This window comes from Amblyomma americanum, chromosome 1, assembly GCF_052857255.1.
Source record: "Amblyomma americanum isolate KBUSLIRL-KWMA chromosome 1, ASM5285725v1, whole genome shotgun sequence".
Lineage (NCBI taxonomy): Eukaryota > Metazoa > Arthropoda > Arachnida > Ixodida > Ixodidae > Amblyomma > Amblyomma americanum.
This window is the reverse complement of record NC_135497.1, coordinates 481,868,449-481,940,537: the sequence shown is the minus strand read 5'-3', so window position 1 is coordinate 481,940,537 and position 72,089 is coordinate 481,868,449.

Below are 72,089 nucleotides of genomic sequence, written 5' to 3'. Positions count from 1 at the left end.
CATAACACCACTGCGCCAGGAGTGGCACGAAGACTACCAGATATCTAAGAATGTAGAGAACTATGAATTCAGTATATATGGGAATAAACCCATTAAGCTATCACTTCATAACCCGCATTACAACTTCGCTTAACCGCTACACCACTGCGCCAGGAGTGGCACGAAGACTACCAGATATCTAAGAATGTAGAGAACTATGAATTCAGTATATATGAGAATAAACCCATTAAGCTATCACTTCATAACCCGTATTACAACTTCGCTTAACCACTACACCACTGCGCCAGGAGTGGCAAGAAGACTACCAGATATCTAAGAACGTAGAGAACTATGAATTCAGTATATATGGGAATAAACCCATTAAGCTATCACTTCATTACCCTTATTACAACATCGCTTAACTGCTACGCCACTGCGCCAGGAGTGGCACGAAGATTACCAGATATCTAAGAATGTAGAGAACAATGTATTCAGTATATATGGGAATAAACCCATTAAGCTATCACTTCAAAACCCCTATTACAACATCTCTTAACCGCTACGCCACTGCGCCAGGAGTGGCACGAAGACTACCAGATATCTAAGAATGTAGAGAACTATGAATTCAGTATATATGGGAATAAACCCATTAAGCTATCACTTCATAACATGTATTACAACATCGCTTAACCATACCACCACTGCGCCAGGAGTGGCACGAAGACGACCAGATATCTAAGAATGTAGAGAACTATGATTTTAGTATATATGAGAATAAACCCATTAAGCTATCACTTCATAACCCGTATTACAACTTCGCTTAACCACTATACCACTGCGCCAGGAGTGGCACGAAGACTACCAGATATCTAAGAATGTAGAGAACTATGAATTCAGTATATATGGGAATAAACCCATTAAGCTATCACTTCATAACCCTTATTGCAACATCGCTTCACCGCTACGCCACTGCGCCAGGAGTGGCACGAAGACTACCAGATATCTAAGAATGTAGAGAACTATGAATTCAGTATATATGGGAATAAACCCATTAAGCTATCACTTCATAACACGTATTACAACTTCGCTTAACCACTACACCACTGCGCCAGGAGTGGCACGAAGACTACCAGATATCTAAGAATGTAGAGAACTAAGAATTCAGTATATATGTGAATAAACCCATTAAGCTATCACTTCAAAACCCTTATTACAACATTCCTTAACCGCTACGCCACTGCGCCAGGAGTGGCACGAAGACTACCAGATATCTAAGAATGTAGAGAACTATGAATTCAGTATATATGGGAATAAACCCATTAAGCTATCACTTCAAAACCCTTATTACAACATTTCTTAACCGCTACGCCACTGCGCCAGGAGTGGCACGAAGACTACCAGATATCTAAGAATGTAGAGAACTATGAATTCAGTATATATGGAAAAAAACCCATTAAGCTATCACTTCATAACATGTATTACAACATCGCTTAACCATAACACCACTGCGCCAGGAGTGGCACGAAGACTACCAGATATCTAAGAATGTAGAGAACTATGAATTCAGTATATATGGGAATACACCCATTAAGCTATCACTTCATAACCCGCATTACAACTTCGCTTAAACGCTACACCACTGCGCCAGGAGTGGCACGAAGACTACCAGATATCTAAGAATGTAGAGAACTATGAATTCAGTATATATGAGAATAAACCCATTAAGCTATCACTTCATAACCCGTATTACAACTTCGCTTAACCACAACACCACTGCGCCAGGAGTGGCAAGAAGACTACCAGATATCTAAGAACGTAGAGAACTATGAATTCAGTATATATGAGAATAAGCTATCACTTCATTACCCTTATTACAACATCGCTTAACTGCTACGCCACTGCGCCAGGAGTGGCACGAAGATTACCAGATATCTAAGAATGCAGAGAACTATGAATTCAGTATATATGGGAATAAACCCATTAAGCTATCACTTCATAACCCGTATTACAACTTCGCTTAACCGCTACACCACTGCGCAAGGAGTGCCACGAAGACTACCAGATATCTATGAATGTCGAGAACTATGAATTCAGTATATATATATATATATATATATATATATATATATATATATATATATATATGGCAATCACTTCATAACATGTATTACAACATCGCTTAACCACTACACCACTGCGCCAGGAGTGGCACGAAGACTACCAGATATCTAAGAATGTAGAGAACTATGAATTCAGTATATATGGGAAAAAACCCATTAAGCTATCACTTCATAACATGTATTACAACATCGCTTAACCATAACACCACTGCGCCAGGAGTGGCACGAAGACTACCAGATATCTAAGAATGTAGAGAACTATGAATTCAGTATATATGGGAATACACCCATTAAGCTATCACTTCATAACCCGCATTACAACTTCGCTTAAACGCTACACCACTGCGCCAGGAGTGGCACGAAGACTACCAGATATCTAAGAATGTAGAGAACTATGAATTCAGTATATATGAGAATAAACCCATTAAGCTATCACTTCATAACCCGTATTACAACTTCGCTTAACCACTACACCACTGCGCCAGGAGTGGCAAGAAGACTACCAGATATCTAAGAACGTAGAGAACTATGAATTCAGTATATATGAGAATAAGCTATCACTTCATTACCCTTATTACAACATCGCTTAACTGCTACGCCACTGCGCCAGGAGTGGCACGAAGATTACCAGATATCTAAGAATGTAGAGAACAATGTATTCAGTATATATGCGAATAAACCCATTAGCTATCACTTCAAAACCCTTATTACAACATCTCTTAACCGCTACGCCACTGCGCCAGGATTGGCACGAAGACTACCAGATATCTAATAATGTAGAGAACTATGAATTCAGTATATATGGAAATAAACCCATTGAGCTATCACTTCATAACTGTATTACAACATCGCTTAACCATAACACCACTGCGCCAGGAGTGGCACGAAGACGACCAGATATCTAAGAATGTAGAGAACTATGATTTCAGTATATATGAGAATAAACCCATTAAGCTATCACTTCATAACCCGTATTACAACTTCGCTTAACCACTATACCACTGCGCCAGGAGTGGCACGAAGACTACCAGATATCTAAGAATGTAGAGAACTATGAATTCAGTATATATGGGAATAAACCCATTAAGCTATCACTTCATAACCCTTATTGCAACATCGCTTCACCGCTACGCCACTGCGTCAGGAGTGGCACGATGACTACCAGATATCTAAGAATGTAGAGAACTATGAATTCAGTATATATGGGAATAAACCCATTAAGCTATAACTTCATAACCCGTATTACAACTTCGCTTAACCGCTACACCACTGCGCCAGGAGTGGCACGAAGACTACCAGATATCTATGAATGTAGAGAACTTTGAATTCAGTATATATGGAAATAAACCTATCAAGCTATCACTTCATAACCCTATTACAACATCGCTTAACTGCTACGCCACTGCGCCAGGAGTGGCACGAAGACTACCAGATGTCTATGAATGTAGAGAACTATGAGTTTAGTATATATGGGAATAAACCCATTAAGCTATCACTTCATAACCCGTATTACAACTTCGCTTAACCGCTACACCACTGCGCCAGGAGTGGCACGAAGACTACCAAATATATCTGAATGTAGGGAACTATGAATTCAGTATATATGGGAATAAACCCATTAAGCTATCACTTCATAACATGTATTACAACATCGCCTAACCACTACACCACTGCGCCAGGAGTGCCACGAAGACTACCAGATATCTATGAATGCAGAGAACTATGAATTCAGTATATATGGGAATAAACCCATTAAGCTATCACTTCAAAACCCTTATTACAACATCTCTTAACCGCTACGCCACTGCGCCAGGAGTGGCACGAAGACTACCAGATATCTAAGAATGTAGAGAACTATGAATTAAGTATATATGGGAAAAAACCCATTATGCTATCACTTCTTAACATGTATTACAACATCGCTTAACCATAACACCACTGCGCCAGGAGTGGCACGAAGACTACCAGATATCTAAGAATGTAGAGAACTATGAATTCAGTATATATGGGAATAAACCCATTAAGCTATCACTTCATAACCCGCATTACAACTTCGCTTAACCGCTACACCACTGCGCCAGGAGTGGCACGAAGACTACCAGATATCTAAGAATGTAGAGAACTATGAATTCAGTATATATGAGAATAAACCCATTAAGCTATCACTTCATAACCCGTATTACAACTTCGCTTAACCACTACACCACTGCGCCAGGAGTGGCAAGAAGACTACCAGATATCTAAGAACGTAGAGAACTATGAATTCAGTATATATGGGAATAAACCCATTAAGCTATCACTTCATTACCCTTATTACAACATCGCTTAACTGCTACGCCACTGCGCCAGGAGTGGCACGAAGATTACCAGATATCTAAGAATGTAGAGAACAATGTATTCAGTATATATGGGAATAAACCCATTAAGCTATCACTTCAAAACCCTTATTACAACATCTCTTAACCGCTACGCCACTGCGCCAGGAGTGGCACGAAGACTACCAGATATCTAAGAATGTAGAGAACTATGAATTCAGTATATATGGGAATAAACCCATTAAGCTATCACTTCATAACATGTATTACAACATCGCTTAACCATAACACCACTGCGCCAGGAGTGGCACGAAGACGACCAGATATCTAAGAATGTAGAGAACTATGATTTTAGTATATATGAGAATAAACCCATTAAGCTATCACTTCATAACCCGTATTACAACTTCGCTTAACCACTATACCACTGCGCCAGGAGTGGCACGAAGACTACCAGATATCTAAGAATGTAGAGAACTATGAATTCAGTATATATGGGAATAAACCCATTAAGCTATCACTTCATAACCCTTATTGCAACATCGCTTCACCGCTACGCCACTGCGCCAGGAGTGGCACGAAGACTACCAGATATCTAAGAATGTAGAGAACTATGAATTCAGTATATATGGGAATAAACCCATTAAGCTATCACTTCATAACACGTATTACAACTTCGCTTAACCACTACACCACTGCGCCAGGAGTGGCACGAAGACTACCAGATATCTAAGAATGTAGAGAACTATGAATTCAGTATATATGTGAATAAACCCATTAAGCTATCACTTCAAAACCCTTATTACAACATTCCTTAACCGCTACGCCACTGCGCCAGGAGTGGCACGAAGACTACCAGATATCTAAGAATGTAGAGAACTATGAATTCAGTATATATGGGAATAAACCCATTAAGCTATCACTTCAAAACCCTTATTACAACATTTCTTAACCGCTACGCCACTGCGCCAGGAGTGGCACGAAGACTACCAGATATCTAAGAATGTAGAGAACTATGAATTCAGTATTTATGGGAATAAACCCATTAAGCTATCACTTCATAACATGTATTACAACATCGCTTAACCACTACACCACTGCGCCAGGAGTGCCACGAAGACTACCAGATATCTATGAATGCAGAGAACTATGAATTCAGTATATATGGGAATAAACCCATTAAGCTATCACTTCAAAACCCTTATTACAACATCTCTTAACCGCTACGCCACTGCGCCAGGAGTGGCACGAAGACTACCAGATATCTAAGAATGTAGAGAACTATGAATTCAGTATATATGGGAATAAACCCATTAAGCTATCACTTCATAACATGTATTACAACATCGCTTAACCATAACACCACTGCGCCAGGAGTGGCACGAAGACTACCAGATATCTAAGAATGTAGAGAACTATGAATTCAGTATATATGGGAATAAACCCATTAAGCTATCACTTCATAACCCGTATTACAACTTCGCTTAACCGCTACACCACTGCGCCAGGAGTGGCACGAAGACTACCAGATATCTAAGAATGTAGAGAACTATGAATTCAGTATATATGGGAATAAACCCATTAAGCTATCACTTCATAACCCGTATTACAACTTCGCTTAACCACTACACCACTGCGCCAGGAGTGGCACGAAGACTACCAGATATCTAAGAATGTAGAGAACTCTGAATTCAGTATATATGGGAATAAACCCATTAAGCTATCACTTCATAACCCTTATTGCAACATCGCTTCACCGCTACCCCACTGCGCCAGGATTGGCACGAAGATTACCAGATATCTAAGAATGTAGAGAACTATGAATTCAGTACATATGGGAATAAACCCATTAAGCTATCACTTCGTAACACGTATTACAACTTCGCTTAACCACTACACCACGTCGCCAGGAGTGGCACGAAGACTACCAGATACCTATGAATGTAGAGAACTATGAATTCAGTATATATGGGAATAAACCCATTAAGCTATCACTTCATAACCCGTATTAGAACTTCGCTTAACCGCTACACCACTGCGCCAGGAGTGGCACGAAGACTACCAAATATATCTGAATGTAGAGAACTATGAATTCAGTATGTATGGGAATAAACCCACTAAGCTATCACTTCATAACACGTATTACAACTTCGCTTTAGCACTACACCACTGCGCCAGGAGTGGCACGAAGACTACCAGATATCTATGCATGTAGAGAACTATGAATTCAGTATATATGGCAATAAACCCATTAAGCTATCACTTCATAACACGTATTACAACTTCGCTTAACCACTACACCACAGCGCCAGGAGTGGCACGAAGACTACCAGATAACAAAGAATGTAGGGAACTATGAATTCAGTATATATGTGAATTAACCCATTAAGCTATCACTTCATAACCCTTATTGCAACATCGCTTCACCGCTACGCCACTGCGCCAGGAGTGGCACGAAGAATACCAGATATCTAAGAATGTAGAGAACTATGAATTCAGTATATATGGGAATAAACCCATTAAGCTATCACTTCATAACCCGTATTACAACTTCCCTTAACCGCTACACCACTGCGCCAGGAGTGGCACGAAGACTACCAGATATCTAAGAATGTAGAGAACTATGAATTCAGTATATATTGGAATAAACCCATTAAGCTATCACTTCAAAACCCTTATTACAACATCGCTTAACCATAACACCACTGCGCCAGGAGTGGCACGAAGACTACCCGATATCTAAGAATGTAGAGAACTATGAATTCAGTATATATGGGAATAAACCCATTAAGCTATCATTTCATAACTCTTAGTGCAACATCGCTTCACCGCTACGCCACTGCGCCAGGAGTGGCACGAAGACTACCAGATATCTAAGAATGTAGAGAACTATGAATTCAGTATATATGGGAATAAACCCGTTAAGCTATCACTTCATAACACGTATTACAACTTCGCTTAACCGCTACACCACTGCGCCAGGAGTGGCACGAAGACTACCAGATATCTATGAATGCAGAGAACTATGAATTCAGTATATATGGGAATAAACCCATTAAGCTATCACTTCAAAACCCTTATTAAAACATCTCTTAACCGCTACGCCACTGCGCCAGGATTGGCACGAAGACTACCAGATATCTAAGAATCTAGAGAACTATGAATTCAGTATATATGGGAATAAACCCATTAAGCTATCACTTCATAACATGTATTACAACATCGCTTAACCATAACACCACTGCGCCAGGAGTGGCACGAAGACTACCAGATATCTAAGAATGTAGAGAACTATGAATTCAGTATATATGGGAATAAACCCATTATGCTATCACTTCATAACCCTTATTGCAACATCCCTTCACCGCTACGCCACTGCGCCAGGAGTGGCACGAAGAATACCAGATAACTAAGAATGTAGAGAACTATGAATTCAGCATATATGGGAATAAACCCATTAAGCTATCACTTCATAACATGTATTACAACATCGCTTAACCATAACACCACTGCGCCAGGAGTGCCACGAAGACTACCAGACATCTATGAATGTAGAGAACTATGAATTCAGTATATATGGAAATAAACCCATTAAGCTATCACTTCAAAACCCTTATTACAACATTCCTTAACCGCTACGCCACTGCTCCAGGAGTGGCACGAAGACTACCAGATATCTAAGAATGTAGAGAACTGTGAATTCAGTATATATGAGAATAAACCCATTAAGCTATCACTTCATAACATGTATTACAACTTCGCTTAACCACTACACCACTGCGCCAGGAGTGGCACGAAGACTACCAGATATCTAAGAATGTAGAGAACTATGAATTCAGTATATATGGGAATAAACCCATTATGCTATCACTTCATAACATGTATTACAACACCGCTTAACCATAACACCACTGCGCCAGGAGTGCCACGAAGACTACCAGATATTAATGAATGTAGAGAACTATGAATTCAGTATATATGGGAATAAACCCATTAAGCTATCACTTCATAACCCGTAATACAACTTCGCATAACAGCCACACCACAGCGCCAGTAGTGGCACGAAGGCTACCAGATATCTATGAACGTAGAGAACTAAGAATTCAGTATATATGGGAATAAACCCATTAAGCTATCACTTTATAACACGTATTACAACTTCGCTTAACCGCTACACCACTGAACCAAGAGTGGCACGAAGACTACCAGATATCTAAGAATGTAGAGAACTATGAATTCAGTATATATGGGAATAAACCCATTAAGCTATCACTTCATAACCCGTATTACAACTTCTCTTAACCGCTACACCACTGCGCCAGGAGAGGCACGAAGACTAGCAGATATCTAAGAATGTTGAGAACTATGAATTCAATATTTATGAGAATAAACCCGTTAAGCTATCACTTCATAACCCTCATTGCAACATCGCATAACTGCTACGCCACTGCGCCAGGAGTGGCACGAAGACTACCAGATATCTAAGAATGTGGAGAACTATGAATTCAGTATATACGGGAATAACCCCATTAAGCTATCACTTCATAACACGTATTACAACTTCGCTTAACCACTACACCACTGTCCCAGGAGTGGCACGAAGACTACCAGATATCTATGAATGTAGAGAACTATGAATTCAGTATATATGGGAATAAACCCATTAAGCTATCACTTCATAACCCTTATTACAACATCGCTTAACCGCTACGCCACTGTGCCAGGAGTGGCACGAAGACTACCAGATATCTAAGAATGTAGAGAACTATGAACTCAGTATATATGGGAATAAACCCATTAAGCTATCACTTCATAACCCGTATTACAACTTCGCATAAACTCTACACCACTGCGCCAGGAGTGGCACGAAGACTACCAGATATCTATGAATGTGGAGAACTATGAATTCAGTATATATGAGAATAAACCCATTAAGCTATCACTTCATAACCCGTATTACAACTTCGCTTAACCACTACACCACTGCGCCAGGAGTGGCAGGAAGACTACCAGATATCTAAGAACGTAGAGAACTATGAATTCAGTATATATGGGAATAAACCCATTAGGCTATCACATCATTACCCTTACTACAACATCGCTTAACTGCTACGCCACTGCGCCAGGAGTGGCACGAAGATTACCAGATATCTATGAATGTAGAGAACAATGTATTCAGTATATATGGGAATAAACCCATTAAGCTATCACTTCAAAACCCTTATTACAACATCTCTTAACCGCTACGCCACTGCGCCAGGAGTGGCACGAAGACTACCAGATATCTAAGAATGTAGAGAACTATGAATTCAGTATATATGGGAATAAACCCATTAAGCTATCACTTCATAACATGTATTACAACATCGCTTAACCATAACACCACTGCGCCAGGAGTGGCACGAAGACGACCAGATATCTAAGAATGTAGAGAACTATGATTTCAGTATATATGAGAATAAACCCATTAAGCTATCACTTCATAACCCGTATTACAACTTCGCTTAACCACTATACCACTGCGCCAGGAGTGGCACGAAGACTACCAGATATCTAAGAATGTAGATAACTATGAATTCAGTATATATGGGAATAAACCCATTAAGCTATCACTTCATAACCCTTATTGCAACATCGCTTCACCGCTACGCCACTGCGCCAGGAGTGGCACGAAGACTACCAGATATCTAAGAATGTAGAGAACTATGAATTCAGTATATATGGGAATAAACCCATTAAGCTATCACTTCATAACACGTATTACAACTTCCCTTAACCACTACACCACTGCGCCAGAAGTGGCACGAAGACTACCAGATATCTATGAATGTAGAGAACTTTGAATTCAGTATATATGGAAATAAACCCATCAAGCTATCACTTCATAACCCTTATTACAACATCGCTTAACTGCTACGCCACTGCGCCAGGAGTGGCACGAAGACTACCAGATATCTATGAATGTAGAGAACTATGAGTTTAGTATATATGGGAATAAACCCATTAAGCTATCACTTCATAACCCGTATTACAACTTCGCTTAACCGCTACATAACTGCGCCAGGAGTGGCACGAAGACTACCAAATATATCTGAATGTAGGGAACTATGAATTCAGTATATATGGGAATAAACCCATTAGGCTATCACTTCATAACATGTATTACAACATCGCTTAACCACTACACCACTGCGCCAGGAGTGCCACGAAGACTACCAGATATCTATGAATGCAGAGAACTATGAATTCAGTATATATGGGAATAAACCCATTAGGCTATCACTTCAAAACCCTTATTACAACATCTCTTAACCGCTACGCCACTGCGCCAGGAGTGGCACGAAGACTACCAGATATCTAAGAATGTAGAGAACTATGAATTAAGTATATATGGGAAAAAACCCATTATGCTATCACTTCTTAACATGTATTACAACATCGCTTAACCATAACACCACTGCGCCAGGAGTGGCACGAAGACTACCAGATATCTAAGAATGTAGAGAACTATGAATTCAGTATATATGGGAATAAACCCATTAAGCTATCACTTCATAACCCGCATTACAACTTCGCTTAACCGCTACACCACTGCGCCAGGAGTGGCACGAAGACTACCAGATATCTAAGAATGTAGAGAACTATGAATTCAGTATATATGAGAATAAACCCATTAAGCTATCACTTCATAACCCGTATTACAACTTCGCTTAACCACTACACCACTGCGCCAGGAGTGGCAAGAAGACTACCAGATATCTAAGAACGTAGAGAACTATGAATTCAGTATATATGGGAATAAACCCATTAAGCTATCACTTCATTACCCTTATTACAACATCGCTTAACTGCTACGCCACTGCGCCAGGAGTGGCACGAAGATTACCAGATATCTAAGAATGTAGAGAACAATGCATTCAGTATATATGGGAATAAACCCATTAAGCTATCACTTCAAAACCCTTATTACAACATCTCTTAACCGCTACGCCACTGCGCCAGGAGTGGCACGAAGACTACCAGATATCTAAGAATGTAGAGAACTATGAATTCAGTATATATGGGAATAAACCCATTAGGCTATCACTTCATAACATGTATTACAACATCGCTTAACCATAACACCACTGCGCCAGGAGTGGCACGAAGACGACCAGATATCTAAGAATGTAGAGAACTATGATTTCAGTATATATGAGAATAAACCCATTAAGCTATCACTTCATAACCCGTATTACAACTTCGCTTAACCACTATACCACTGCGCCAGGAGTGGCACGAAGACTACCAGATATCTAAGAATGTAGAGAACTATGAATTCAGTATATATGGGAATAAACCCATTAAGCTATCACTTCATAACCCTTATTGCAACATCGCTTCACCGCTACGCCACTGCGCCAGGAGTGGCACGAAGACTACCAGATATCTAAGAATGTAGAGAACTATGAATTCAGTATATATGGGAATAAACCCATTAAGCTATCACTTCATAACACGTATTACAACTTCGCTTAACCACTACACCACTGCGCCAGGAGTGGCACGAAGACTACCAGATATCTAAGAATGTAGAGAACTATGAATTCAGTATATATGGGAATAAACCCATTAAGCTATCACTTCAAAACCCTTATTACAACATTCCTTAACCGCTACGCCACTGCGCCAGGAGTGGCACGAAGACTACCAGATATCTAAGAATGTAGAGAACTATGAATTCAGTATATATGGGAATAAACCCATTAAGCTATCACTTCAAAACCCTTATTACAACATTTCTTAACCGCTACGCCACTGCGCCAGGAGTGGCACGAAGACTAACAGATATCTAAGAATGTAGAGAACTATGAATTCAGTATTTATGGGAATAAACCCATTAAGCTATCACTTCATAACATGTATTACAACATCGCTTAACCACTACACCACTGCGCCAGGAGTGCCACGAAGACTACCAGATACCTATGAATGTAGAGAACTATGAATTCAGTATATATGGGAATAAACCCATTAGGCTATCACTTCATAACCCGTATTACAACTTCGCTTAACCGCTACACCACTGCGCCAGGAGTGGCACGAAGACTACCAAATATATCTGAATGTAGAGAACTATGAATTCAGTATGTATGGGAATAAACCCACTAAGCTATCACTTCATAACACGTATTACAACTTCGCTTTAGCACTACACCACTGCGCCAGGAGTGGCACGAAGACTACCAGATATCTAAGAACGTAGAGAACTATGAATTCAGTATATATGGGAATAAACCCATTAGGCTATCACATCATTACCCTTACTACAACATCGCTTAACTGCTACGCCACTGCGCCAGGAGTGGCACGAAGATTACCAGATATCTATGAATGTAGAGAACAATGTATTCAGTATATATGGGAATAAACCCATTAAGCTATCACTTCAAAACCCTTATTACAACATCTCTTAACCGCTACGCCACTGCGCCAGGAGTGGCACGAAGACTACCAGATATCTAAGAATGTAGAGAACTATGAATTCAGTATATATGGGAATAAACCCATTAAGCTATCACTTCATAACATGTATTACAACATCGCTTAACCATAACACCACTGCGCCAGGAGTGGCACGAAGACGACCAGATATCTAAGAATGTAGAGAACTATGATTTCAGTATATATGAGAATAAACCCATTAAGCTATCACTTCATAACCCGTATTACAACTTCGCTTAACCACTATACCACTGCGCCAGGAGTGGCACGAAGACTACCAGATATCTAAGAATGTAGATAACTATGAATTCAGTATATATGGGAATAAACCCATTAAGCTATCACTTCATAACCCTTATTGCAACATCGCTTCACCGCTACGCCACTGCGCCAGGAGTGGCACGAAGACTACCAGATATCTAAGAATGTAGAGAACTATGAATTCAGTATATATGGGAATAAACCCATTAAGCTATCACTTCATAACACGTATTACAACTTCCCTTAACCACTACACCACTGCGCCAGAAGTGGCACGAAGACTACCAGATATCTATGAATGTAGAGAACTTTGAATTCAGTATATATGGAAATAAACCCATCAAGCTATCACTTCATAACCCTTATTACAACATCGCTTAACTGCTACGCCACTGCGCCAGGAGTGGCACGAAGACTACCAGATATCTATGAATGTAGAGAACTATGAGTTTAGTATATATGGGAATAAACCCATTAAGCTATCACTTCATAACCCGTATTACAACTTCGCTTAACCGCTACATAACTGCGCCAGGAGTGGCACGAAGACTACCAAATATATCTGAATGTAGGGAACTATGAATTCAGTATATATGGGAATAAACCCATTAGGCTATCACTTCATAACATGTATTACAACATCGCTTAACCACTACACCACTGCGCCAGGAGTGCCACGAAGACTACCAGATATCTATGAATGCAGAGAACTATGAATTCAGTATATATGGGAATAAACCCATTAGGCTATCACTTCAAAACCCTTATTACAACATCTCTTAACCGCTACGCCACTGCGCCAGGAGTGGCACGAAGACTACCAGATATCTAAGAATGTAGAGAACTATGAATTAAGTATATATGGGAAAAAACCCATTATGCTATCACTTCTTAACATGTATTACAACATCGCTTAACCATAACACCACTGCGCCAGGAGTGGCACGAAGACTACCAGATATCTAAGAATGTAGAGAACTATGAATTCAGTATATATGGGAATAAACCCATTAAGCTATCACTTCATAACCCGCATTACAACTTCGCTTAACCGCTACACCACTGCGCCAGGAGTGGCACGAAGACTACCAGATATCTAAGAATGTAGAGAACTATGAATTCAGTATATATGAGAATAAACCCATTAAGCTATCACTTCATAACCCGTATTACAACTTCGCTTAACCACTACACCACTGCGCCAGGAGTGGCAAGAAGACTACCAGATATCTAAGAACGTAGAGAACTATGAATTCAGTATATATGGGAATAAACCCATTAAGCTATCACTTCATTACCCTTATTACAACATCGCTTAACTGCTACGCCACTGCGCCAGGAGTGGCACGAAGATTACCAGATATCTAAGAATGTAGAGAACAATGCATTCAGTATATATGGGAATAAACCCATTAAGCTATCACTTCAAAACCCTTATTACAACATCTCTTAACCGCTACGCCACTGCGCCAGGAGTGGCACGAAGACTACCAGATATCTAAGAATGTAGAGAACTATGAATTCAGTATATATGGGAATAAACCCATTAGGCTATCACTTCATAACATGTATTACAACATCGCTTAACCATAACACCACTGCGCCAGGAGTGGCACGAAGACGACCAGATATCTAAGAATGTAGAGAACTATGATTTCAGTATATATGAGAATAAACCCATTAAGCTATCACTTCATAACCCGTATTACAACTTCGCTTAACCACTATACCACTGCGCCAGGAGTGGCACGAAGACTACCAGATATCTAAGAATGTAGAGAACTATGAATTCAGTATATATGGGAATAAACCCATTAAGCTATCACTTCATAACCCTTATTGCAACATCGCTTCACCGCTACGCCACTGCGCCAGGAGTGGCACGAAGACTACCAGATATCTAAGAATGTAGAGAACTATGAATTCAGTATATATGGGAATAAACCCATTAAGCTATCACTTCATAACACGTATTACAACTTCGCTTAACCACTACACCACTGCGCCAGGAGTGGCACGAAGACTACCAGATATCTAAGAATGTAGAGAACTATGAATTCAGTATATATGGGAATAAACCCATTAAGCTATCACTTCAAAACCCTTATTACAACATTCCTTAACCGCTACGCCACTGCGCCAGGAGTGGCACGAAGACTACCAGATATCTAAGAATGTAGAGAACTATGAATTCAGTATATATGGGAATAAACCCATTAAGCTATCACTTCAAAACCCTTATTACAACATTTCTTAACCGCTACGCCACTGCGCCAGGAGTGGCACGAAGACTAACAGATATCTAAGAATGTAGAGAACTATGAATTCAGTATTTATGGGAATAAACCCATTAAGCTATCACTTCATAACATGTATTACAACATCGCTTAACCACTACACCACTGCGCCAGGAGTGCCACGAAGACTACCAGATACCTATGAATGTAGAGAACTATGAATTCAGTATATATGGGAATAAACCCATTAGGCTATCACTTCATAACCCGTATTACAACTTCGCTTAACCGCTACACCACTGCGCCAGGAGTGGCACGAAGACTACCAAATATATCTGAATGTAGAGAACTATGAATTCAGTATGTATGGGAATAAACCCACTAAGCTATCACTTCATAACACGTATTACAACTTCGCTTTAGCACTACACCACTGCGCCAGGAGTGGCACGAAGACTACCAGATATCTAAGAACGTAGAGAACTATGAATTCAGTATATATGGGAATAAACCCATTAGGCTATCACATCATTACCCTTACTACAACATCGCTTAACTGCTACGCCACTGCGCCAGGAGTGGCACGAAGATTACCAGATATCTATGAATGTAGAGAACAATGTATTCAGTATATATGGGAATAAACCCATTAAGCTATCACTTCAAAACCCTTATTACAACATCTCTTAACCGCTACGCCACTGCGCCAGGAGTGGCACGAAGACTACCAGATATCTAAGAATGTAGAGAACTATGAATTCAGTATATATGGGAATAAACCCATTAAGCTATCACTTCATAACATGTATTACAACATCGCTTAACCATAACACCACTGCGCCAGGAGTGGCACGAAGACGACCAGATATCTAAGAATGTAGAGAACTATGATTTCAGTATATATGAGAATAAACCCATTAAGCTATCACTTCATAACCCGTATTACAACTTCGCTTAACCACTATACCACTGCGCCAGGAGTGGCACGAAGACTACCAGATATCTAAGAATGTAGATAACTATGAATTCAGTATATATGGGAATAAACCCATTAAGCTATCACTTCATAACCCTTATTGCAACATCGCTTCACCGCTACGCCACTGCGCCAGGAGTGGCACGAAGACTACCAGATATCTAAGAATGTAGAGAACTATGAATTCAGTATATATGGGAATAAACCCATTAAGCTATCACTTCATAACACGTATTACAACTTCCCTTAACCACTACACCACTGCGCCAGAAGTGGCACGAAGACTACCAGATATCTATGAATGTAGAGAACTTTGAATTCAGTATATATGGAAATAAACCCATCAAGCTATCACTTCATAACCCTTATTACAACATCGCTTAACTGCTACGCCACTGCGCCAGGAGTGGCACGAAGACTACCAGATATCTATGAATGTAGAGAACTATGAGTTTAGTATATATGGGAATAAACCCATTAAGCTATCACTTCATAACCCGTATTACAACTTCGCTTAACCGCTACATAACTGCGCCAGGAGTGGCACGAAGACTACCAAATATATCTGAATGTAGGGAACTATGAATTCAGTATATATGGGAATAAACCCATTAAGCTATCACTTCATAACATGTATTACAACATCGCTTAACCACTACACCACTGCGCCAGGAGTGCCACGAAGACTACCAGATATCTATGAATGCAGAGAACTATGAATTCAGTATATATGGGAATAAACCCATTAGGCTATCACTTCAAAACCCTTATTACAACATCTCTTAACCGCTACGCCACTGCGCCAGGAGTGGCACGAAGACTACCAGATATCTAAGAATGTAGAGAACTATGAATTAAGTATATATGGGAAAAAACCCATTATGCTATCACTTCTTAACATGTATTACAACATCGCTTAACCATAACACCACTGCGCCAGGAGTGGCACGAAGACTACCAGATATCTAAGAATGTAGAGAACTATGAATTCAGTATATATGGGAATAAACCCATTAAGCTATCACTTCATAACCCGCATTACAACTTCGCTTAACCGCTACACCACTGCGCCAGGAGTGGCACGAAGACTACCAGATATCTAAGAATGTAGAGAACTATGAATTCAGTATATATGAGAATAAACCCATTAAGCTATCACTTCATAACCCGTATTACAACTTCGCTTAACCACTACACCACTGCGCCAGGAGTGGCAAGAAGACTACCAGATATCTAAGAACGTAGAGAACTATGAATTCAGTATATATGGGAATAAACCCATTAAGCTATCACTTCATTACCCTTATTACAACATCGCTTAACTGCTACGCCACTGCGCCAGGAGTGGCACGAAGATTACCAGATATCTAAGAATGTAGAGAACAATGCATTCAGTATATATGGGAATAAACCCATTAAGCTATCACTTCAAAACCCTTATTACAACATCTCTTAACCGCTACGCCACTGCGCCAGGAGTGGCACGAAGACTACCAGATATCTAAGAATGTAGAGAACTATGAATTCAGTATATATGGGAATAAACCCATTAGGCTATCACTTCATAACATGTATTACAACATCGCTTAACCATAACACCACTGCGCCAGCAGTGGCACGAAGACGACCAGATATCTAAGAATGTAGAGAACTATGATTTCAGTATATATGAGAATAAACCCATTAAGCTATCACTTCATAACCCGTATTACAACTTCGCTTAACCACTATACCACTGCGCCAGGAGTGGCACGAAGACTACCAGATATCTAAGAATGTAGAGAACTATGAATTCAGTATATATGGGAATAAACCCATTAAGCTATCACTTCATAACCCTTATTGCAACATCGCTTCACCGCTACGCCACTGCGCCAGGAGTGGCACGAAGACTACCAGATATCTAAGAATGTAGAGAACTATGAATTCAGTATATATGGGAATAAACCCATTAAGCTATCACTTCATAACACGTATTACTACTTCGCTTAACCACTACACCACTGCGCCAGGAGTGGCACGAAGACTACCAGATATCTAAGAATGTAGAGAACTATGAATTCAGTATATATGGGAATAAACCCATTAAGCTATCACTTCAAAACCCTTATTACAACATTCCTTAACCGCTACGCCACTGCGCCAGGAGTGGCACGAAGACTACCAGATATCTAAGAATGTAGAGAACTATGAATTCAGTATATATGGGAACAAACCCATTAAGCTATCACTTCAAAACCCTTATTACAACATTTCTTAACCGCTACGCCACTGCGCCAGGAGTGGCACGAAGACTAACAGATATCTAAGAATATAGAGAACTATGAATTCAGTATTTATGGGAATAAACCCATTAAGCTATCACTTCATAACATGTATTACAACATCGCTTAACCACTACACCACTGCGCCAGGAGTGCCACGAAGACTACCAGATACCTATGAATGTAGAGAACTATGAATTCAGTATATATGGGAATAAACCCATTAGGCTATCACTTCATAACCCGTATTACAACTTCGCTTAACCGCTACACCACTGCGCCAGGAGTGGCACGAAGACTACCAAATATATCTGAATGTAGAGAACTATGAATTCAGTATGTATGGGAATAAACCCACTAAGCTATCACTTCATAACACGTATTACAACTTCGCTTTAGCACTACACCACTGCGCCAGGAGTGGCACGAAGACTACCAGATATCTATGCATGTAGAGAACTATGAATTCAGTATATATGGCAATAAACCCATTAAGCTATCACTTCATAACACGTATTACAACTTCGCTTAACCACTACACCACAGCGCCAGGAGTGGCACGAAGACTACCAGATAACAAAGAATGTAGGGAACTATGAATTCAGTATATATGTGAATAAACCCATTAAGCTATCACTTCATAACCCTTATTGCAACATCGCTTCACCGCTACGCCACTGCGCCAGGAGTGGCACGAAGAATACCAGATATCTAAGAATGTAGAGAACTATGAATTCAGTATATATGGGAATAAACCCATTAGGCTATCACTTCATAACCCGTATTACAACTTCCCTTAACCGCTACACCACTGCGCCAGGAGTGGCACGAAGACTACCAGATATCTAAGAATGTAGAGAACTATGAATTCAGTATATATTGGAATAAACCCATTAAGCTATCACTTCAAAACCCTTATTACAACATCGCTTAACCATAACACCACTGCGCCAGGAGTGGCACGAAGACTACCCGATATCTAAGAATGTAGAGAACTATGAATTCAGTATATATGGGAATAAACCCATTAAGCTATCACTTCATAACTCTTAGTGCAACATCGCTTCACCGCTACGCCACTGCGCCAGGAGTGGCACGAAGACTACCAGATATCTAAGAATGTAGAGAACTATGAATTCAGTATATATGGGAATAAACCCGTTAAGCTATCACTTCATAACACGTATTACAACTTCGCTTAACCGCTACACCACTGCGCCAGGAGTGGCACGAAGACTACCAGATATCTATGAATGCAGAGAACTATGAATTCAGTATATATGGGAATAAACCCATTAAGCTATCACTTCAAAACCCTTATTAAAACATCTCTTAACCGCTACGCCACTGCGCCAGGATTGGCACGAAGACTACCAGATATCTAAGAATCTAGAGAACTATGAATTCAGTATATATGGGAATAAACCCATTAAGCTTTCACTTCATAACATGTATTACAACATCGCTTAACCATAACACCACTGCGCCAGGAGTGGCACGAAGACTACCAGATATCTAAGAATGTAGAGAACTATGAATTCAGTATATATGGGAATAAACCCATTATGCTATCACTTCATAACCCTTATTGCAACATCGCTTCACCGCTACGCCACTGCGCCAGGAGTGGCACGAAGAATACCAGATATCTAAGAATGTAGAGAACTATGAATTAAGTATATATGGGAAAAAACCCATTATGCTATCACTTCTTAACATGTATTACAACATCGCTTAACCATAACACCACTGCGCCAGGAGTGGCACGAAGACTACCAGATATCTAAGAATGTAGAGAACTATGAATTCAGTATATATGGGAATAAACCCATTAAGCTATCACTTCATAACCCGCATTACAACTTCGCTTAACCGCTACACCACTGCGCCAGGAGTGGCACGAAGACTACCAGATATCTAAGAATGTAGAGAACTATGAATTCAGTATATATGAGAATAAACCCATTAAGCTATCACTTCATAACCCGTATTACAACTTCGCTTAACCACTACACCACTGCGCCAGGAGTGGCAAGAAGACTACCAGATATCTAAGAACGTAGAGAACTATGAATTCAGTATATATGGGAATAAACCCATTAAGCTATCACTTCATTACCCTTATTACAACATCGCTTAACTGCTACGCCACTGCGCCAGGAGTGGCACGAAGATTACCAGATATCTAAGAATGTAGAGAACAATGCATTCAGTATATATGGGAATAAACCCATTAAGCTATCACTTCAAAACCCTTATTACAACATCTCTTAACCGCTACGCCACTGCGCCAGGAGTGGCACGAAGACTACCAGATATCTAAGAATGTAGAGAACTATGAATTCAGTATATATGGGAATAAACCCATTAAGCTATCACTTCATAACATGTATTACAACATCGCTTAACCATAACACCACTGCGCCAGGAGTGGCACGAAGACGACCAGATATCTAAGAATGTAGAGAACTATGATTTCAGTATATATGAAAATAAACCCATTAAGCTATCACTTCATAACCCGTATTACAACTTCGCTTAACCACTATACCACTGCGCCAGGAGTGGCACGAAGACTACCAGATATCTAAGAATGTAGAGAACTATGAATTCAGTATATATGGGAATAAACCCATTAAGCTATCACTTCATAACCCTTATTGCAACATCGCTTCACCGCTACGCCACTGCGCCAGGAGTGGCACGAAGACTACCAGATATCTAAGAATGTAGAGAACTATGAATTCAGTATATATGGGAATAAACCCATTAAGCTATCACTTCATAACACGTATTACAACTTCGCTTAACCACTACACCACTGCGCCAGGATTGGCACGAAGACTACCAGATATCTAAGAATGTAGAGAACTATGAATTCAGTATATATGGGAATAAACCCATTAAGCTATCACTTCAAAACCCTTATTACAACATTCCTTAACCGCTACGCCACTGCGCCAGGAGTGGCACGAAGACTACCAGATATCTAAGAATGTAGAGAACTATGAATTCAGTATATATGGGAATAAACCCATTAAGCTATCACTTCAAAACCCTTATTACAACATTTCTTAACCGCTACGCCACTGCGCCAGGAGTGGCACGAAGACTAACAGATATCTAAGAATGTAGAGAACTATGAATTCAGTATTTATGAGAATAAACCCATTAAGCTATCACTTCATAACATGTATTACAACATCGCTTAACCACTACACCACTGCGCCAGGAGTGCCACGAAGACTACCAGATACCTATGAATGTAGAGAACTATGAATTCAGTATATATGGGAATAAACCCATTAAGCTATCACTTCATAACCCGTATTACAACTTCGCTTAACCGCTACACCACTGCGCCAGGAGTGGCACGAAGACTACCAAATATATCTGAATGTAGAGAACTATGAATTCAGTATGTATGGGAATAAACCCACTAAGCTATCACTTCATAACACGTATTACAACTTCGCTTTAGCACTACACCACTGCGCCAGGAGTGGCACGAAGACTACCAGATATCTATGCATGTAGAGAACTATGAATTCAGTATATATGGCAATAAACCCATTAAGCTATCACTTCATAACACGTATTACAACTTCGCTTAACCACTACACCACAGCGCCAGGAGTGGCACGAAGACTACCAGATAACAAAGAATGTAGGGAACTATGAATTCAGTATATATGTGAATAAACCCATTAAGCTATCACTTCATAACCCTTATTGCAACATCGCTTCACCGCTACGCCACTGCGCCAGGAGTGACACGAAGAATACCAGATATCTAAGAATGTAGAGAACTATGAATTCAGTATATATGGGAATAAACCCATTAAGCTATCACTTCATAACCCGTATTACAACTTCCCTTAACCGCTACACCACTGCGCCAGGAGTGGCACGAAGACTACCAGATATCTAAGAATGTAGAGAACTATGAATTCAGTATATATTGGAATAAACCCATTAAGCTATCACTTCAAAACCCTTATTACAACATCGCTTAACCATAACACCACTGCGCCAGGAGTGGCACGAAGACTACCCGATATCTAAGAATGTAGAGAACTATGAATTCAGTATATATGGGAATAAACCCATTAAGCTATCACTTCATAACTCTTAGTGCAACATCGCTTCACCGCTACGCCACTGCGCCAGGAGTGGCACGAAGACTACCAGATATCTAAGAATGTAGAGAACTATGAATTCAGTATATATGGGAATAAACCCGTTAAGCTATCACTTCATAACACGTATTACAACGTCGCTTAACCGCTACACCACTGCGCCAGGAGTGGCACGAAGACTACCAGATATCTATGAATGCAGAGAACTATGAATTCAGTATATATGGGAATAAACCCATTAAGCTATCACTTCAAAACCCTTATTAAAACATCTCTTAACCGCTACGCCACTGCGCCAGGATTGGCACGAAGACTACCAGATATCTAAGAATCTAGAGAACTATGAATTCAGTATATATGGGAATAAACCCATTAAGCTATCACTTCATAACATGTATTACAACATCGCTTAACCATAACACCACTGCGCCAGGAGTGGCACGAAGACTACCAGATATCTAAGAATGTAGAGAACTATGAATTCAGTATATATGGGAATAAACCCATTATGCTATCACTTCATAACCCTTATTGCAACATCGCTTCACCGCTACGCCACTGCGCCAGGAGTGGCACGAAGAATACCAGATATCTAAGAATGTAGAGAACTATGAATTCAGCATATATGGGAATAAACCGATTAAGCTATCACTTCATAACATGTATTACAACATCGCTTAACCATAACACCACTGCGCCAGGAGTGCCACGAAGACTACCAGACATCTATGAATGTAGAGAACTATGAATTCAGTATATATGGAAATAAACCCATTAAGCTATCACTTCAAAACCCTTATTACAACATTCCTTAACCGCTACGCCACTGCTCCAGGAGTGGCACGAAGACTACCAGATATCTAAGAATGTAGAGAACTGTGAATTCAGTATATATGAGAATAAACCCATTAAGCTATCACTTCATAACATGTATTACAACTTCGCTTAACCACTACACCACGGCGCCAGGAATGCCACGAAGACTACCAGATATCTATGAATGTAGAGAACTATGGATTCAGTATATATGGGAATAAACCCATTAAGCTATCACTTCAAAACCCTTATTACAACATCTCTTAACCGCTACGCCACTGCGCCAGGAGTGGCACGAAGACTACCAGATATCTAAGAATGTAGAGAACTATGAATTCAGTATATATGGGAATAAACCCATTATGCTATCACTTCATAACATGTATTACAACACCGCTTAACCATAACACCACTGCGCCAGGAGTGCCACGAAGACTACCAGATATTAATGAATGTAGAGAACTATGAATTCAGTATATATGGGAATAAACACATTAAGCTATCACTTCATAACCCGTAATACAACTTCGCATAACAGCCACACCACAGCGCCAGTAGTGGCACGAAGGCTACCAGATATCTATGAACGTAGAGAACTAAGAATTCAGTATATATGGGAATAAACCCATTAAGCTATCACTTCATAACACGTATTACAACTTCGCTTAACCGCTACACCACTGAACCAAGAGTGGCACGAAGACTACCAGATATCTAAGAATGTAGAGAACTATGAATTCAGTATATATGGGAATAAACCCATTAAGCTATCACTTCATAACCCGTATTACAACTTCTCTTAACCGCTACACCACTGCGCCAGGAGAGGCACGAAGACTACCAGATATCTAAGAATGTTGAGAACTATGAATTCAATATTTATGAGAATAAACCCGTTAAGCTATCACTTCATAACCCTCATTGCAACATCGCATAACTGCTACGCCACTGCGCCAGGAGTGGCACGAAGACTACCAGATATCTAAGAATGTGGAGAACTATGAATTCAGTATATACGGGAATAACCCCATTAAGCTATCACTTCATAACACGTATTACAACTTCGCTTAACCACTACACCACTGTCCCAGGAGTGGCACGAAGACTACCAGATATCTATGAATGTAGAGAACTATGAATTCAGTATATATATGGGAATAAACCCATTAAGCTATCACTTCATAACCCTTATTACAACATCGCTTAACCGCTACGCCACTGTGCCAGGAGTGGCACGAAGACTACCAGATATCTAAGAATGTAGAGAACTATGAACTCAGTATATATGGGAATAAACCCATTAAGCTATCACTTCATAACCCGTATTACAACTTCGCATAACCTCTACACCACTGCGCCAGGAGTGGCACGAAGACTACCAGATATCTATGAATGTGGAGAACTATGAATTCAGTATATATGAGAATAAACCCATTAAGCTATCACTTCATAACCCGTATTACAACTTCGCTTAACCACTACACCACTGCGCCAGGAGTGGCAGGAAGACTACCAGATATCTAAGAACGTAGAGAACTATGAATTCAGTATATATGGGAATAAACCCATTAGGCTATCACTTCATTACCCTTACTACAACATCGCTTAACTGCTACGCCACTGCGCCAGGAGTGGCACGAAGATTACCAGATATCTATGAATGTAGAGAACAATGTATTCAGTATATATGGGAATAAACCCATTAAGCTATCACTTCAAAACCCTTATTACAACATCTCTTAACCGCTACGCCACTGCGCCAGGAGTGGCACGAAGACTACCAGATATCTAAGAATGTAGAGAACTATGAATTCAGTATATATGGGAATAAACCCATTAAGCTATCACTTCATAACATGTATTACAACATCGCTTAACCATAACACCACTGCGCCAGGAGTGGCACGAAGACGACCAGATATCTAAGAATGTAGAGAACTATGATTTCAGTATATATGAGAATAAACCCATTAAGCTATCACTTCATAACCCATATTACAACTTCGCTTAACCACTATACCACTGCGCCAGGAGTGGCACGAAGACTACCAGATATCTAAGAATGTAGAGAACTATGAATTCAGTATATATGGGAATAAACCCATTAAGCTATCACTTCATAACCCTTATTGCAACATCGCTTCACCGCTACGCCACTGCGCCAGGAGTGGCACGAAGACTACCAGATATCTAAGAATGTAGAGAACTATGAATTCAGTATATATGGGAATAAACCCATTAAGCTATCACTTCATAACCCTTATTGCAACATCGCTTCACCGCTACGCCACTGCGCCAGGAGTGGCACGAAGACTACCAGATATCTAAGAATGTAGAGAACTATGAATTCTGTATATATGGGAATAAACCCATTAAGCTATCACTTCAAAACCCTTATTACAACATTTCTTAACCGCTACGCCACTGCGCCAGGAGTGGCACGAAGACTAACAGATATCTAAGAATGTAGAGAACTATGAATTCAGTATTTATGGGAATAAACCCATTAAGCTATCACTTCATAACATGTATTACAACATCGCTTAACCACTACACCACTGCGCCAGGAGTGCCACGAAGACTACCAGATACCTATGAATGTAGAGAACTATGAATTCAGTATATATGGGAATAAACCCATTAAGCTATCACTTCATAACCCGTATTACAACTTCGCTTAACCGCTACACCACTGCGCCAGGAGTGGCACGAAGACTACCAAATATATCTGAATGTAGAGAACTATGAATTCAGTATGTATGGGAATAAACCCACTAAGCTATCACTTCATAACACGTATTACAACTTCGCTTTAGCACTACACCACTGCGCCAGGAGTGGCACGAAGACTACCAGATATCTATGCATGTAGAGAACTATGAATTCAGTATATATGGCAATAAACCCATTAAGCTATCACTTCATAACACGTATTACAACTTCGCTTAACCACTACACCACAGTGCCAGGAGTGGCACGAAGACTACCAGATAACAAAGAATGTAGGGAACTATGAATTCAGTATATATGTGAATAAACCCATTAAGCTATCACTTCATAACACGTATTACAACTTCGCTTAACCACTACACCACTGCGCCAGGAGTGGCACGAAGACTACCCGATATCTAAGAATGTAGAGAACTATGAATTCAGTATATATGGGAATAAACCCATTAAGCTATCACTTCATAACTCTTAGTGCAACATCGCTTCACCGCTACGCCACTGCGCCAGGAGTGGCACGAAGACTACCAGATATCTAAGAATGTAGAGAACTATGAATTCAGTATATATGGGAATAAACCCGTTAAGCTATCACTTCATAACACGTATTACAACTTCGCTTAACCGCTACACCACTGCGCCAGGAGTGGCACGAAGACTACCAGATATCTATGAATGCAGAGAACTATGAATTCAGTATATATGGGAATAAACCCATTAAGCTATCACTTCAAAACCCTTATTAAAACATCTCTTAACCGCTACGCCACTGCGCCAGGATTGGCACGAAGACTACCAGATATCTAAGAATCTAGAGAACTATGAATTCAGTATATATGGGAATAAACCCATTAAGCTATCACTTCATAACATGTATTACAACATCGCTTAACCATAACACCACTGCGCCAGGAGTGGCACGAAGACTACCAGATATCTAAGAATGTAGAGAACTATGAATTCAGTATATATGGGAATAAACCCATTATGCTATCACTTCATAACCCTTATTGCAACATCGCTTCACCGCTACGCCACTGCGCCAGGAGTGGCACGAAGAATACCAGATATCTAAGAATGTAGAGAACTATGAATTCAGCATATATGGGAATAAACCGATTAAGCTATCACTTCATAACATGTATTACAACATCGCTTAACCATAACACCACTGCGCCAGGAGTGCCACGAAGACTACCAGACATCTATGAATGTAGAGAACTATGAATTCAGTATATATGGAAATAAACCCATTAAGCTATCACTTCAAAACCCTTATTACAACATTCCTTAACCGCTACGCCACTGCTCCAGGAGTGGCACGAAGACTACCAGATATCTAAGAATGTAGAGAACTGTGAATTCAATATATATGAGAATAAACCCATTAAGCTATCATTTCATAACATGTATTACAACTTCGCTTAACCACTACACCACTGCGCCAGGAATGCCACGAAGACTACCAGATATCTATGAATGTAGAGAACTATGAATTCAGTATATATGGGAATAAACCCATTAAGCTATCACTTCAAAACCCTTATTACAACATCTCTTAACCGCTACGCCACTGCGCCAGGAGTGGCACGAAGACTACCAGATATCTAAGAATGTAGAGAACTATGAATTCAGTATATATGGGAATAAACCCATTATGCTATCACTTCATAACATGTATTACAACACCGCTTAACCATAACACCACTGCGCCAGGAGTGCCACGAAGACTACCAGATATTAATGAATGTAGAGAACTATGAATTCAGTATATATGGGAATAAACACATTAAGCTATCACTTCATAACCCGTAATACAACTTCGCATAACAGCCACACCACAGCGCCAGTAGTGGCACGAAGGCTACCAGATATCTATGAACGTAGAGAACTAAGAATTCAGTATATATGGGAATAAACCCATTAAGCTATCACTTCATAACACGTATTACAACTTCGCTTAACCGCTACACCACTGAACCAAGAGTGGCACGAAGACTACCAGATATCTAAGAATGTAGAGAACTATGAATTCAGTATATATGGGAATAAACCCATTAAGCTATCACTTCATAACCCGTATTACAACTTCTCTTAACCGCTACACCACTGCGCCAGGAGAGGCACGAAGACTACCAGATATCTAAGAATGTTGAGAACTATGAATTCAATATTTATGAGAATAAACCCGTTAAGCTATCACTTCATAACCCTCATTGCAACATCGCATAACTGCTACGCCACTGCGCCAGGAGTGGCACGAAGACTACCAGATATCTAAGAATGTGGAGAACTATGAATTCAGTATATACGGGAATAACCCCATTAAGCTATACCTTCATAACACGTATTACAACTTCGCTTAACCACTACACCACTGTCCCACGAGTGGCACGAAGACTACCAGATATCTATGAATGTAGAGAACTATGAATTCAGTATATATGGGAATAACCCCATTAAGCTATCACTTCATAACCCTTATTACAACATCGCTTAACCGCAACGCCACTGCGCCAGGAGTGGCACGAAGACTACCAGATATCTAAGAATGTAGAGAACTATGAACTCAGTATATATGGGAATAAACCCATTAAGCTATCACTTCATAACCCGTATTACAACTTCGCATAACCTCTACACCACTGCGCCAGGAGTGGCACGAAGACTACCAGATATCTATGAATGTGGAGAACTATGAATTCAGTATATATGAGAATAAACCCATTAAGCTATCACTTCATAACCCGTATTACAACTTCGCTTAACCACTACACCACTGCGCCAGGAGTGGCAGGAAGACTACCAGATATCTAAGAACGTAGAGAACTATGAATTCAGTATATATGGGAATAAACCCATTAGGCTATCACTTCATTACCCTTACTACAACATCGCTTAACTGCTACGCCACTGCGCCAGGAGTGGCACGAAGATTACCAGATATCTATGAATGTAGAGAACAATGTATTCAGTATATATGGGAATAAACCCATTAAGCTATCACTTCAAAACCCTTATTACAACATCTCTTAACCGCTACGCCACTGCGCCAGGAGTGGCACGAAGACTACCAGATATCTAAGAATGTAGAGAACTATGAATTCAGTATGTATGGGAATAAACCCACTAAGCTATCACTTCATAACACGTATTACAACTTCGCTTTAGCACTACACCACTGCGCCAGGAGTGGCACGAAGACTACCAGATATCTATGCATGTAGAGAACTATGATTTCAGTATATATGAGAATAAACCCATTAAGCTATCACTTCATAACCCGTATTACAACTTCGCTTAACCACTACACCACAGCGCCAGGAGTGGCACGAAGACTACCAGATAACAAAGAATGTAGGGAACTATGAATTCAGTATATATGTGAATAAACCCATTAAGCTATCACTTCATAACACGTATTACAACTTCGCTTAACCACTACACCACTGCGCCAGGAGTGGCACGAAGACTACCAGATATCTAAGAATGTAGAGAACTATGAATTCAGTATATATGGGAATAAACCCATTAAGCTATCACTTCAAAACCCTTATTACAACATTCCTTAACCGCTACGCCACTGCGCCAGGAGTGGCACGAAGACTACCAGATATCTAAGAATGTAGAGAACTATGAATTCAGTATATATGGGAATAAACCCATTAAGCTATCACTTCAAAACCCTTATTACAACATTTCTTAACCGCTACGCCACTGCGCCAGGAGTGGCACCAAGACTAACAGATATCTAAGAATGTAGAGAACTATGAATTCAGTATTTATGGGAATAAACCCATTAAGCTATCACTTCATAACATGTATTACAACATCGCTTACCCACTACACCACTGCGCCAGGAGTGCCACGAAGACTACCAGATACCTATGAATGTAGAGAACTATGAATTCAGTATATATGGGAATAAACCCATTAAGCTATCACTTCATAACCCGTATTACAACTTCGCTTAACCGCTACACCACTGCGCCAGGAGTGGCACGAAGACTACCAAATATATCTGAATGTAGAGAACTATGAATTCAGTATGTATGGGAATAAACCCACTAAGCTATCACTTCATAACACGTATTACAACTTCGCTTTAGCACTACACCACTGCGCCAGGAGTGGCACGAAGACTACCAGATATCTATGCATGTAGAGAACTATGAATTCAGTATATATGGCAATAAACCCATTAAGCTATCACTTCATAACACGTATTACAACTTCGCTTAACCACTACACCACAGCGCCAGGAGTGGCACGAAGACTACCAGATAACAAAGAATGTAGGGAACTATGAATTCAGTATATATGTGAATAAACCCATTAAGCTATCACTTCATAACCCTTATTGCAACATCGCTTCACCGCTACGCCACTGCGCCAGGAGTGACACGAAGAATACCAGATATCTAAGAATGTAGAGAACTATGAATTCAGTATATATGGGAATAAACCCATTAAGCTATCACTTCATAACCCGTATTACAACTTCCCTTAACCGCTACACCACTGCGCCAGGAGTGGCACGAAGACTACCAGATATCTAAGAATGTAGAGAACTATGAATTCAGTATATATTGGAATAAACCCATTAAGCTATCACTTCAAAACCCTTATTACAACATCGCTTAACCATAACACCACTGCGCCAGGAGTGGCACGAAGACTACCCGATATCTAAGAATGTAGAGAACTATGAATTCAGTATATATGGGAATAAACCCATTAAGCTATCACTTCATAACTCTTAGTGCAACATCGCTTCACCGCTACGCCACTGCGCCAGGAGTGGCACGAAGACTACCAGATATCTAAGAATGTAGAGAACTATGAATTCAGTATATATGGGAATAAACCCGTTAAGCTATCACTTCATAACACGTATTACAACGTCGCTTAACCGCTACACCACTGCGCCAGGAGTGGCACGAAGACTACCAGATATCTATGAATGCAGAGAACTATGAATTCAGTATATATGGGAATAAACCCATTAAGCTATCACTTCAAAACCCTTATTAAAACATCTCTTAACCGCTACGCCACTGCGCCAGGATTGGCACGAAGACTACCAGATATCTAAGAATCTAGAGAACTATGAATTCAGTATATATGGGAATAAACCCATTAAGCTATCACTTCATTACCCTTACTACAACATCGCTTAACTGCTACGCCACTGCGCCAGGAGTGGCACGAAGATTACCAGATATCTATGAATGTAGAGAACAATGTATTCAGTATATATGGGAATAAACCCATTAAGCTATCACTTCAAAACCCTTATTACAACATCTCTTAACCGCTACGCCACTGCGCCAGGAGTGGCACGAAGACTACCAGATATCTAAGAATGTAGAGAACTATGAATTCAGTATATATGGGAATAAACCCATTAAGCTATCACTTCATAACATGTATTACAACATCGCTTAACCATAACACCACTGCGCCAGGAGTGGCACGAAGACGACCAGATATCTAAGAATGTAGAGAACTATGATTTCAGTATATATGAGAATAAACCCATTAAGCTATCACTTCATAACCCATATTACAACTTCGCTTAACCACTATACCACTGCGCCAGGAGTGGCACGAAGACTACCAGATATCTAAGAATGTAGAGAACTATGAATTCAGTATATATGGGAATAAACCCATTAAGCTATCACTTCATAACCCTTATTGCAACATCGCTTCACCGCTACGCCACTGCGCCAGGAGTGGCACGAAGACTACCAGATATCTAAGAATGTAGAGAACTATGAATTCAGTATATATGGGAATAAACCCATTAAGCTATCACTTCATAACCCTTATTGCAACATCGCTTCACCGCTACGCCACTGCGCCAGGAGTGGCACGAAGACTACCAGATATCTAAGAATGTAGAGAACTATGAATTCTGTATATATGGGAATAAACCCATTAAGCTATCACTTCAAAACCCTTATTACAACATTTCTTAACCGCTACGCCACTGCGCCAGGAGTGGCACGAAGACTAACAGATATCTAAGAATGTAGAGAACTATGAATTCAGTATTTATGGGAATAAACCCATTAAGCTATCACTTCATAACATGTATTACAACATCGCTTAACCACTACACCACTGCGCCAGGAGTGCCACGAAGACTACCAGATACCTATGAATGTAGAGAACTATGAATTCAGTATATATGGGAATAAACCCATTAAGCTATCACTTCATAACCCGTATTACAACTTCGCTTAACCGCTACACCACTGCGCCAGGAGTGGCACGAAGACTACCAAATATATCTGAATGTAGAGAACTATGAATTCAGTATGTATGGGAATAAACCCACTAAGCTATCACTTCATAACACGTATTACAACTTCGCTTTAGCACTACACCACTGCGCCAGGAGTGGCACGAAGACTACCAGATATCTATGCATGTAGAGAACTATGAATTCAGTATATATGGCAATAAACCCATTAAGCTATCACTTCATAACACGTATTACAACTTCGCTTAACCACTACACCACAGTGCCAGGAGTGGCACGAAGACTACCAGATAACAAAGAATGTAGGGAACTATGAATTCAGTATATATGTGAATAAACCCATTAAGCTATCACTTCATAACACGTATTACAACTTCGCTTAACCACTACACCACTGCGCCAGGAGTGGCACGAAGACTACCCGATATCTAAGAATGTAGAGAACTATGAATTCAGTATATATGGGAATAAACCCATTAAGCTATCACTTCATAACTCTTAGTGCAACATCGCTTCACCGCTACGCCACTGCGCCAGGAGTGGCACGAAGACTACCAGATATCTAAGAATGTAGAGAACTATGAATTCAGTATATATGGGAACAAACCCGTTAAGCTATCACTTCATAACACGTATTACAACTTCGCTTAACCGCTACACCACTGCGCCAGGAGTGGCACGAAGACTACCAGATATCTATGAATGCAGAGAACTATGAATTCAGTATATATGGGAATAAACCCATTAAGCTATCACTTCAAAACCCTTATTAAAACATCTCTTAACCGCTACGCCACTGCGCCAGGATTGGCACGAAGACTACCAGATATCTAAGAATCTAGAGAACTATGAATTCAGTATATATGGGAATAAACCCATTAAGCTATCACTTCATAACATGTATTACAACATCGCTTAACCATAACACCACTGCGCCAGGAGTGGCACGAAGACTACCAGATATCTAAGAATGTAGAGAACTATGAATTCAGTATATATGGGAATAAACCCATTATGCTATCACTTCATAACCCTTATTGCAACATCGCTTCACCGCTACGCCACTGCGCCAGGAGTGGCACGAAGAATACCAGATATCTAAGAATGTAGAGAACTATGAATTCAGCATATATGGGAATAAACCGATTAAGCTATCACTTCATAACATGTATTACAACATCGCTTAACCATAACACCACTGCGCCAGGAGTGCCACGAAGACTACCAGACATCTATGAATGTAGAGAACTATGAATTCAGTATATATGGAAATAAACCCATTAAGCTATCACTTCAAAACCCTTATTACAACATTCCTTAACCGCTACGCCACTGCTCCAGGAGTGGCACGAAGACTACCAGATATCTAAGAATGTAGAGAACTGTGAATTCAGTATATATGAGAATAAACCCATTAAGCTATCATTTCATAACATGTATTACAACTTCGCTTAACCACTACACCACTGCGCCAGGAATGCCACGAAGACTACCAGATATCTATGAATGTAGAGAACTATGAATTCAGTATATATGGGAATAAACCCATTAAGCTATCACTTCAAAACCCTTATTACAACATCTCTTAACCGCTACGCCACTGCGCCAGGAGTGGCACGAAGACTACCAGATATCTAAGAATGTAGAGAACTATGAATTCAGTATATATGGGAATAAACCCATTATGCTATCACTTCATAACATGTATTACAACACCGCTTAACCATAACACCACTGCGCCAGGAGTGCCACGAAGACTACCAGATATTAATGAATGTAGAGAACTATGAATTCAGTATATATGGGAATAAACACATTAAGCTATCACTTCATAACCCGTAATACAACTTCGCATAACAGCCACACCACAGCGCCAGTAGTGGCACGAAGGCTACCAGATATCTATGAACGTAGAGAACTAAGAATTCAGTATATATGGGAATAAACCCATTAAGCTATCACTTCATAACACGTATTACAACTTCGCTTAACCGCTACACCACTGAACCAAGAGTGGCACGAAGACTACCAGATATCTAAGAATGTAGAGAACTATGAATTCAGTATATATGGGAATAAACCCATTAAGCTATCACTTCATAACCCGTATTACAACTTCTCTTAACCGCTACACCACTGCGCCAGGAGAGGCACGAAGACTACCAGATATCTAAGAATGTTGAGAACTATGAATTCAATATTTATGAGAATAAACCCGTTAAGCTATCACTTCATAACCCTCATTGCAACATCGCATAACTGCTACGCCACTGCGCCAGGAGTGGCACGAAGACTACCAGATATCTAAGAATGTGGAGAACTATGAATTCAGTATATACGGGAATAAACCCATTAAGCTATACCTTCATAACACGTATTACAACTTCGCTTAACCACTACACCACTGTCCCACGAGTGGCACGAAGACTACCAGATATCTATGAATGTAGAGAACTATGAATTCAGTATATATGGGAATAAACCCATTAAGCTATCACTTCATAACCCTTATTACAACATCGCTTAACCGCTACGCCACTGTGCCAGGAGTGGCACGAAGACTACCAGATATCTAAGAATGTAGAGAACTATGAACTCAGTATATATGGGAATAAACCCATTAAGCTATCACTTCATAACCCGTATTACAACTTCGCATAACCTCTACACCACTGCGCCAGGAGTGGCACGAAGACTACCAGATATCTATGAATGTGGAGAACTATGAATTCAGTATATATGAGAATAAACCCATTAAGCTATCACTTCATAACCCGTATTACAACTTCGCTTAACCACTACACCACTGCGCCAGGAGTGGCAGGAAGACTACCAGATATCTAAGAACGTAGAGAACTATGAATTCAGTATATATGGGAATAAACCCATTAGGCTATCACTTCATTACCCTTACTACAACATCGCTTAACTGCTACGCCACTGCGCCAGGAGTGGCACGAAGATTACCAGATATCTATGAATGTAGAGAACAATGTATTCAGTATATATGGGAATAAACCCATTAAGCTATCACTTCAAAACCCTTATTACAACATCTCTTAACCGCTACGCCACTGCGCCAGGAGTGGCACGAAGACTACCAGATATCTAAGAATGTAGAGAACTATGAATTCAGTATATATGGGAATAAACCCATTAAGCTATCACTTCATAACATGTATTACAACATCGCTTAACCATAACACCACTGCGCCAGGAGTGGCACGAAGACGACCAGATATCTAAGAATGTAGAGAACTATGATTTCAGTATATATGAGAATAAACCCATTAAGCTATCACTTCATAACCCGTATTACAACTTCGCTTAACCACTATACCACTGCGCCAGGAGTGGCACGAAGACTACCAGATATCTAAGAATGTAGAGAACTATGAATTCAGTATATATGGGAATAAACCCATTAAGCTATCACTTCATAACCCTTATTGCAACATCGCTTCACCGCTACGCCACCGCGCCAGGAGTGGCACGAAGACTACCAGATATCTAAGAATGTAGAGAACTATGAATTCAGTATATATGGGAATAAACCCATTAAGCTATCACTTCATAACACGTATTACAACTTCCCTTAACCACTACACCACTGCGCCAGAAGTGGCACGAAGACTACCAGATATCTATGAATGTAGAGAACTTTGAATTCAGTATATATGGAAATAAACCCATCAAGCTATCACTTCATAACCCTTATTACAACATCGCTTAACTGCTACGCCACTGCGCCAGGAGTGGCACGAAGACTACCAGATATCTATGAATGTAGAGAACTATGAGTTTAGTATATATGGGAATAAACCCATTAAGCTATCACTTCATAACCCGTATTACAACTTCGCTTAACCGCTACACCACTGCGCCAGGAGTGGCACGAAGACTACCAAATATATCTGAATGTAGGGAACTATGAATTCAGTATATATGGGAATAAACCCATTAAGCTATCACTTCATAACATGTATTACAACATCGCTTAACCACTACACCACTGCGCCAGGAGTGCCACGAAGACTACCAGATATCTATGAATGCAGAGAACTATGAATTCAGTATATATGGGAATAAACCCATTAAGCTATCACTTCAAAACCCTTATTACAACATCTCTTAACCGCTACGCCACTGCGCCAGGAGTGGCACGAAGACTACCAGATATCTAAGAATGTAGAGAACTATGAATTAAGTATATATGGGAAAAAACCCATTATGCTATCACTTCTTAACATGTATTACAACATCGCTTAACCATAACACCACTGCGCCAGGAGTGGCACGAAGACTACCAGATATCTAAGAATGTAGAGAACTATGAATTCAGTATATATGGGAATAAACCCATTAAGCTATCACTTCATAACCCGCATTACAACTTCGCTTAACCGCTACACCACTGCGCCAGGAGTGGTACGAAGACTACCAGATATCTAAGAATGTAGAGAACTATGAATTCAGTATATATGAGAATAAACCCATTAAGCTATCACTTCATAACCCGTATTACAACTTCGCTTAACCACTACACCACTGCGCCAGGAGTGGCAAGAAGACTACCAGATATCTAAGAACGTAGAGAACTATGAATTCAGTATATATGAGAATAAACCCATTAAGCTATCACTTCATTACCCTTATTACAACATCGCTTAACTGCTACGCCACTGCGCCAGAAGTGGCACGAAGACTACCAGATATCTAAGAATGTAGAGAACTGTGAATTCAGTATATATGAGAATAAACCCATTAAGCTATCATTTCATAACATGTATTACAACTTCGCTTAACCACTACACCACTGCGCCAGGAATGCCACGAAGACTACCAGATATCTATGAATGTAGAGAACTATGAATTCAGTATATATGGGAATAAACCCATTAAGCTATCACTTCAAAACCCTTATTACAACATCTCTTAACCGCTACGCCACTGCGCCAGGAGTGGCACGAAGACTACCAGATATCTAAGAATGTAGAGAACTATGAATTCAGTATATATGGGAATAAACCCATTATGCTATCACTTCATAACATGTATTACAACACCGCTTAACCATAACACCACTGCGCCAGGAGTGCCACGAAGACTACCAGATATTAATGAATGTAGAGAACTATGAATTCAGTATATATGGGAATAAACACATTAAGCTATCACTTCAAAACCCTTATTACAACATTCCTTAACCGCTACGCCACTGCGCCAGGAGTGGCACGAAGACTACCAGATATCTAAGAATGTAGAGAACTATGAATTCAGTATATATGGGAATAAACCCATTAAGCTATCACTTCAAAACCCTTATTACAACATTTCTTAACCGCTACGCCACTGCGCCAGGAGTGGCACGAAGACTAACAGATATCTAAGAATGTAGAGAACTATGAATTCAGTATTTATGGGAATAAACCCATTAAGCTATCACTTCATAACATGTATTACAACATCGCTTAACCACTACACCACTGCGCCAGGAGTGCCACGAAGACTACCAGATACCTATGAATGTAGAGAACTATGAATTCAGTATATATGGGAATAAACCCATTAAGCTATCACTTCATAACCCGTATTACAACTTCGCTTAACCGCTACACCACTGCGCCAGGAGTGGCACGAAGACTACCAAATATATCTGAATGTAGAGAACTATGAATTCAATATGTATGGGAATAAACCCACTAAGCTATCACTTCATAACACGTATTACAACTTCGCTTTAGCACTACACCACTGCGCCAGGAGTGGCACGAAGACTACCAGATATCTATGCATGTAGAGAACTATGAATTCAGTATATATGGCAATAAACCCATTAAGCTATCACTTCATAACACGTATTACAACTTCGCTTAACCACTACACCACAGCGCCAGGAGTGGCACGAAGACTACCAGATAACAAAGAATGTAGGGAACTATGAATTCAGTATATATGTGAATAAACCCATTAAGCTATCACTTCATAACATGTATTACAACTTCGCTTAACCACTACACCACTGCGCCAGGAGTGGCACGAAGACTACCAGATATCTAAGAATGTAGAGAACTATGAATTCAGTATATATGGGAATAAACCCATTAAGCTATCACTTCAAAACCCTTATTACAACATTCCTTAACCGCTACGCCACTGCGCCAGGAGTGGCACGAAGACTACCAGATATCTAAGAATGTAGAGAACTATGAATTCAGTATATATGGGAATAAACCCATTAAGCTATCACTTCAAAACCCTTATTACAACATTTCTTAACCGCTACGCCACTGCGCCAGGAGTGGCACGAAGACTAACAGATATCTAAGAATGTAGAGAACTATGAATTCAGTATTTATGGGAATAAACCCATTAAGCTATCACTTCATAACATGTATTACAACATCGCTTAACCACTACACCACTGCGCCAGGAGTGCCACGAAGACTACCAGATACCTATGAATGTAGAGAACTATGAATTCAGTATATATGGGAATAAACCCATTAGGCTATCACTTCATAACCCGTATTACAACTTCGCTTAACCGCTACACCACTGCGCCAGGAGTGGCACGAAGACTACCAAATATATCTGAATGTAGAGAACTATGAATTCAGTATGTATGGGAATAAACCCACTAAGCTATCACTTCATAACACGTATTACAACTTCGCTTTAGCACTACACCACTGCGCCAAAAGTGGCACGAAGACTACCAGATATCTATGCATGTAGAGAACTATGAATTCAGTATATATGGCAATAAACCCATTAAGCTATCACTTCATAACACGTATTACAACTTCGCTTAACCACTACACCACAGCGCCAGGAGTGGCACGAAGACTACCAGATAACAAAGAATGTAGGGAACTATGAATTCAGTATATATTGGAATAAACCCATTAAGCTATCACTTCAAAACCCTTATTACAACATCGCTTAACCATAACACCACTGCGCCAGGAGTGGCACGAAGACTACCCGATATCTAAGAATGTAGAGAACTATGAATTCAGTATATATGGGAATAAACCCATTAGGCTATCACTTCATAACCCGTATTACAACTTCGCTTAACCGCTACACCACTGCGCCAGGAGTGGCACGAAGACTACCAAATATATCTGAATGTAGAGAACTATGAATTCAGTATGTATGGGAATAAACCCACTAAGCTATCACTTCATAACACGTATTACAACATCGCTTCACCGCTACGCCACTGCGCCAGGAGTGGCACGAAGACTACCAGATATCTAAGAATGTAGAGAACTATGAATTCAGTATATATGGGAATAAACCCGTTAAGCTATCACTTCATAACACGTATTACAACTTCGCTTAACCGCTACACCACTGCGCCAGGAGTGGCACGAAGACTACCAGATATCTATGAATGCAGAGAACTATGAATTCAGTATATATGGGAATAAACCCATTAAGCTATCACTTCAAAACCCTTATTAAAACATCTCTTAACCGCTACGCCACTGCGCCAGGATTGGCACGAAGACTACCAGATATCTAAGAATCTAGAGAACTATGAATTCAGTATATATGGGAATAAACCCATTAAGCTATCACTTCATAACATGTATTACAACATCGCTTAACCATAACACCACTGCGCCAGGAGTGGCACGAAGACTACCAGATATCTAAGAATGTAGAGAACTATGAATTCAGTATATATGGGAATAAACCCATTATGCTATCACTTCATAACCCTTATTGCAACATCGCTTCACCGCTACGCCACTGCGCCAGGAGTGGCACGAAGAATACCAGATATCTAAGAATGTAGAGAACTATGAATTCAGCATATATGGGAATAAACCGATTAAGCTATCACTTCATAACATGTATTACAACATCGCTTAACCATAACACCACTGCGCCAGGAGTGCCACGAAGACTACCAGACATCTATGAATGTAGAGAACTATGAATTCAGTATATATGGAAATAAACCCATTAAGCTATCACTTCAAAACCCTTATTACAACATTCCTTAACCGCTACGCCACTGCTCCAGGAGTGGCACGAAGACTACCAGATATCTAAGAATGTAGAGAACTGTGAATTCAGTATATATGAGAATAAACCCATTAAGCTATCACTTCATAACATGTATTACAACTTCGCTTAACCACTACACCACTGCGCCAGGAATGCCACGAAGACTACCAGATATCTATGAATGTAGAGAACTATGAATTCAGTATATATGGGAATAAACCCATTAAGCTATCACTTCAAAACCCTTATTACAACATCTCTTAACCGCTACGCCACTGCGCCAGGAGTGGCACGAAGACTACCAGATATCTAAGAATGTACAGAACTATGAATTCAGTATATATGGGAATAAACCCATTATGCTATCACTTCATAACATGTATTACAACACCGCTTAACCATAACACCACTGCGCCAGGAGTGCCACGAAGACTACCAGATATTAATGAATGTAGAGAACTATGAATTCAGTATATATGGGAATAAACACATTAAGCTATCACTTCATAACCCGTAATACAACTTCGCATAACAGCCACACCACAGCGCCAGTAGTGGCACGAAGGCTACCAGATATCTATGAACGTAGAGAACTAAGAATTCAGTATATATGGGAATAAACCCATTAAGCTATCACTTCATAACACGTATTACAACTTCGCTTAACCGCTACACCACTGAACCAAGAGTGGCACGAAGACTACCAGATATCTAAGAATGTAGAGAACTATGAATTCAGTATATATGGGAATAAACCCATTAAGCTATCACTTCATAACCCGTATTACAACTTCTCTTAACCGCTACACCACTGCGCCAGGAGAGGCACGAAGACTACCAGATATCTAAGAATGTTGAGAACTATGAATTCAATATTTATGAGAATAAACCCGTTAAGCTATCACTTCATAACCCTCATTGCAACATCGCATAACTGCTACGCCACTGCGCCAGGAGTGGCACGAAGACTACCAGATATCTAAGAATGTGGAGAACTATGAATTCAGTATATACGGGAATAACCCCATTAAGCTATCACTTCATAACACGTATTACAACTTCGCTTAACCACTACACCACTGTCCCAGGAGTGGCACGAAGACTACCAGATATCTATGAATGTAGAGAACTATGAATTCAGTATATATGGGAATAAACCCATTAAGCTATCACTTCATAACCCTTATTACAACATCGCTTAACCGCTACGCCACTGTGCCAGGAGTGGCACGAAGACTACCAGATATCTAAGAATGTAGAGAACTATGAACTCAGTATATATGGGAATAAACCCATTAAGCTATCACTTCATAACCCGTATTACAACTTCGCATAACCTCTACACCACTGCGCCAGGAGTGGCACGAAGACTACCAGATATCTATGAATGTGGAGAACTATGAATTCAGTATATATGAGAATAAACCCATTAAGCTATCACTTCATAACCCGTATTACAACTTCGCTTAACCACTACACCACTGCGCCAGGAGTGGCAGGAAGACTACCAGATATCTAAGAACGTAGAGAACTATGAATTCAGTATATATGGGAATAAACCCATTAGGCTATCACTTCATTACCCTTACTACAACATCGCTTAACTGCTACGCCACTGCGCCAGGAGTGCACGAAGATTACCAGATATCTATGAATGTAGAGAACAATGTATTCAGTATATATGGGAATAAACCCATTAAGCTATCACTTCAAAACCCTTATTACAACATCTCTTAACCGCTACGCCACTGCGCCAGGAGTGGCACGAAGACTACCAGATATCTAAGAATGTAGAGAACTATGAATTCAGTATATATGGGAATAAACCCATTAAGCTATCACTTCATAACATGTATTACAACATCGCTTAACCATAACACCACTGCGCCAGGAGTGGCACGAAGACGACCAGATATCTAAGAATGTAGAGAACTATGATTTCAGTATATATGAGAATAAACCCATTAAGCTATCACTTCATAACACGTATTACAACTTCGCTTAACCACTATACCACTGCGCCAGGAGTTTCACGAAGACTACCAGATATCTAAGAATGTAGAGAACTATGAATTCAGTATATATGGGAATAAACCCATTAAGCTATCACTTCATAACCCTTATTGCAACATCGCTTCACCGCTACGCCACCGCGCCAGGAGTGGCACGAAGACTACCAGATATCTAAGAATGTAGAGAACTATGAATTCAGTATATATGGGAATAAACCCATTAAGCTATCACTTCATAACACGTATTACAACTTCCCTTAACCACTACACCACTGCGCCAGAAGTGGCACGAAGACTACCAGATATCTATGAATGTAGAGAACTTTGAATTCAGTATATATGGAAATAAACCCATCAAGCTATCACTTCATAACCCTTATTACAACATCGCTTAACTGCTACGCCACTGCGCCAGGAGTGGCACGAAGACTACCAGATATCTATGAATGTAGAGAACTATGAGTTTAGTATATATGGGAATAAACCCATTAAGCTATCACTTCATAACCCGTATTACAACTTCGCTTAACCGCTACACCACTGCGCCAGGAGTGGCACGAAGACTACCAAATATATCTGAATGTAGGGAACTATGAATTCAGTATATATGGGAATAAACCCATTAAGCTATCACTTCATAACATGTATTACAACATCGCTTAACCACTACACCACTGCGCCAGGAGTGCCACGAAGACTACCAGATATCTATGAATGCAGAGAACTTTGAATTCAGTATATATGGGAATAAACCCATTAAGCTATCACTTCAAAACCCTTATTACAACATCTCTTAACCGCTACGCCACTGCGCCAGGAGTGGCACGAAGACTACCAGATATCTAAGAATGTAGAGAACTATGAATTCAGTATATATGGGAATAAACCCATTAAGCTATCACTTCATAACATGTATTACAACATCGCTTAACCATAACACCACTGCGCCAGGAGTGGCACGAAGACGACCAGATATCTAAGAATGTAGAGAACTATGATTTCAGTATATATGAGAATAAACCCATTAAGCTATCACTTCATAACCCGTATTACAACTTCGCTTAACCACTATACCACTGCGCCAGGAGTGGCACGAAGACTACCAGATATCTAAGAATGTAGAGAACTATGAATTCAGTATATATGGGAATAAACCCATTAAGCTATCACTTCATAACCCTTATTGCAACATCGCTTCACCGCTACGCCACCGCGCCAGGAGTGGCACGAAGACTACCAGATATCTAAGAATGTAGAGAACTATGAATTCAGTATATATGGGAATAAACCCATTAAGCTATCACTTCATAACACGTATTACAACTTCCCTTAACCACTACACCACTGCGCCAGAAGTGGCACGAAGACTACCAGATATCTATGAATGAAGAGAACTTTGAATTCAGTATATATGGAAATAAACCCATCAAGCTATCACTTCATAACCCTTATTACAACATCGCTTAACTGCTACGCCACTGCGCCAGGAGTGGCACGAAGACTACCAGATATCTATGAATGTAGAGAACTATGAGTTTAGTATATATGGGAATAAACCCATTAAGCTATCACTTCATAACCCGTATTACAACTTCGCTTAACCGCTACACCACTGCGCCAGGAGTGGCACGAAGACTACCAAATATATCTGAATGTAGGGAACTATGAATTCAGTATATATGGGAATAAACCCATTAAGCTATCACTTCATAACATGTATTACAACATCGCTTAACCACTACACCACTGCGCCAGGAGTGCCACGAAGACTACCAGATATCTATGAATGCAGAGAACTATGAATTCAGTATATATGGGAATAAACCCATTAAGCTATCACTTCAAAACCCTTATTACAACATCTCTTAACCGCTACGCCACTGCGCCAGGAGTGGCACGAAGACTACCAGATATCTAAGAATGTAGAGAACTAAGAATTCAGTATATATGGGAATAAACCCATTAAGCTATCACTTCATAACCCGCATTACAACTTCGCTTAACCGCTACACCACTGCGCCAGGAGTGGCACGAAGACTGCCAGATATCTAAGAATGTAGAGAACTATGAATTCAGTATATATGAGAATAAACCCATTAAGCTATCACTTCATTACCCTTATTACAACATCGCTTAACTGCTACGCCACTGCGCCAGGAGTGGCACGAAGATTACCAGATATCTAAGAATGTAGAGAACAATGCATTCAGTATATATGGGAATAAACCCATTAAGCTATCACTTCAAAACCCTTATTACAACATCTCTTAACCGCTACGCCACTGCGCCAGGAGTGGCACGAAGACTACCAGATATCTAAGAATGTAGAGAACTATGAATTCAGTATATATGGGAATAAACCCATTAAGCTATCACTTCATAACATGTATTACAACATCGCTTAACCATAACACCACTGCGCCAGGAGTGGCACGAAGACGACCAGATATCTAAGAATGTAGAGAACTATGATTTCAGTATATATGAGAATAAACCCATTAAGCTATCACTTCATAACCCGTATTACAACTTCGCTTAACCACTATACCACTGCGCCAGGAGTGGCACGAAGACTACCAGATATCTAAGAATGTAGAGAACTATGAATTCAGTATATATGGGAATAAACCCATTAAGCTATCACTTCATAACCCTTATTGCAACATCGCTTCACCGCTACGCCACTGCGCCAGGAGTGGCACGAAGACTACCAGATATCTAAGAATGTAGAGAACTATGAATTCAGTATATATGGGAATAAACCCATTAAGCTATCACTTCATAACACGTATTACAACTTCGCTTAACCACTACACCACTGCGCCAGGAGTGGCACGAAGACTACCAGATATCTAAGAATGTAGAGAACTATGAATTCAGTATATATGGGAATAAACCCATTAAGCTATCACTTCAAAACCCTTATTACAACATTCCTTAACCGCTACGCCACTGCGCCAGGAGTGGCACGAAGACTACCAGATATCTAAGAATGTAGAGAACTATGAATTCAGTATATATGGGAATAAACCCATTAAGCTATCACTTCAAAACCCTTATTACAACATTTCTTAACCGCTACGCCACTGCGCCAGGAGTGGCACGAAGACTAACAGATATCTAAGAATGTAGAGAACTATGAATTCAGTATTTATGGGAATAAACCCATTAAGCTATCACTTCATAACATGTATTACAACATCGCTTAACCACTACACCACTGCGCCAGGAGTGCCACGAAGACTACCAGATATCTATGAATGCAGAGAACTATGAATTCAGTATATATGGGAATAAACCCATTAAGCTATCACTTCAAAACCCTTATTACAACATCTCTTAACCGCTACGCCACTGCGCCAGGAGTGGCACGAAGACTACCAGATATCTAAGAATGTAGAGAACTATGAATTCAGTATTTATGGGAATAAACCCATTAGGCTATCACTTCATAACATGTATTACAACATCGCTTAACCACTACACCACTGCGCCAGGAGTGCCACGAAGACTACCAGATATCTATGAATGCAGAGAACTATGAATTCAGTATATATGGGAATAAACCCATTAAGCTATCACTTCAAAACCCTTATTACAACATCTCTTAACCGCTACGCCACTGCGCCAGGAGTGGCACGAAGACTACCAGATATATAAGAATGTAGAGAACTATGAATTCAGTATATATGGGAATAAACCCATTAAGCTATCACTTCATAACATGTATTACAACATCGCTTAACCATAACACCACTGCGCCAGGAGTGGCACGAAGACTACCAGATATCTAAGAATGTAGAGAACTATGAATTCAGTATATATGGGAATAAACCCATTAAGCTATCACTTCATAACCCGTATTACAACTTCGCTTAACCGCTACACCACTGCGCCAGGAGTGGCACGAAGACTACCAGATATCTAAGAATGTAGAGAACTATGAATTCAGTATATATGGGAATAAACCCATTAAGCTATCACTTCATAACCCGTATTACAACTTCGCTTAACCACTGCACCATTGCGCCAGGAGTGGCACGAAGACTACCAGATATTAAGAATGTAGAGAACTCTGAATTCAGTATATATGGGAATAAACCCATTAAGCTATCACTTCATAACCCTTATTGCAACATCGCTTCACCGCTACCCCACTGCGCCAGGATTGGCACGAAGATTACCAGATATCTAAGAATGTAGAGAACTATGAATTCAGTACATATGGGAATAAACCCATTAAGCTATCACTTCGTAACACGTATTACAACTTCGCTTAACCACTACACCACTGCGCCAGGAGTGGCACGAAGACTACCAGATACCTATGAATGTAGAGAACTATGAATTCAGTATATATGGGAATAAACCCATTAAGCTATCACTTCATAACCCGTATTACAACTTCGCTTAACCGCTACACCACTGCGCCAGGAGTGGCACGAAGACTACCAAATATATCTGAATGTAGAGAACTATGAATTCAGTATGTATGGGAATAACCCCACTAAGCTATCACTTCATAACACGTATTACAACTTCGCTTTAGCACTACACCACTGCGCCAGGAGTGGCACGAAGACTACCAGATATCTAAGCATGTAGAGAACTATGAATTCAGTATATATGGCAATAAACCCATTAAGCTATCACTTCATAACACGTATTACAACTTCGCTTAACCACTACACCACAGCGCCAGGAGTGGCACGAAGACTACCAGATAACAAAGAATGTAGGGAACTATGAATTCAGTATATATGTGAATAAACCCATTAAGCTATCACTTCATAACCCTTATTGCAACATCGCTTCACCGCTACGCCACTGCGCCAGGAGTGGCACGAAGAATACCAGATATCTAAGAATGTAGAGAACTATGAATTCAGTGTATATGGGAATAAACCCATTAAGCTATCACTTCATAACCCGTATTACAACTTCCCTTAACCGCTACACCACTGCGCCAGGAGTGGCACGAAGACTACCAGATATCTAAGCATGTAGAGAACTATGAATTCAGTATATATGGCAATAAACCCATTAAGCTATCACTTCATAACTCTTAGTGCAACATCGCTTCACCGCTACGCCACTGCGCCAGGAGTGGCACGAAGACTACCAGATATCTAAGAATGTAGAGAACTATGAATTCAGTATATATGGGAATAAACCCATTAGGCTATCACTTCAAAACCCTTATTACAACATCTCTTAACCGCTACGCCACTGCGCCAGGAGTGGCACGAAGACTACCAGATATCTAAGAATGTAGAGAACTAAGAATTCAGTATATATGGGAATAAACCCATTAAGCTATCACTTCATAACATGTATTACAACATCGCTTAACCACTACACCACTGCGCCAGGAGTGCCACGAAGACTACCAGATATCTATGAATGCAGAGAACTTTGAATTCAGTATATATGGGAATAAACCCATTAAGCTATCACTTCAAAACCCTTATTACAACATCTCTTAACCGCTACGCCACTGCGCCAGGAGTGGCACGAAGACTACCAGATATCTAAGAATGTAGAGAACTATGAATTCAGTATATATGGGAATAAACCCATTAAGCTATCACTTCATAACATGTATTACAACATCGCTTAACCATAACACCACTGCGCCAGGAGTGGCACGAAGACGACCAGATATCTAAGAATGTAGAGAACTATGATTTCAGTATATATGAGAATAAACCCATTAAGCTATCACTTCATAACCCGTATTACAACTTCGCTTAACCACTATACCACTGCGCCAGGAGTGGCACGAAGACTACCAGATATCTAAGAATGTAGAGAACTATGAATTCAGTATATATGGGAATAAACCCATTAAGCTATCACTTCATAACCCTTATTGCAACATCGCTTCACCGCTACGCCACCGCGCCAGGAGTGGCACGAAGACTACCAGATATCTAAGAATGTAGAGAACTATGAATTCAGTATATATGGGAATAAACCCATTAAGCTATCACTTCATAACACGTATTACAACTTCCCTTAACCACTACACCACTGCGCCAGAAGTGGCACGAAGACTACCAGATATCTATGAATGAAGAGAACTTTGAATTCAGTATATATGGAAATAAACCCATCAAGCTATCACTTCATAACCCTTATTACAACATCGCTTAACTGCTACGCCACTGCGCCAGGAGTGGCACGAAGACTACCAGATATCTATGAATGTAGAGAACTATGAGTTTAGTATATATGGGAATAAACCCATTAAGCTATCACTTCATAACCCGTATTACAACTTCGCTTAACCGCTACACCACTGCGCCAGGAGTGGCACGAAGACTACCAAATATATCTGAATGTAGGGAACTATGAATTCAGTATATATGGGAATAAACCCATTAAGCTATCACTTCATAACATGTATTACAACATCGCTTAACCACTACACCACTGCGCCAGGAGTGCCACGAAGACTACCAGATATCTATGAATGCAGAGAACTATGAATTCAGTATATATGGGAATAAACCCATTAAGCTATCACTTCAAAACCCTTATTACAACATCTCTTAACCGCTACGCCACTGCGCCAGGAGTGGCACGAAGACTACCAGATATCTAAGAATGTAGAGAACTAAGAATTCAGTATATATGGGAATAAACCCATTAAGCTATCACTTCATAACCCGCATTACAACTTCGCTTAACCGCTACACCACTGCGCCAGGAGTGGCACGAAGACTGCCAGATATCTAAGAATGTAGAGAACTATGAATTCAGTATATATGAGAATAAACCCATTAAGCTATCACTTCATTACCCTTATTACAACATCGCTTAACTGCTACGCCACTGCGCCAGGAGTGGCACGAAGATTACCAGATATCTAAGAATGTAGAGAACAATGCATTCAGTATATATGGGAATAAACCCATTAAGCTATCACTTCAAAACCCTTATTACAACATCTCTTAACCGCTACGCCACTGCGCCAGGAGTGGCACGAAGACTACCAGATATCTAAGAATGTAGAGAACTATGAATTCAGTATATATGGGAATAAACCCATTAAGCTATCACTTCATAACATGTATTACAACATCGCTTAACCATAACACCACTGCGCCAGGAGTGGCACGAAGACGACCAGATATCTAAGAATGTAGAGAACTATGATTTCAGTATATATGAGAATAAACCCATTAAGCTATCACTTCATAACCCGTATTACAACTTCGCTTAACCACTATACCACTGCGCCAGGAGTGGCACGAAGACTACCAGATATCTAAGAATGTAGAGAACTATGAATTCAGTATATATGGGAATAAACCCATTAAGCTATCACTTCATAACCCTTATTGCAACATCGCTTCACCGCTACGCCACTGCGCCAGGAGTGGCACGAAGACTACCAGATATCTAAGAATGTAGAGAACTATGAATTCAGTATATATGGGAATAAACCCATTAAGCTATCACTTCATAACACGTATTACAACTTCGCTTAACCACTACACCACTGCGCCAGGAGTGGCACGAAGACTACCAGATATCTAAGAATGTAGAGAACTATGAATTCAGTATATATGGGAATAAACCCATTAAGCTATCACTTCAAAACCCTTATTACAACATTCCTTAACCGCTACGCCACTGCGCCAGGAGTGGCACGAAGACTACCAGATATCTAAGAATGTAGAGAACTATGAATTCAGTATATATGGGAATAAACCCATTAAGCTATCACTTCAAAACCCTTATTACAACATTTCTTAACCGCTACGCCACTGCGCCAGGAGTGGCACGAAGACTAACAGATATCTAAGAATGTAGAGAACTATGAATTCAGTATTTATGGGAATAAACCCATTAAGCTATCACTTCATAACATGTATTACAACATCGCTTAACCACTACACCACTGCGCCAGGAGTGCCACGAAGACTACCAGATATCTATGAATGCAGAGAACTATGAATTCAGTATATATGGGAATAAACCCATTAAGCTATCACTTCAAAACCCTTATTACAACATCTCTTAACCGCTACGCCACTGCGCCAGGAGTGGCACGAAGACTACCAGATATCTAAGAATGTAGAGAACTATGAATTCAGTATTTATGGGAATAAACCCATTAGGCTATCACTTCATAACATGTATTACAACATCGCTTAACCACTACACCACTGCGCCAGGAGTGCCACGAAGACTACCAGATATCTATGAATGCAGAGAACTATGAATTCAGTATATATGGGAATAAACCCATTAAGCTATCACTTCAAAACCCTTATTACAACATCTCTTAACCGCTACGCCACTGCGCCAGGAGTGGCACGAAGACTACCAGATATATAAGAATGTAGAGAACTATGAATTCAGTATATATGGGAATAAACCCATTAAGCTATCACTTCATAACATGTATTACAACATCGCTTAACCATAACACCACTGCGCCAGGAGTGGCACGAAGACTACCAGATATCTAAGAATGTAGAGAACTATGAATTCAGTATATATGGGAATAAACCCATTAAGCTATCACTTCATAACCCGTATTACAACTTCGCTTAACCGCTACACCACTGCGCCAGGAGTGGCACGAAGACTACCAGATATCTAAGAATGTAGAGAACTATGAATTCAGTATATATGGGAATAAACCCATTAAGCTATCACTTCATAACCCGTATTACAACTTCGCTTAACCACTGCACCATTGCGCCAGGAGTGGCACGAAGACTACCAGATATTAAGAATGTAGAGAACTCTGAATTCAGTATATATGGGAATAAACCCATTAAGCTATCACTTCATAACCCTTATTGCAACATCGCTTCACCGCTACCCCACTGCGCCAGGATTGGCACGAAGATTACCAGATATCTAAGAATGTAGAGAACTATGAATTCAGTACATATGGGAATAAACCCATTAAGCTATCACTTCGTAACACGTATTACAACTTCGCTTAACCACTACACCACTGCGCCAGGAGTGGCACGAAGACTACCAGATACCTATGAATGTAGAGAACTATGAATTCAGTATATATGGGAATAAACCCATTAAGCTATCACTTCATAACCCGTATTACAACTTCGCTTAACCGCTACACCACTGCGCCAGGAGTGGCACGAAGACTACCAAATATATCTGAATGTAGAGAACTATGAATTCAGTATGTATGGGAATAACCCCACTAAGCTATCACTTCATAACACGTATTACAACTTCGCTTTAGCACTACACCACTGCGCCAGGAGTGGCACGAAGACTACCAGATATCTAAGCATGTAGAGAACTATGAATTCAGTATATATGGCAATAAACCCATTAAGCTATCACTTCATAACACGTATTACAACTTCGCTTAACCACTACACCACAGCGCCAGGAGTGGCACGAAGACTACCAGATAACAAAGAATGTAGGGAACTATGAATTCAGTATATATGTGAATAAACCCATTAAGCTATCACTTCATAACCCTTATTGCAACATCGCTTCACCGCTACGCCACTGCGCCAGGAGTGGCACGAAGAATACCAGATATCTAAGAATGTAGAGAACTATGAATTCAGTGTATATGGGAATAAACCCATTAAGCTATCACTTCATAACCCGTATTACAACTTCCCTTAACCGCTACAACACTGCGCCAGGAGTGGCACGAAGACTACCAGATATCTAAGCATGTAGAGAACTATGAATTCAGTATATATGGCAATAAACCCATTAAGCTATCACTTCATAACTCTTAGTGCAACATCGCTTCACCGCTACGCCACTGCGCCAGGAGTGGCACGAAGACTACCAGATATCTAAGAATGTAGAGAACTATGAATTCAGTATATATGGGAATAAACCCATTAAGCTATCACTTCAAAACCCTTATTACAACATTCCTTAACCGCTACGCCACTGCTCCAGGAGTGGCACGAAGACTACCAGATATCTAAGAATGTAGAGAACTGTGAATTCAGTATATATGAGAATAAACCCATTAAGCTATCACTTCATAACATGTATTACAACTTCGCTTAACCACTACACCACTGCGCCAGGAATGCCACGAAGACTACCAGATATCTATGAATGTAGAGAACTATGAATTCAGTATATATGGGAATAAACCCATTAAGCTATCACTTCAAAACCCTTATTACAACATCTCTTAACCGCTACGCCACTGCGCCAGGAGTGGCACGAAGACTACCAGATATCTAAGAATGTAGAGAACTATGAATTCAGTATATATGGGAATAAACCCATTATGCTATCACTTCATAACATGTATTACAACACCGCTTAACCATAACACCACTGCGCCAGGAGTGCCACGAAGACTACCAGATATTAATGAATGTAGAGAACTATGAATTCAGTATATATGGGAATAAACCCATTAAGCTATCACTTCATAACCCGTAATACAAATTCGCATAACAGCCACACCACAGCGCCAGTAGTGGCACGAAGGCTACCAGATATCTATGAACGTAGAGAACTATGAATTCAATATATATGGGAATAAACCCATTAAGCTATCACTTCATAACCCGTATTACAACTTCTCTTAACCGCTACACCACTGCGCCAGGAGAGGCACGAAGACTACCAGATATCTAAGAATGTTGAGAACTATGAATTCAGTATTTATGAGAATAAACCCGTTAAGCTATCACTTCATAACCCTCATTGCAACATCGCATAACTGCTACGCCACTGCGCCAGGAGTGGCACGAAGACTACCAGATATCTAAGAATGTGGAGAACTATGAATTCAGTATATACGGGAATAACCCCATTAAGCTATCACTTCATAACACGTATTACAACTTCGCTTAACCACTACACCACTGTGCCAGGAGTGGCACGAAGACTACCAGATATCTAAGAATGTGGAGAACTATGAATTCAGTATATACGGGAATAACCCCATTAAGCTATCACTTCATAACACGTATTACAACTTCGCTTAACCACTACACCACTGTGCCAGGAGTGGCACGAAGACTACCAGATATCTATGAATGTAGAGAACTATGAATTCAGTATATATGGGAATAAACCCATTAAGCTATCACTTCATAACCCTTATTACAACATCGCTTAACCGCTACGCCACTGTGCCAGGAGTGGCACGAAGACTACCAGATATCTAAGAATGTAGAGAACTATGAACTCAGTATATATGGGAATAAACCCATTAAGCTATCACTTCATAACCCGTATTACAACTTCGCATAACCTCTACACCACTGCGCCAGGAGTGGCACGAAGACTACCAGATATCTATGAATGTGGAGAACTATGAATTCAGTATATATGAGAATAAACCCATTAAGCTATCACTTCATAACCCGTATTACAACTTCGCTTCACCGCTACGCCACTGCGCCAGGAGTGGCAAGAAGACTACCAGATATCTAAGAATATAGAGAACTATGAATTCAGTATATATGGGAATAAACCCATTAAGCTATCACTTCAAAACCCTTATTACAACATTTCTTAACCGCTACGCCACTGCGCCTGGAGTGGCACGAAGACTACCAGATATCTAAGAATGTTGAGAACTATGAATTCAGTATTTATGAGAATAAACCCGTTAAGCTATCACTTCATAACCCTCATTGCAACATCGCATAACTGCTACGCCACTGCGCCAGGAGTGGCACGAAGACTACCAGATATCTAAGAATGTGGAGAACTATGAATTCAGTATATACGGGAATAACCCCATTAAGCTATCACTTCATAACACGTATTACAACTTCGCTTAACCACTACACCACTGTGCCAGGAGTGGCACGAAGACTACCAGATATCTAAGAATGTGGAGAACTATGAATTCAGTATATACGGGAATAACCCCATTAAGCTATCACTTCATAACACGTATTACAACTTCGCTTAACCACTACACCACTGTGCCAGGAGTGGCACGAAGACTACCAGATATCTATGAATGTAGAGAACTATGAATTCAGTATATATGGGAATAAACCCATTAAGCTATCACTTCATAACCCTTATTACAACATCGCTTAACCGCTACGCCACTGTGCCAGGAGTGGCACGAAGACTACCAGATATCTAAGAATGTAGAGAACTATGAACTCAGTATATATGGGAATAAACCCATTAAGCTATCACTTCATAACCCGTATTACAACTTCGCATAACCTCTACACCACTGCGCCAGGAGTGGCACGAAGACTACCAGATATCTATGAATGTGGAGAACTATGAATTCAGTATATATGAGAATAAACCCATTAAGCTATCACTTCATAACCCGTATTACAACTTCGCTTCACCGCTACGCCACTGCGCCAGGAGTGGCAAGAAGACTACCAGATATCTAAGAATGTAGAGAACTATGAATTCAGTATATATGGGAATAAACCCATTAAGCTATCACTTCAAAACCCTTATTACAACATTTCTTAACCGCTACGCCACTGCGCCTGGAGTGGCACGAAGACTACCAGATATCTAAGAATGTAGAGAACTATGAATTCAGTATATATGGGAATAAACCCATTAAGCTATCACTTCATAACCATTATTACAACATCGCTTAACCGCTACGCCACTGTGCCAGGAGTGGCACGAAGACTACCAGATATCTAAGAATGTAGAGAACTATGAACTCAGTATGTATGGGAATAAACCCATTAAGCTATCACTTCATAACCCGTATTACAACTTCGCATAACCTCTACACCACTGCGCCAGGAGTGGCACGAAGACTACCAGATATATATGAATGTGGAGAACTATGAATTCAGTATATATGAGAATAAACCCATTAAGCTATCACTTCATAACCCGTATTACAACTTCGCTTCACCGCTACGCCACTGCGCCAGGAGTGGCAAGAAGACTACCAGATATCTAAGAATGTAGAGAACTATGAATTCAGTATATATGGGAATAAACCCATTAAGCTATCACTTCAAAACCCTTATTACAACATTTCTTAACCGCTACGCCACTGCGCCTGGAGTGGCACGAAGACTACCAGATATCTAAGAATGTAGAGAACTATGAATTCAGTATATATGGGAATAAACCCATTAAGCTATCACTTCATAACCATTATTACAACATCGCTTAACCGCTACGCCACTGTGCCAGGAGTGGCACGAAGACTACCAGATATCTAAGAATGTAGAGAACTATGAACTCAGTATGTATGGGAATAAACCCATTAAGCTATCACTTCATAACCCGTATTACAACTTCGCATAACCTCTACACCACTGCGCCAGGAGTGGCACGAAGACTACCAGATATCTATGAATGTGGAGAACTATGAATTCAGTATATATGAGAATAAACCCATTAAGCTATCACTTCATAACCCGTATTACAACTTCGCTTCACCGCTACGCCACTGCGCCAGGAGTGGCAAGAAGACTACCAGATATCTAAGAATGTAGAGAACTATGAATTCAGTATATATGGGAATAAACCCATTAAGCTATCACTTCATAACACGTATTACAACTTCCCTTAACCACTACACCACTGCGCCAGGAGTGGCACGAAGACTACCAGATATCTAAGAATGTAGAGAACTATGAATTCAGTATATATGGGAATAAACCCATTAATCTATCACTTCAAAACCCTTATTACAACATTTCTTAACCGCTACGCCACTGCGCCAGGAGTGGCACGAAGACTACCAGATATCTAAGAATGTAGAGAACTATGAATTCAGTATATATGGGAATAAACCCATTAAGCTATCACTTCATAACCCGTAATACAACTTCGCATAACAGCCACACTACAGCGCCAGTAGTGGCACGAAGGCTACCAGATATCTATGAACGTAGAGAACTAAGAATTCAGTATATATGGGAATAAACCCATTAAGCTATCACTTCATAACACGTATTACAACTTCGCTTAACCGCTACACCACTGAACCAAGAGTGGAACGAAGACTACCAGATATCTAAGAATGTAGAGAACTATGAATTCAGTATTTATGGGAATAAACCCATTAGGCTATCACTTCATAACATGTATTACAACATCGCTTAACCACTACACCACTGCGCCAGGAGTGCCACGAAGACTACCAGATATCTATGAATGCAGAGAACTATGAATTCAGTATATATGGGAATAAACCCATTAAGCTATCACTTCAAAACCCTTATTACAACATCTCTTAACCGCTACGCCACTGCGCCAGGAGTGGCACGAAGACTACCAGATATATAAGAATGTAGAGAACTATGAATTCAGTATATATGGGAATAAACCCATTAAGCTATCACTTAATAACATGTATTACAACATCGCTTAACCATAACACCACTGCGCCAGGAGTGGCACGAAGACTACCAGATATCTAAGAATGTAGAGAACTATGAATTCAGTATATATGGGAATAAACCCATTAAGCTATCACTTCATAACCCGTATTACAACTTCGCTTAACCGCTACACCACTGCGCCAGGAGTGGCACGAAGACTACCAGATATCTAAGAATGTAGAGAACTATGAATTCAGTATATATGGGAACAAAACCCATTAAGCTATCACTTCATAACCCGTATTACAACTTCGCTTAACCACTGCACCACTGCGCCAGGAGTGGCACGAAGACTACCAGATATTAAGAATGTAGAGAACTCTGAATTCAGTATATATGGGAATAAACCCATTAAGCTATCACTTCATAACCCTTATTGCAACATCGCTTCACCGCTACCCCACTGCGCCAGGATTGGCACGAAGATTACCAGATATCTAAGAATGTAGAGAACTATGAATTCAGTACATATGGGAATAAACCCATTAAGCTATCACTTCGTAACACGTATTACAACTTCGCTTAACCACTACACCACTGCGCCAGGAGTGGCACGAAGACTACCAGATACCTATGAATGTAGAGAACTATGAATTCAGTATATATGGGAATAAACCCATTAAGCTATCACTTCATAACCCGTATTACAACTTCGCTTAACCGCTACACCACTGCGCCAGGAGTGGCACGAAGACTACCAAATATATCTGAATGTAGAGAACTATGAATTCAGTATGTATGGGAATAAACCCACTAAGCTATCACTTCATAACACGTATTACAACTTCGCTTTAGCACTACACCACTGCGCCAGGAGTGGCACGAAGACTACCAGATATCTAAGCATGTAGAGAACTATGAATTCAGTATATATGGCAATAAACCCATTAAGCTATCACTTCATAACACGTATTACAACTTCGCTTAACCACTACACCACAGCGCCAGGAGTGGCACGAAGACTACCAGATAACAAAGAATGTAGGGAACTATGAATTCAGTATATATGTGAATAAACCCATTAAGCTATCACTTCATAACCCTTATTGCAACATCGCTTCACCGCTACGCCACTGCGCCAGGAGTGGCACGAAGAATACCAGATATCTAAGAATGTAGAGAACTATGAATTCAGTGTATATGGGAATAAACCCATTAAGCTATCACTTCATAACCCGTATTACAACTTCCCTTAACCGCTACACCACTGCGCCAGGAGTGGCACGAAGACTACCAGATATCTAAGAATGTAGAGAACTATGAATTCAGTATATATGGGAATAAACCCATTAAGCTATCACTTCAAAACCCTTATTACAACATCGCTTAACCATAACACCACTGCGCCAGGAGTGGCACGAAGACTACCCGATATCTAAGAATGTAGAGAGCTATGAATTCAGTATATATGGGAATAAACCCATTAAGCTATCACTTCATAACTCTTAGTGCAACATCGCTTCACCGCTACGCCACTGCGCCTGGAGTGGCACGAAGACTACCAGATATCTAAGAATGTAGAGAACTATGAATTCAGTATATATGGGAATAAACCCGTTAAGCTATCACTTCATAACACGTATTACAACTTCGCTTAACCGCTACACCACTGCGCCAGGAGTGGCACGAAGACTACCAGATATCTATGAATGCAGAGAACTATGAATTCAGTATATATGGGAATAAACCCATTAAGCTATCACTTCAAAACCCTTATTAAAACATCTCTTAACCGCTACGCCACTGCGCCAGGATTGGCACGAAGACTACCAGATATCTAAGAATCTAGAGAACTATGAATTCAGTATATATGGGAATAAACCCATTAAGCTATCACTTCATAACATGTATTACAACATCGCTTAACCATAACACCACTGCGCCAGGAGTGGCACGAAGACTACCAGATTTCTAAGAATGTAGAGAACTATGAATTCAGTATATATGGGAATAAACCCATTATGCTATCACTTCATAACCCTTATTGCAACATCGCTTCACCGCTACGCCACTGCGCCAGGAGTGGCACGAAGACTACCAGATATCTAAGAATGTAGAGAACTGTGAATTCAGTATATATGGGAATAAACCCATTAAGCTATCACTTCATAACATGTATTACAACTTCGCTTAACCACTACACCACTGCGCCAGGAATGCCACGAAGACTACCAGATATCTATGAATGTAGAGAACTATGAATTCAGTATATATGGGAATAAACCCATTAAGCTATCACTTCAAAACCCTTATTACAACATCTCTTAACCGCTACGCCACTGCGCCAGGAGTGGCACGAAGACTACCAGATATCTAAGAATGTAGAGAACTATGAATTCAGTATATATGGGAATAAACCCATTATGCTATCACTTCATAACATGTATTCAAACACCGCTTAACCATAACACCACTGCGCCAGGAGTGCCACGAAGACTACCAGATATCTATGAATGTAGAGAACTATGAATTCAGTATATATGGGAATAAACCCATTAAGCTATCACTTCATAACCCGTAATACAACTTCGCATAACAGCCACACCACAGCGCCAGTAGTGGCACGAAGGCTACCAGATATCTATGAACGTAGAGAACTAAGAATTCAGTATAATTTGGGAATAAACCCATTAAGCTATCACTTCATAACACGTATTACAACTTCGCTTAACCGCTACACCACTGAACCAAGAGTGGCACGAAGACTACCAGATATCTAAGAATGTAGAGAACTATGAATTCAGTATATATGGGAATAAACCCATTAAGCTATCACTTCATAACCCGTATTACAACTTCTCTTAACCGCTACACCACTGCGCCAGGAGAGGCACGAAGACTACCAGATATCTAAGAATGTAGAGAACTATGAATTCAGTATATATGGGAATAAACCCATTAAGCTATCACTTCATAACATGTATTACAACATCGCTTAACCATAACACCACTGCGCCAGGAGTGGCACGAAGACGACCAGATATCTAAGAATGTAGAGAACTATGATTTTAGTATATATGAGAATAAACCCATTAAGCTATCACTTCATAACCCGTATTACAACTTCGCTTAACCACTATACCACTGCGCCAGTAGTGGCACGAAGACTACCAGATATCTAAGAATGTAGAGAACTATGAATTCAGTATATATGGGAATAAACCCATTAAGCTATCACTTCATAACCCTTATTGCAACATCGCTTCACCGCTACGCCACTGCGCCAGGAGTGGCACGAAGACTACCAGATATCTAAGAATGTAGAGAACTATGAATTCAGTATATATGGGAATAAACCCATTAAGCTATCACTTCATAACACGTATTACAACTTCGCTTAACCACTACACCACTGCGCCAGGAGTGGCACGAAGACTACCAGATATCTAAGAATGTAGAGAACTATGAATTCAGTATATATGGGAATAAACCCATTAAGCTATCACTTCAAAACCCTTATTACAACATTCCTTAACCGCTACGCCACTGCGCCAGGAGTGGCACGAAGACTACCAGATATCTAAGAATGTAGAGAACTATGAATTCAGTATATATGGGAATAAACCCATTAAGCTATCACTTCAAAACCCTTATTACAACATTTCTTAACCGCTACGCCACTGCGCCAGGAGTGGCACGAAGACTACCAGATATCTAAGAATGTAGAGAACTATGAATTCAGTATTTATGGGAATAAACCCATTAAGCTATCACTTCATAACATGTATTACAACATCGCTTAACCACTACACCACTGCGCCAGGAGTGCCACGAAGACTACCAGATATCTATGAATGCAGAGAACTATGAATTCAGAATATATGGGAATAAACCCATTAAGCTATCACTTCAAAACCCTTATTACAACATCTCTTAACCGCTACGCCACTGCGCCAGGAGTGGCACGAAGACTACCAGATATCTAAGAATGTAGAGAACTATGAATTCAGTATATATGGGAATAAACCCATTAAGCTATCACTTCATAACATGTATTACAACATCGCTTAAGTATAACACCACTGCGCCAGGAGTGGCACGAAGACTACCAGATATCTAAGAATGTAGAGAACTATGAATTCAGTATATATGGGAATAAACCCATTAAGCTATCACTTCATAACACGTATTACAACTTCGCTTAACCGCTACACCACTGCGCCAGGAGTGGCACGAAGACTACCAGATATCTAAGAATGTAGAGAACTATGAATTCAGTATATATGGGAATAAACCCATTAAGCTATCACTTCATAACCCGTATTACAACTTCGCTTAACCACTACACCACTGCGCCAGGAGTGGCACGAAGACTACCAGATATCTAAGAATGTAGAGAACTCTGAATTCAGTATATATGGGAATAAACCCATTAAGCTATCACTTCATAACCCTTATTGCAACATCGCTTCACCGCTACCCCACTGCGCCAGGATTGGCACGAAGATTACCAGATATCTAAGAATGTAGAGAACTATGAATTCAGTACATATGGGAATAAACCCATTAAGCTATCACTTCGTAACACGTATTACAACTTCGCTTAACCACTACACCACTGCGCCAGGAGTGGCACGAAGACTACCAGATACCTATGAATGTAGAGAACTATGAATTCAGTATATATGGGAATAAACCCATTAAGCTATCACTTCATAACCCGTATTACAACTTCGCTTAACCGCTACACCACTGCGCCAGGAGTGGCACGAAGACTACCAAATATATCTGAATGTAGAGAACTATGAATTCAGTATGTATGGGAATAAACCCACTAAGCTATCACTTCATAACACGTATTACAACTTCGCTTTAGCACTACACCACTGCGCCAGGAGTGGCACGAAGACTACCAGATATCTATGCATGTAGAGAACTATGAATTCAGTATATATGGCAATAAACCCATTAAGCTATCACTTCATAACACGTATTACAACTTCGCTTAACCACTACACCACAGCGCCAGGAGTGGCACGAAGACTACCAGATAACATAGAATGTAGGGAACTATGAATTCAGTATATATGTGAATAAACCCATTAAGCTATCACTTCATAACCCTTATTGCAACATCGCTTCACCGCTACGCCACTGCGCCAGGAGTGGCACGAAGAATACCAGATATCTAAGAATGTAGAGAACTATGAATTCAGTATATATGGGAATAAACCCATTAAGCTATCACTTCATAACCCGTATTACAACTTCCCTTAACCGCTACACCACTGCGCCAGGAGTGGCACGAAGACTACCAGATATCTAAGAATGTAGAGAACTATGAATTCAGTATATATGGGAATAAACCCATTAAGCTATCACTTCAAAACCCTTATTACAACATCGCTTAACCATAACACCACTGCGCCAGGAGTGGCACGAAGACTACCCGATATCTAAGAATGTAGAGAGCTATGAATTCAGTATATATGGGAATAAACCCATTAAGCTATCACTTCATAACTCTTAGTGCAACATCGCTTCACCGCTACGCCACTGCGCCAGGAGTGGCACGAAGACTACCAGATATCTAAGAATGTAGAGAACTATGAATTCAGTATATATGGGAATAAACCCGTTAAGCTATCACTTCATAACACGTATTACAACTTCGCTTAACCGCTACACCACTGCGCCAGGAGTGGCACGAAGACTACCAGATATCTATGAATGCAGAGAACTATGAATTCAGTATATATGGGAATAAACCCATTAAGCTATCACTTCAAAACCCTTATTAAAACATCTCTTAACCGCTACGCCACTGCGCCAGGATTGGCACGAAGACTACAAGATATCTAAGAATCTAGAGAACTATGAATTCAGTATATATGGGAATAAACCCATTAAGCTATCACTTCATAACATGTATTACAACATCGCTTAACCATAACACCACTGCGCCAGGAGTGGCACGAAGACTACCAGATTTCTAAGAATGTAGAGAACTATGAATTCAGTATATATGGGAATAAACCCATTATGCTATCACTTCATAACCCTTATTGCAACATCGCTTCACCGCTACGCCACTGCGCCAGGAGTGGCACGAAGACTACCAGATATCTAAGAATGTAGAGAACTGTGAATTCAGTATATATGGGAATAAACCCATTAAGCTATCACTTCATAACATGTATTACAACTTCGCTTAACCACTACACCACTGCGCCAGGAATGCCACGAAGACTACCAGATATCTATGAATGTAGAGAACTATGAATTCAGTATATATGGGAATAAACCCATTAAGCTATCACTTCAAAACCCTTATTACAACATCTCTTAACCGCTACGCCACTGCGCCAGGAGTGGCACGAAGACTACCAGATATCTAAGAATGTAGAGAACTATGAATTCAGTATATATGGGAATAAACCCATTATGCTATCACTTCATAACATGTATTCAAACACCGCTTAACCATAACACCACTGCGCCAGGAGTGCCACGAAGACTACCAGATATCTATGAATGTAGAGAACTATGAATTCAGTATATATGGGAATAAACCCATTAAGCTATCACTTCATAACCCGTAATACAACTTCGCATAACAGCCACACCACAGCGCCAGTAGTGGCACGAAGGCTACCAGATATCTATGAACGTAGAGAACTAAGAATTCAGTATAATTTGGGAATAAACCCATTAAGCTATCACTTCATAACACGTATTACAACTTCGCTTAACCGCTACACCACTGAACCAAGAGTGGCACGAAGACTACCAGATATCTAAGAATGTAGAGAACTATGAATTCAGTATATATGGGAATAAACCCATTAAGCTATCACTTCATAACCCGTATTACAACTTCTCTTAACCGCTACACCACTGCGCCAGGAGAGGCACGAAGACTACCAGATATCTAAGAATGTAGAGAACTATGAATTCAGTATATATGGGAATAAACCCATTAAGCTATCACTTCATAACATGTATTACAACATCGCTTAACCATAACACCACTGCGCCAGGAGTGGCACGAAGACGACCAGATATCTAAGAATGTAGAGAACTATGATTTTAGTATATATGAGAATAAACCCATTAAGCTATCACTTCATAACCCGTATTACAACTTCGCTTAACCACTATACCACTGCGCCAGTAGTGGCACGAAGACTACCAGATATCTAAGAATGTAGAGAACTATGAATTCAGTATATATGGGAATAAACCCATTAAGCTATCACTTCATAACCCTTATTGCAACATCGCTTCACCGCTACGCCACTGCGCCAGGAGTGGCACGAAGACTACCAGATATCTAAGAATGTAGAGAACTATGAATTCAGTATATATGGGAATAAACCCATTAAGCTATCACTTCATAACACGTATTACAACTTCGCTTAACCACTACACCACTGCGCCAGGAGTGGCACGAAGACTACCAGATATCTAAGAATGTAGAGAACTATGAATTCAGTATATATGGGAATAAACCCATTAAGCTATCACTTCAAAACCCTTATTACAACATTCCTTAACCGCTACGCCACTGCGCCAGGAGTGGCACGAAGACTACCAGATATCTAAGAATGTAGAGAACTATGAATTCAGTATATATGGGAATAAACCCATTAAGCTATCACTTCAAAACCCTTATTACAACATTTCTTAACCGCTACGCCACTGCGCCAGGAGTGGCACGAAGACTACCAGATATCTAAGAATGTAGAGAACTATGAATTCAGTATTTATGGGAATAAACCCATTAAGCTATCACTTCATAACATGTATTACAACATCGCTTAACCACTACACCACTGCGCCAGGAGTGCCACGAAGACTACCAGATATCTATGAATGCAGAGAACTATGAATTCAGAATATATGGGAATAAACCCATTAAGCTATCACTTCAAAACCCTTATTACAACATCTCTTAACCGCTACGCCACTGCGCCAGGAGTGGCACGAAGACTACCAGATATCTAAGAATGTAGAGAACTATGAATTCAGTATATATGGGAATAAACCCATTAAGCTATCACTTCATAACATGTATTACAACATCGCTTAAGTATAACACCACTGCGCCAGGAGTGGCACGAAGACTACCAGATATCTAAGAATGTAGAGAACTATGAATTCAGTATATATGGGAATAAACCCATTAAGCTATCACTTCATAACACGTATTACAACTTCGCTTAACCGCTACACCACTGCGCCAGGAGTGGCACGAAGACTACCAGATATCTAAGAATGTAGAGAACTATGAATTCAGTATATATGGGAATAAACCCATTAAGCTATCACTTCATAACCCGTATTACAACTTCGCTTAACCACTACACCACTGCGCCAGGAGTGGCACGAAGACTACCAGATATCTAAGAATGTAGAGAACTCTGAATTCAGTATATATGGGAATAAACCCATTAAGCTATCACTTCATAACCCTTATTGCAACATCGCTTCACCGCTACCCCACTGCGCCAGGATTGGCACGAAGATTACCAGATATCTAAGAATGTAGAGAACTATGAATTCAGTACATATGGGAATAAACCCATTAAGCTATCACTTCGTAACACGTATTACAACTTCGCTTAACCACTACACCACTGCGCCAGGAGTGGCACGAAGACTACCAGATACCTATGAATGTAGAGAACTATGAATTCAGTATATATGGGAATAAACCCATTAAGCTATCACTTCATAACCCGTATTACAACTTCGCTTAACCGCTACACCACTGCGCCAGGAGTGGCACGAAGACTACCAAATATATCTGAATGTAGAGAACTATGAATTCAGTATGTATGGGAATAAACCCACTAAGCTATCACTTCATAACACGTATTACAACTTCGCTTTAGCACTACACCACTGCGCCAGGAGTGGCACGAAGACTACCAGATATCTATGCATGTAGAGAACTATGAATTCAGTATATATGGCAATAAACCCATTAAGCTATCACTTCATAACACGTATTACAACTTCGCTTAACCACTACACCACAGCGCCAGGAGTGGCACGAAGACTACCAGATAACATAGAATGTAGGGAACTATGAATTCAGTATATATGTGAATAAACCCATTAAGCTATCACTTCATAACCCTTATTGCAACATCGCTTCACCGCTACGCCACTGCGCCAGGAGTGGCACGAAGAATACCAGATATCTAAGAATGTAGAGAACTATGAATTCAGTATATATGGGAATAAACCCATTAAGCTATCACTTCATAACCCGTATTACAACTTCCCTTAACCGCTACACCACTGCGCCAGGAGTGGCACGAAGACTACCAGATATCTAAGAATGTAGAGAACTATGAATTCAGTATATATTGGAATAAACCCATTAAGCTATCACTTCAAAACCCTTATTACAACATCGCTTAACCATAACACCACTGCGCCAGGAGTGGCACGAAGACTACCCGATATCTAAGAATGTAGAGAACTATGAATTAGTATATATGGGAATAAACCCATTAAGCTATCACTTCATAACTCTTAGTGCAACATCGCTTCACCGCTACGCCACTGCGCCAGGAGTGGCACGAAGACTACCAGATATCTAAGAATGTAGAGAACTATGAATTCAGTATATATGGGAATAAACCCGTTAAGCTATCACTTCATAACACGTATTACAACTTCGCTTAACCGCTACACCACTGCGCCAGGAGTGGCACGAAGACTACCAGATATCTATGAATGCAGAGAACTATGAATTCAGTATATATGGGAATAAACCCATTAAGCTATCACTTCAAAACCCTTATTAAAACATCTCTTAACCGCTACGCCACTGCGCCAGGATTGGCACGAAGACTACCAGATATCTAAGAATCTAGAGAACTATGAATTCAGTGTATATGGGAATAAACCCATTAAGCTATCACTTCATAACATGTATTACAACATCGCTTAACCATAACACCACTGCGCCAGGAGTGGCACGAAGACTACCAGATATCTAAGAATGTAGAGAACTATGAATTCAGTATATATGGGAATAAACCCATTATGCTATCACTTCATAACCCTTATTGCAACATCGCTTCACCGCTACGCCACTGCGCCAGGAGTGGCACGAAGAATACCAGATATCTAAGAATGTAGAGAACTATGAATTCAGCATATATGGGAATAAACCCATTAAGCTATCACTTCATAACATGTATTACAACATCGCTTAACCATAACACCACTGCGCCAGGAGTGCCACGAAGACTACCAGACATCTATGAATGTAGAGAACTATGAATTCAGTATATATGGAAATAAACCCATTAAGCTATCACTTCAAAACCCTTATTACAACATTCCTTAACCGCTACGCCACTGCTCCAGGAGTGGCACGAAGACTACCAGATATCTAAGAATGTAGAGAACTGTGAATTCAGTATATATGAGAATAAACCCATTAAGCTATCACTTCATAACATGTATTACAACTTCGCTTAACCACTACACCACTGCGCCAGGAATGCCACGAAGACTACCAGATATCTATGAATGTAGAGAACTATGAATTCAGTATATATGGGAATAAACCCATTAAGCTATCACTTCAAAACCCTTATTACAACATCTCTTAACCGCTACGCCACTGCGCCAGGAGTGGCACGAAGACTACCAGATATCTAAGAATGTAGAGAACTATGAATTCAGTATATATGGGAATAAACCCATTATGCTATCACTTCATAACATGTATTACAACACCGCTTAACCATAACACCACTACGCCAGGAGTGCCACGAAGACTACCAGATAATAATGAATGTAGAGAACTATGAATTCAGTATATATGGGAATAAACCCATTAAGCTATCACTTCATAACCCGTAATACAACTTCGCATAACAGCCACACCACAGCGCCAGTAGTGGCACGAAGGCTACCAGATATCTATGAACGTAGAGAACTAAGAATTCAGTATATATGGGAATAAACCCATTAAGCTATCACTTCATAACACGTATTACAACTTCGCTTAACCGCTACACCACTGAACCAAGAGTGGCACGAAGACTACCAGATATCTAAGAATGTAGAGAACTATGAATTCAGTATATATGGGAATAAACCCATTAAGCTATCACTTCATAACCCGTATTACAACTTCTCTTAACCGCTACACCACTGCGCCAGGAGAGGCACGAAGACTACCAGATATCTAAGAATGTTGAGAACTATGAATTCAATATTTATGAGAATAAACCCGTTAATCTATCACTTCATAACCCTCATTGCAACATCGCATAACTGCTACGCCACTGCGCCAGGAGTGGCACGAAGACTACCAGATATCTAAGAATGTGGAGAACTATGAATTCAGTATATACGGGAATAACCCCATTAAGCTATCACTTCATAACACGTATTACAACTTCGCTTAACCACTACACCACTGTCCCAGGAGTGGCACGAAGACTACCAGATATCTATGAATGTAGAGAACTATGAATTCAGTATATATGGGAATAAACCCATTAAGCTATCACTTCATAACCCTTATTACAACATCGCTTAACCGCTACGCCACTGTGCCAGGAGTGGCACGAAGACTACCAGATATCTAAGAATGTAGAGAACTATGAACTCAATATATATGGGAATAAACCCATTAAGCTATCACTTCATAACCCGTATTACAACTTCGCATAACCTCTACACCACTGCGCCAGGAGTGGCACGAAGACTACCAGATATCTATGAATGTGGAGAACTATGAATTCAGTATATATGAGAATAAACCCATTAAGCTATCACTTCATAACCCGTATTACAACTTCGCTTAACCACTACACCACTGCGCCAGGAGTGGCAGGAAGACTACCAGATATCTAAGAACGTAGAGAACTATGAATTCAGTATATATGGGAATAAACCCATTAGGCTATCACTTCATTACCCTTACTACAACATCGCTTAACTGCTACGCCACTGCGCCAGGAGTGGCACGAAGATTACCAGATATCTATGAATGTAGAGAACAATGTATTCAGTATATATGGGAATAAACCCATTAAGCTATCACTTCAAAACCCTTATTACAACATCTCTTAACCGCTACGCCACTGCGCCAGGAGTGGCACGAAGACTACCAGATATCTAAGAATGTAGAGAACTATGAATTCAGTATATATGGGAATAAACCCATTAAGCTATCACTTCATAACATGTATTACAACATCGCTTAACCATAACACCACTGCGCCAGGAGTGGCACGAAGACGACCAGATATCTAAGAATGTAGAGAACTATGATTTCAGTATATATGAGAATAAACCCATTAAGCTATCACTTCATAACCCGTATTACAACTTCCCTTAACCACTATACCACTGCGCCAGGAGTGGCACGAAGACTACCAGATATCTAAGAATGTAGAGAACTATGAATTCAGTATATATGGGAATAAACCCATTAAGCTATCACTTCATAACCCTTATTGCAACATCGCTTCACCGCTACGCCAATGCGCCAGGAGTGGCACGAAGACTACCAGATATCTAAGAATGTAGAGAACTATGAATTCAGTATATATGGGAATAAACCCATTAAGCTATCACTTCATAACACGTATTACAACTTCCCTTAACCACTACACCACTGCGCCAGAAGTGGCACGAAGACTACCAGATATCTATGAATGTAGAGAACTTTGAATTCAGTATATATGGAAATAAACCCATCAAGCTATCACTTCATAACCCTTATTACAACATCGCTTAACTGCTACGCCACTGCGCCAGGAGTGGCACGAAGACTACCAGATATCTATGAATGTAGAGAACTATGAGTTTAGTATATATGGGAATAAACCCATTAAGCTATCACTTCATAACCCGTATTACAACTTCGCTTAACCGCTACACCACTGCGCCAGGAGTGGCACGAAGACTACCAAATATATCTGAATGTAGGGAACTATGAATTCAGTATATATGGGAATAAACCCATTAAGCTATCACTTCATAACATGTATTACAACATCGCTTAACCACTACACCACTGCGCCAGGAGTGCCACGAAGACTACCAGATATCTATGAATGCAGAGAACTATGAATTCAGTATATATGGGAATAAACCCATTAAGCTATCACTTCAAAACCCTTATTACAACATCTCTTAACCGCTACGCCACTGCGCCAGGAGTGGCACGAAGACTACCAGATATCTAAGAATGTAGAGAACTATGAATTAAGTATATATGGGAAAAAACCCATTATGCTATCACTTCTTAACATGTATTACAACATCGCTTAACCATAACACCACTGCGCCAGGAGTGGCACGAAGACTACCAGATATCTAAGAATGTAGAGAACTATGAATTCAGTATATATGGGAATAAACCCATTAAGCTATCACTTCATAACCCGCATTACAACTTCGCTTAACCGCTACACCACTGCGCCAGGAGTGGCACGAAGACTACCAGATATCTAAGAATGTAGAGAACTATGAATTCAGTATATATGAGAATAAACCCATTAAGCTATCACTTCATAACCCGTATTACAACTTCGCTTAACCACTACACCACTGCGCCAGGAGTGGCAAGAAGACTACCAGATATCTAAGAACGTAGAGAACTATGAATTCAGTATATATGGGAATAAACCCATTAAGCTATCACTTCATTACCCTTATTACAACATCGCTTAACTGCTACGCCACTGCGCCAGGAATGGCACGAAGATTACCAGATATCTAAGAATGTAGAGAACAATGCATTCAGTATATATGGGAATAAACCCATTAAGCTATCACTTCAAAACCCTTATTACAACATCTCTTAACCGCTACGCCACTGCGCCAGGAGTGGCACGAAGACTACCAGATATCAAAGAATGTAGAGAACTATGAATTCAGTATATATGGGAATAAACCCATTAAGCTATCACTTCATAACATGTATTACAACATCGCTTAACCATAACACCACTGCGCCAGGAGTGGCACGAAGACGACCAGAAATCTAAGAATGTAGAGAACTATGATTTCAGTATATATGAGAATAAACCCATTAAGCTATCACTTCATAACCCGTATTACAACTTCGCTTAACCACTATACCACTGCGCCAGGAGTGGCACGAAGACTACCAGATATCTAAGAATGTAGAGAACTATGAATTCAGTATATATGGGAATAAACCCATTAAGCTATCACTTCAAAACCCTTATTACAACATTTCTTAACCGCTACGCCACTGCGCCAGGAGTGGCACGAAGACTACCAGATATCTAAGAATGTAGAGAACTATGAATTCAGTATATATGGGAATAAACCCATTAAGCTATCACTTCAAAACCCTTATTACAACATTCCTTAACCGCTACGCCACTGCGCCAGGAGTGGCACGAAGACTACCAGATATCTAAGAATGTAGAGAACTATGAATTCAGTATATATGGGAATAAACCCATTAAGCTATCACTTCAAAACCCTTATTACAACATTTCTTAACCGCTACGCCACTGCGCCAGGAGTGGCACGAAGACTAACAGATATCTAAGAATGTAGAGAACTATGAATTCAGTATTTATGGGAATAAACCCATTAAGCTATCACTTCATAACATGTATTACAACATCGCTTAACCACTACACCACTGCGCCAGGAGTGCCACGAAGACTACCAGATATCTATGAATGCAGATAACTATGAATTCAGTATATATGGGAATAAACCCATTAAGCTATCACTTCAAAACCCTTATTACAACATCTCTTAACCGCTACGCCACTGCGCCAGGAGTGGCACGAAGACTACCAGATATCTAAGAATGTAGAGAACTATGAATTCAGTATTTATGGGAATAAACCCATTAGGCTATCACTTCATAACATGTATTACAACATCGCTTAACCACTACACCACTGCGCCAGGAGTGCCACGAAGACTACCAGATATCTATGAATGCAGAGAACTATGAATTCAGTATATATGGGAATAAACCCATTAAGCTATCACTTCAAAACCCTTATTACAACATCTCTTAACCGCTACGCCACTGCGCCAGGAGTGGCACGAAGACTACCAGATATATAAGAATGTAGAGAACTATGAATTCAGTATATATGGGAATAAACCCATTAAGCTATCACTTCATAACATGTATTACAAC